This window comes from Ruditapes philippinarum, unplaced genomic scaffold (genome assembly GCF_026571515.1).
Source record: "Ruditapes philippinarum isolate M1 unplaced genomic scaffold, ASM2657151v2 ctg7_1_1_1_1, whole genome shotgun sequence".
Lineage (NCBI taxonomy): Eukaryota > Metazoa > Mollusca > Bivalvia > Venerida > Veneridae > Ruditapes > Ruditapes philippinarum.
Window position 1 is genome coordinate 110,904 of NW_026856668.1, and position 56,053 is coordinate 166,956.

Genomic DNA, 56,053 nt, shown 5'->3' on the forward strand with positions numbered 1-56,053 from the left:
AGTTTTGGCATTTCTGAATAGTTTTTTACAAATAAAGTTTGTAATATTAAGACCACTAACGGGACTGAAACAAAGCGATTTTCATTGAAGGATGGTCTCAATAGTATAGACGATATTATTATCAAGGCACATATATATTATGACCGAAGTCTAGTTTGGTCATTTGGAATGGACATGTTAAAAAAATGCGTATTATTACCTTCAAGTATTACTATAGAAAAGATTTTTAATTCTGACGAGAACAGTATAGAATTCTGGGGAAATTCATTATTGAAGATTTACTTCTAAATTGTTTGGTTTCTTAAAACATGATGTGCATAATTATTATCATTGAATTAATTTATTTTTCTCCAAATACATGTACTCGTAATTTATGTGCGGAAAACAACATTTAACCACTCTGTTCTTTTTATGCCCCCACAATGTGGGAGCATATAGCGTTGCACTTGTCCGTCCGTCCGTCAGTCCGTCAATCCGTCAGTCCGTCCGTCCGTCAGTCCGTCCGTCCGTACGTCCCGAAATCTTGTGCACGCAACTCCTCTTAAACCGGATGGCAGATTTTGCTTAAACTTACAGGGATGAACAACCTTAATGTGTAGATGGTAGTAAAGGAAGGAATTTTCGCTGCGATCAAATTTAACAGAATTATGGCCCTTTGTTGATTTTTTCACTAGATACTATGTAGAAATTTTGTGAACGCAACTCCTCTTAAACCGGATGGCAGATTTTGCTTAAACTTACAGGGATGAACAACCTTAATGTGTAGATGGCAGTAAAGGAAGGAATTTTTGCTGCGACCAAATTTAACAGAATTATAGCCCTTTGTTGATTTTTTCACTATATACTATGTAGAAATTTTGTGAACGCAACTCCTTTTAAACCGAATGGCAGATTTTGCTTAAACTTACAGGGATGAACAACCTTAAGGTGTAGATGGTAGTAAAGGAAGGAATTTTCACTGCGACCAAATTTTACAGAATTATGGCCCTTTGTTGATTTTTTTACTATATACTATGCAGAAATTTTGTGAATGCAACTCCTCTTAAACCGGATGGCAGATTTTGCTTAAACTTACAGGGATGAACAACCTTAATGTGTAGATGGCAGTAAAGGAAGGAATTTTTGCTGCAACCAAATTTAACAGAATTATGGCCCTTTGTTGATTTTTTCATTATATACAATGTAGAAATTTTGTGAACGCAACAGTTACTCCTCTTAAACCGGATGGCAGATTTTGCTTAAACTTCCAGGGATTAACAACCTTAATGTGTAGATGGTAGTAAAGGAAGGAATTTTCACTGCGACCAAATTTAACAGAATTATGGCCCTTTGTTGATTTTTAGTTTTCAACTTGTGGCACATGTAGTCCAAAAAATATTTGACCTAGAGTCATAAGATTGACAGAACAGTGGCGTGTGGGGGCATCCGTGTCCTATGGACACATTTCTAGTTTTACCTTACTTTATACATGATTCTATTAATAAAAGTTTTAACAACTTGTTTGCCTACGAGTATATAAGCAGAGAATAACAAACAAATGTGTTGCTATATAAATATGTAGATATTGGCATGACTATAGGTGTCTTAATAGTGGGGCGAAATAAAAAATAAAACAAAGAATTTTGACTGAAACTGTTGTCTAAATAGTGGATAAACTGATAGTTTCAGTTGTGGATCATATGTTACCAATGACATATAATATATAAGTAAACTTTCCATAGAGTTGTGTTGACTTTTTTCAGGGTGGTCTTTATTGCACTTTAGAGGATTTCACTCACGCTTATTTTGGTGACCAGTTAGTCGATGTTAGAGAAAGCAAAGCCACATTTGTCACATCTTAATTCCATGTCCTTTCAAATCATGTGACGATTTTCCAGAATGACATACATACTTGCGTTCAGATGTATGACGCTTCATATACAATAAGGTAATGATACTCAGAAAAGGCCACATGCCTACAAAGGTCACATTTGTAAGAGCCATCTTGACGGTGATGTACTTCATGTTGTCTGAGAGATGTTTAAATTGGGAAAAAGAATTCACTTCAAAATCGGCATACATTTATTCTGTTTTTTGATTGTTAGCATAATGTAATTATTTTTTTCTTAGCAATAATTATAGGGAAAATATTTTTCTTATTGATGATATTACAGATTATTTAAAGGTAAAGCATTTCTGAAATGGGGCATAACTAACACCAAAGCTTATGTTCAGAAAAGTGACCATAACTTGCTCATCGTACGGTAAAGTTTGTTGCAATTGTGCATGTAGATGTTCTTTAAGGCGTATATTTGACCAATTTGCTGTCAACTTTTCAAGTCCTTACAGCGTCCCCCGTTAGGATAGTCATTCCTCAAACAAGATATAAGTTTTACTGTAAAAAGTAAGTAATTTTGAAATATAGTGTACAAAAGTCTATATTCAAGATAGTATTACATATTAAATGAGTAAAAAAAAATATGAAAAAATATTAAACTCCAACCTTTTTGAGGGTGTCTAATATTACACATTTTAGGAGCAAACTTTATCACATGATATGAATGTTATTATTATTGTTCTTGTTGTTGTTGTTGCTGCTGCTGTTGTTGTTGTTTTTGTTATATTTTTTATTATTTTTATCATTATTATTATTATTATTATTATTTTTATGGTTCTCCATTCGCATTATCAATAACACAAAAATGTGTACGCAGTATATTGAGAATTTGAAGATGTACGCGGTACCATAATGTCTATTTTTTGTAAACACTGCGTTTAAAACAATTATTTTACAAAAGATGAAAAAAAAAGGTTGAGAATACATTTCCGAAATAGATTCTACAATAAAGTTTCGTCCAGTTGTCTGAAAATTTCAGTTTAATAATCGACAATTTTTCATCATCCGTTACATTTGAACGCCACAGGTAAGAAGTATTCAGAATCTAAATTGCATTCAACGCGAAATACAGACGAGAAGGGAAGAGCTGTTTAAATGTATTTGGAATACAAACAAGAGCTGTCGGTAGGACAGCAACGCTCGACTATTCTTAGTGTTTGATAGTAAAAGAGCCTTAATAATGAAAAATTTACTTAACAAAATGGCAATTTTTTTCTTTAAATCCATGTTACAGTGATAGGCCTTGGAGAGTTTGTTTGGTTTGTTTGTTTGTAACATTTTACGCCTTTTCCCAACAGTATTTCAGTCATTATATAGGCGGGTAGTTTCCTAACGATCGTTTCCGGAGAGTTACACCAGTACCAGACTACCTTCCTCCGCGCTAAAATACCAAAGCATCTCCCGGGGATCGAACCCACGGCCGAGAGGTAACTGGATTAGAAGTCATCGACTCTAACCCCTCGATTGGAGAGAGTCCTATTATGCTGTCAAAGAAGAGTAGACTATGACGATATCTGAGGTGGTATGCAAACTTAAATGTAAATTCTAAGTTGTTAAAAAACATTTTTCTTTCAAAATACTTGATAGAGTTACTTCCTCCTGTCTATACGCTGGGGCTATGATTGTGAACAAGTGTGCAATGTTTCAAAGCCATATGTCAATTGACTTAGAAAATATTTGAGGTGTTACAAAAACTTTAATGTAAATTCTAAGTCGAAAAAGCTACATAATTCTGTCAAAATGCTTGATACAGTTACCTCCTCCTGTCTACAGGTTGAGGTCATGATAGTGAACAATTGTGCAAAGTTTCAAAGCCATATGTTAATGGACTTTGAAAATATCTGATTGAAAGTATTACAGAAACTTTAACATAAGTGGTTACGCCGACGCCGACGCTTGGGTGATTACAATAGCTCTACTTATTCGTATCGAATAGTCGAGCTAAAATCTAGAAATAAGGACACTTCTTTGCAATAGAAATTAAATTCAAATCTGTTCTGAGATTTTTACATGACAGTTTTAGTTCGAAATACCGGTTGATAAAGTTTTCGCGGTATCTGGATTTTGAGGGTGCGAGTGCATCGTATGACCCCCTTGAAAATGATAGACTGAAATCAAAGCACATACTTATGTGAACGAAATCGTAACAATTGTAGACTCCAACAAGTGAAACATTATCCATGCATATGTTTGTTCGGAATCCAAATCATTTATTCCATTAGTTATGAATCAGCTTTTGTCATATATGTATTTATTTGTTTTCAAATTAAACAACAACGTTGTATTTGTACATTGTACAAGAAGGTTACTCGATAAGATAAATATTATCTTTCGTGAGTAATTCAAACAAACATTTAATCATCTAATAATAGTATTCAATATTTAATTACTCAAGCAAACTTATATCAAGTTCAGTAAAAATATAACGCGAAGTATAACAAAAATAATGTCGCTTTAAAGGATTGACTTGATTTAAAATATTAATTGAAATTGTATTGGTATTTAAAATAACGGATATCAATTAAATTACCTTACTGAATAAGCATATAAATATTTGTCAAATAAGATGCTGAATGTTTTATTTTTACTTTGACATAATCAAATGAATGACCATTCCGCAATCATACGGACCACTTTGTCTTATCATGGCCTTTAGAGATGGAAAATACATGTGAAAATCATGAAAAGAACACATCCGAATCTAATGAGGTGGGTGCAGCGTTTGATACATTTGATTTTAGGAGTATACCTGAAAATATTAGTTATTTACATAAAGTTACTTTAAGCTAGAACAGCGTGATATAGACAATGCATATGGAGAAATATTTCAAATATTTGGCAAGAAATGTTTAAGTTTTATTTCAGTCTATTTATATCTTCTTTGAATCAGAACGCAACTAGCTAAAATGCAAAGTTGTACCGCTCAGGGCGCAGGCCGGGCTTTTGTTTATATAAGTATTTTAGGGTTCATGCCATATGATGGTTTTATTAAGTTGTACTTTTCCATGTTTTGGCCGTAAATTTAATTTAGTGCTTCAATTTTCCTTTATACATGTGATGGAGAGAAGAACAGCAATGCATCTTGGGGAAGAATGGTGTACGTTGCAACAACTTTATACATGTATTGAGAACCACAACATGTAAAATAGTGAAGATCCGTTTAGTTTTGTTTTTTTGTTTTTTTTGCACCCTCCGACATATAGTAAATGAACCGTCTGTCCATCTGTCCGACTACACGTCCGTCTATACGAGGTTGTACGACAAGTTGCATTTCTCTAATATGTTCTACCTGTATCAATGGTTTCATAATTTCCACATTTACTTATCAATACAAAACACATGATGTGACAAAGTTATATAACTGTGCCATCCATTAGATATTTCCCTTATTTCCACTTTCAATGGTCCTCTAACATTTTGTGGAGTAATGGGTAACTGTGGTTGGTCACGGTTTAAACATATATTTATACAATTTCTCATACAGCCTTTATTGTATGTATGTCTGTCATGTTTATATGATCATACCTGGGACCTGTAAATCATCAAAACAAACTTTCAGACCTATTAGTATTGGTAAAATAGAATTTGTTACCAACGTCCCCGCCTAAGGGAAGTTTTAAATGAAGCACAACATTGTGCTATTTCAAAAGATGGAGCTATTGATCTGAACTTACAGTGCACAATTTTGATCAATGCATGTTCTGCACATGCAAGTAACAGTAAAGAATCAAAGAAATACATTGTATAATAAAATAACTCCTGTATACGTGTTAACAGAAATACATTTGTATACTTATCTTGGATAATTACTATTTCATAGCCACAAAATGTGACCAATGCAAAATTAATACAGGTTATTGTCTGTTTCAGGGTATATTTCGTGTCCAGTCACAAATTGTGTTATTATTGTTAATATTTTGGGCCCAATTTTTTTGAAAACCCTTTATTTTGATAAAATTATATACCGCACCCCAAAAAATAACCCAAAAAAAAAAAAAAAAAAAAAAAAAAAAAAAAAAAAAAAGGGGAAAAAATAAGGGGTTTTTTTAAGGGGAAAGGTTTTTTTTTTCTTGGGGGGGGCTGTTGCATACGACACATGGGCCCTTTTTTTGAAGTAATTTCAAATTCCCCTTTATAGAGGGAAAAAAGTTTTTGGACCGGACACCAAAAAGAATCCCTCAAAAAGATATGTTACCATTTTTTCACCAAAAAAGAAATTTACTTAAAGAAGGCGGGCTGTGTGTGCGTAAAAAACATCACCTTACTTTTGAACATTTGTCCAAGAAATTTAAAAAAACCCTTTATCTATTTAAGAAGTATTTTATTTAAATGGGTATTTTTGTAGGGAAAAAAAAAAACAGCCTCCTGACAAACATGAACCCAAAAAATTTAACCCCTACGTCAAAAAAAAATGATCAGGCAGTCTTTTAATACAAGCGTTACTAAAATATGTAGATTTAAAAATCTTTTCCATGAAAAAGTAAATTTTTTACAAACCATTTGCCAATTCAAAATGTCCTTTTTTCTTATTTAAAGCAGTATCCCTTTATCTTTTTTCCATCTATAATGTAAAAATGTTTAAAATTAAAAAGTTTAATTTTGGGTGTATTTTTCTTATACAGACCGCTGATACGAACTTATTTGGGTTTCGACATCTGCAACCTGCAAAGCCCAGTTCTGTAATTCATCGGGGTGCGACTTGCATGCCCCGGGGAAAACCTTTGTCCCTTTTTTTTTTTTTTTTTTTTTTTTTTTTAACCTTTTTTGGGAAAAATGACAAAAAATAAAGTTAATTTTTAAGCCCTCTCGTGTGAAGCAATTCAGAGAAACTAGATATTGCCATGCTTATATATAGTAAAGCAAAACCTTTTTACATAATATTTCATATTTATCATTTGTATCAATTTATAAAAGTTACTTGGGCCCTTAAAACATGATCATATTAACTTTCCTTTGACAAAGAAGTTTATTGTGACTTTTTTCCAACAATGGATCTTGGGTGAGTGACCTAGGGTCATCATTGCCCTCTTATTGAAAGAAAAAAAGAGAGATGAATAATTCAGGAAATACAGTTAGTTTATATCTTAACTTATCAAAAACTGTATAAAGGTCAGGCGTTATCATTGATATAATATTAATTGTTTAACTACACATAGATATGATGAGCGCATAGTTAGATATCAAATGCAAACATCATTATCTAGTTATGTTAGATTAAAAGCCATTTTTATACATGTATTTCAAAATATAACTGTATAGGAAGTTTATTATGTGTTAATGGATTACCTTTATACCTTATATTTGCTATTTAAAGCACGTTTTATTGATTTGTTGTCTTCTTATAATTACAGAAAAACAGAAAAATCATGTAGTTTCCTGACAACGGAATTTGATAGGCATCGAGACGAGCTTAAATTCGCAAAATCGGAGATTAAGAATTTGAAAAAGTCCTGCGACAATTTTGAGCACAATTCGAAAAAATTATTTGAAAAAGAAATGGATCTCGACGATAAACTTTCGGAACTAGAAATGAGAGAGATATGAGGGATAACTTACTATTCTATGGCATAGCAGAATGTTGAAAAGGGCAAAAACGAGGACAGTGAAACCCTGGTGAAATCTATTATTTCGGACATTCTGGATATTTCGGACAATGTGACAATCGATCGTGCACACCGGATTGGGCCGCAGCACAACAAAAAGTAAGACCCATTGTAGTGAAGTTTCACTACCCTAAGGAACGCGAGCTCGTTCGAAAGTCTGCCTTCAACAAGAACGCCGCTTAAAAGCCTTGGGATATGACGTAGGAGCACAGCTGCCAAAACGAATTAGAGAGGCAAGGAAACCTTTTATACCCAGCTATGAACGACGCCAAAAAAGCCAACAAAGCAGTGAAATTTGTTGGTTCCAAACTCTTCATCGACGGTGAGGAATTCAAGCTACCAACAACAAGTAGGAAGTCATGAAAGGGAATCACTTAAGGTTGCATTTTGGAAATATTAAATGGACTTAAAAGGAATATTACAGACAGTGACTTTATAGAATTTATCGATTCATTTGATTTGTTTTTCTTAAATGAAACTTGGATTTTCTAAGAAAAGAAACATTAAATTTAGATATTACTGGTATAAGGCATATCATATATATGGAACTAAGGTGAAACAAAAACTCTAGAGACGTTTTAGTGGTGGAATATCTGTGTATTTTAAGACTAAATAGCAAAATATGTTTTCAATAGTTGAAAGTATTGATAACGGAATTATTATGGATAAGAATATTTCAGGTCAGTTGTTTAATTTTAAAAACAGATGTTTATATTTGCCATGTTTACATACCCCCGTCAGATTCCAAAAATATTAAAAACTAATTGATTTTGATTTTTATGACGAGGTAGAAAAGGGTATTTTAAAGTACGAATTGTTAGGTAAAGTCTTCATTTCTTGGAGACTTAATGCTCGTTCCAGCGATAGCTGTGATTTTTTGACTTTTGATAAATATTTAGATAGTGATCAGCCATTTATTGACACTACATCTATCCCGCTTAGAGTAAGCCAAGACCACGTGCTAGATCATAGTGGGCGGAGTTTGCTAGCAATGTGCATTAGCGACAAATTATTTGATAGCCAATGGTAGGCTTGACAGTGATTTAGGTATCGCGGGCTGTTACTTTTACCTCCCGACTAGGTGCAAGTTTAGTTGACTACCTTTTATTGAAAATACCAAGATTTTGATAATGTTTTTAATTTTACGGTTCATGATTTTAATGAATTTTCGGATCATGCTTTGTATATCTTTCGAATTCAGAATTGTTCACACAAATATTGACAAAAAAATAAGGAAATTAATTCTGAATAATGAAATTAATCGAATTGTCTGGGATACAGGTAAAATACCGCTGTTCCGTGATAATCTCATGAATAATCATGATATACTTAGCCGCCTAAACGAATGAAGTGTGCACTCAACCGATTGACTGTACTGTAAACGAATTTTGTAGTTTCATGAAAACGCAAACATACGATGTGTTCGGGAAAACACAACGAGTTACTGTAAACAAAAATAAACGTGACTTCTCAAATAAAAAATGGTTTGATGACAGCTGTTTTACAGCCAAACGAACGTTTAGTGCATGCCGAAACATTTATAACAGAAATAAAAATAACGATAACCGTTGCGCCTATGTTAGCGCGAGAACTAGTTATAATAAAGCAAAAAGAAAGCGCGTCGTAATTATAGAATACAAGAAGGTCGTAGAATTAGTAGCTTGGCGTCCCTCTCAACCGCGTGACTTTTGGAAATCTATTAAGAAGTCATATAAAAAGAAAAACCCCAACCGCAAGTTCTCTGACAATTGATGAGCTACAAAGACATTTCCAAGAAATGTTCGGCGGCGGTTTTAACAAACGATAACGACCAACAAATCCCCGAAAAATTCGAATTCTAATAATATTTCGTTGGATTTAGAAATATCTCATGCAGAAATCCGTGACGCTGTTTTCATGCAAAATAGTAACAAAGCTCCGGGATTAGATAACCTCCCCGCTGAAATTTTTAAATCGACATTTGACATAATCTCTCCCTTTCTCAATAAATTATACAATAAGATTTTTAATGACCATGAATATCCCACCGCATGGGGACAAGGAATTATAACCCCTATATTTAAAAAGGGGTGATATATAAACGTTGCTAAGAACTATCGCGGGGATAACACTGATTAATATAATAGCGAAAAATATAACTCGCAAATATTACTGAATCGTTTGAGTAAATGGTCGAAAGAACATGATAAATTGTCAAACAACCAATTTGGTTTTCAAAAAGGGAAATCTATCACTGACTGTATCTTTATATTAAACGCCGTCATATCTAAGATACTAAACTCCAAGCAAAAAACTCTACTGTATTTTCATCGATTACGAGCAGTGTTTCGATAACAACGACAGGCAATTTTTTGTGGCAAAAGTTGATAAATGAAAATATAAGTAGTAAATTTGTTATGGCGTTAAGATCCATGTTTACTGCGGTGAAGTCATGCGTGCGTTATAATTCAGAAGTCTCTGACTTTCTATCTTCTGACATTGGATTAAAACAAGGAGACCCAGTTCGCCTCTTAATGTTTATGTTCTTCGTAAACGACATCACAAAAAACATTAATAGTAATTTAGATGATGTCATAACAATTGATGACGTCAAACTATTTTTGATATTATACGCGGATGACATGGCTTTATTTGCTACATCACAAAAAATCTCTTCAGTCTATGCTTAACGATGTCGAGAATTACTGCTGCACATGGGTATGAAAATAAATGTTAACAAAACGAAGGCCATGATTTTTGAAAATGGCAGAAGTACTTTCGCAGATTTCTATATATACGGTCAAAAAATTGAAACTGGTGAACTCCTTTAAATATCTCGGTGTCAATTTTTTTTCAAAAATGGTAACTGGGCACGCACACAGAAACAAATTGCCGACCATGCCTCGTTTTTCACTGCATAACTTGTTTTCTATTTTTCGACAAATTGAATTGCCTAACCTCAAAAAAGATTCATTTATTTGATGTGTTAGTTGGATCCGTGCTGAATTTTTTGCTCAAAAATATGGGGTACACATAGAGCCACTGATATTTGAAATGATACACTTAAAATTTTGAGGTATATCCTAGGGGTACGTAAATCAACAAACTTATCAGCTTTGTATGGGGAGCTTGGTAGAGTCCCTTTAAATATTTATCGAAAAATAACTATTTTGAAATATTGGAGAAAACTTATTTCGCATGACAACTTATCGCTAACGTTTAAAACATACAGTGTCTTAAAATTTGACGCGGATAACAATGTCACGTATAGAAACAAAAATTGGGCTTCACATGTAAAAACTATACTCGAAAGAGCATGGTTTCGGTTACGTATGGCTATTAACCAAGTTCTGGATAATGTTACCTTTGAATATGGTAAAAACGTAGAATCCTGGATAATTATAAGCAGTCATGGTATGCAGAAATAAATAATTCTCCGCGATTACAAAGCTATAGTTATTTAAATACACTTTTGAACGCGAGACATATATTGATTGTATACAAGATAGAAAATATATGACAACTTTATCAAAATTTCGGGTATCTGCACATAAGCTATTTATAGAATCCGGACGATATACGAATATTCCGCGAGAGCAACGGTTATGTAAGTCCTGTAACATAAGAGAGTTGAAACAGAGTTTCACTTCTTGATGTGTGTCCTAGATATAGGGAGCTTAGAAAAAAGTTTTTAAAGGGATATTTCTGTAGGTGGCCGACAATTAATAAATTTGAATCTTTATTAAATTCTAAATCGAAAATAGAGCTAAACAACCTTTCGAAGTTTTTATATTTTGCAAATAATGAGAGAATATCTTGATGATGTAGTATCAATTAATATCATATTAACATCTTGGTGTAGTGTCAATATCATATTTAAGACATTTTGTGCAACCTGCTATTTCCTAAGTATTTTAAGACCTTTCAGGAAATAGTGTTTATATTATATTTTCATTCCATGTCAGATCTCATTTTCATGAATGTATATATATGTTTTGTTTTGCTATAAACATTGTAATAATGTTTTATTTGCAATAAAGTTATTTGTATTGTATTTGTATAATTATATCTTTACAATAAACAATTAAATAAATAATTTCAAAGATGTTGAAACAAGTAATATCACGCAACCACATTTAATAACGGAATGTATAAGCATGATTGTATGTGCATTTATTGATATTTCAGCTCAACCACTTGACCCGAAGGAAGACAATAATACCTTCATTCAATAAAGAATGCTCTTTAATTACGAATGACAAAATTAAATAAAAGGCGAGGAAATAGCATTAACTAAACTGTGTAAATTTCGTTATAATTATCGGATAAATATACCCCATCCACTTTGACAAAATATATATATATACAGATATTTTTTATTATGTTTTTGTTAAACACATAATGTTAATTGAATGTCAAATACAAAATAAGAAATAAAGTGATTTGTTTTAATATTGTACAAAGAGTTTAAAACCAACTTAGAGAAATATGTAAAAAATTGGATATTTTACTTGTTATTCTTAAAGATAATTGTTTGAAAAACAACCTAAAAACTTTTCCTTCATTGTGATAAACATGTACTTTTATTATTTTCTGATATGTTTAAACATTTTTTTCTCGAAATGAGCATAATTTGTGCTACAAATTATATTATAAAAATGATATAATATTTTTGCATAATATTGGACGCCATCTTAGATTCTGAAGAGGTATGAATGCGGAATTTTGTGAGATTTTTCGCCCCGTGAAGCGGAAGTGCGGACAAATTTTTAATTTGTCGTATTTTCGTTTTTCCGCCATGTGCTCTGCGCTGATATGGAACAAATAAGTCACCATGTTACAACTCTTGTGATTTGCGAGTTGTGATTTGCTTATCACCCTTGTTATCCAATGATCAATTATTCAAACAATGCAAGGTAAAAATACAAAATTTTTGTTCAACAAAAGTTTAGAGCCAAAACAAACAAATGTGTTCAGGGACAAACATGTCAAACGCAATGCAATTTAATCTAAAGAGAGTAGTTCAAATTTCTTAAAACAATTCTCACAAACATTCTAGATATGTAAATTAAAATATTTTTTTCTCAGATTAAGATATTGACAACATGTGGCAAATAAACATTAACAAGGTTTCGAGGCTCAGTAGGATACATACTCAAATTATGCATACACATTATATGTAAAGGGAGAGTACCTTTAGTACTTATTACCACACAACATTTGTATATAATAAATTTACACATATAACATGCGTTTGATTTTCATTATATATATTTTTCAACAATATCCTCAATAAACCGACATATTATCTCATATTCAAAAGTGCTATGGTGTTTTATATTCATATTTTTATTCTAAAAGAAATAAATGTTTCTTCTGATCGTAGGTATTGTATTCCTTTTTTGATAATCAAACTATTTACATTCTAGAAAGTAGAAAAAATGGTCCCAAACTGAGGAGTAACATAACGTACATTTTCTCATGTCAAGTTCTTACCCATGCAAAGGTCCTGTAATCCAAGGTTTGAATATCAACTCGGTTTGAATTCTTAACTGCTTCTTAGTAAGAAATCTCAAATTCATCATATCATTTGGCCACTCAATTCAACACAGAAAAAACAACTGATTTACAAATGATGATATACATAGAAATATGAATATATAAATAAATCTTTTACCAGTGCTTTGTATTCATGTGGCATTACAAATAACAAGTGTGAACCAAAATAAAATCATCTACGTCCAAACTTTACACTATCTATAAGCGGTATTTATTTTTTCTTTGCATTTATCATTTTTATCCACATTACAATAAAAGAGATACAGTCATACATTGAAAACGACAGTCAACCAGAACAACCAGCTCATTGCGACTCAAAGCACACAAGATAAATGTGCATATGCCAGCCCTGGTGTATTGACATTTGAAATACTCCACCGATGAATCAATTGAAAGTTCTGATTTTGCAAAGCGTTGACAGTTGAAATCAATATTTGAAATATTCCTTCGATGGGTCATTGGAAAAATGCGAAAATGCAAACGTTCGGCTGATCGATATTTGAAATACTCCATCGATGAATCAGTTGTTGTTTGTCATAGAAAACTTCATTGACATGTCTTGTGTTTTCTTTAATAAAAAATAATAAGAACAGTATTCATTTAATATTTGACTATAATTTAAATAACATAAATATTTCAGGCTTCTTAAATCTGCGACTTATTAACAATGACAATGTCACTGCCTACCATTATGTCAGTTTTGTTTTATCTTTTTTTCGTAGTTTTTCCTTATTAAAAAAACTGTTTCATTCAATTTTGAGTTTTAAAATCAAATCAATTGTGTCGTTTGTATCGAAAAAAAAGTTTTAATTCTACTTAACCCTAACCACTAAAGCTACGAATATAATAATGATGAAATAATTACATTTTTCTTTACTTCAGAAAGATCGTACATCTGCGACTTCAGCCACTTGGATTTCTGTTTTGAAAATGTATCTTTTATCTGAAATTGAATTGATACTTCTGGTACATGGATTTTTCATTTTCATCATCAAATAACATATTCTCTTTAAGAATTAATATATCCCAAACTGTGATTTTATTGCTCAATAACATCACTGTTTGGAGTTCGGATGCGGGGAATTATATCACTAGGGCGTAGCCCGAGTTATTTAATGATGCGCATCCGAACGACAAACAGTCATGTTATTAAGCAATAAAATCACCGATTTGGATATATTATTTCGATTCTAACACGAAATCAACAAATAAATGCTGCCAAACATGATATTTAGCTAAATTGCGCCTGATTTGTGTCCGTACTTTTTGTCATCGCGTCACAGTTTTAGTGGTTACGTCACGTGTATAATGATTACGTCACATGTCAAAATATAGAACGTCAAACAGTGATTTTATAGCATAAAAACACACACTTAAGGTTCTTCTATGTTCAATAGGGAAAAATGCCGGTCGTGTTAATATTCACACTTTCTATGTTTGGTTTCGGACTTTTTTTAATATACATGCTTTTTTGATTTATCAAAGATAGAAATACGCGAGTTAGTTTTGAAATGAAACTGTTTTACAAGATAAGAACTCTGTGGAAGAACAGTGACATCAGGACACTTACTAGAGAAAAATCTAGAATCTTGCACAGAGGGTTAGGGAACAAAAACAAAGAGGTGAACATCATAACTTTCAAAGCTTAAATGACTTAAAATAGTTATTAAATGAAACGCCTGTTGTAAAACACAGGGAAAACCATTAATTTGTAGGACATTACGCGACACAATGTCTTTATTTTTAAGCCTTAGCTTTAAATAATTATATTTTTTGTATTACCCATCTGTTCAAAGAAAATTAATACTGTCTTAACGTTTCTCTTTTAGAATAAAAATATCTAAACAACAATAATAAACATTGTATATAAAATATGATAGTGAAATTCATTCATAATTACAATGCCGGCGAATATTTATGCAATTACCTTTTTGTTCATCAGGCAATGAAATATGAAGATCAGCAATCCCTGTTTATAATATAATTGTCCATATTTTAATAACTTCTATAATGATAAACAAACAAAAATACATATACAGCAATATATTTAAACCATTGATAATACTAAAACCGACATACTATAGAAAAAAATAAATACAAACATTCAAAATTATAACAAGATCAAAACAAGGACATATTTATGCAAGTCTTAAAAACGTACAAATATACTTGATAAGTACATATTTACTATAAACATATCCGCTAAAATATGTTTTAAAAAAAATAATATATATTAAATTCTTGTAACAAATCTTAATCTGGAACTTGTACTTGAAATGAGCGGATCTTGCTAGGTTAGTAAAATCCATCATTACTATACAAAAATACTCCGATACTGACCCTTTTATCTTCGCATATACAAACTACAAAGTTAAATCTATGTTTAGTTCTAAGGAAATGCATTCACTTCACATGAAGTTAGCCAAATCAGCATTCCTGTTTCGGCGCCATATGACCTTAACTGTGCTGGTGTGCCATAAAGCCAAACATACACACAAGTCATGCGCCATTACTTCAGCAATGTCATTCGGATAACACTCGTTTTATAATTCGACTTAATCGGGTTGTATATATGCATTTAATACATTGTGAAACAAGCAATTATCTAGAGATATAAAAATATAGGTATGTTAATATTTCGAAACGTACGTTTTTATTTCTGTGATTTTACCCTGAGCTTACTTGCAGCTGTGTCATATCAATATAAAGCCATGTCTCACTTATTAATTACTTTCAAGTCTGCTTATCAGTTTTCGGGTCAAACAAGTCTATTTGTATGGCTTTTACGCACAAACCTGGATTAAAGAATAAGTAGCCTTAATTAACGGGGCATCTCTTTCCCTCGATTCACCTGAATGTCAATTATGACATACCAGATAAAAACTATTCCACATAAAATTGACTTTTTTTACAAATGAATGGATACCTGAAAACTGTTTAAAACAGCAAATATATACTGGAAAATAACTGTGTCATTATTCATTGATAAGGCTCCAAACCCCCAGGTCAGTCCCATCAACGGCATAAGCACCAGTATACAACGCAATGCTGCTCTGAAATGACACAATATAAGATTATAATTATATTTATTTACTTCAATATTTATATGTATTTATTTTAATGTTAAAAAATTGTTTAAAATCTTAGTTTAACTTTGCCTCTAAATCTTTTCTCAGTGTTCGTCAATCAATTGTACATTTTATCATGTCTATCACTATAGGTAATGCTTATTGTCTTAAAAATGCACAAGAAATAAAATATGTTTTGTCAATAAAAATAAAATTTACAAAACCATTACTATTGATACTTTAAAAGAATATGATGTAAAGGTGTTGAAATCAAAGCATATAAATAAAAAAAAAGAACAAAATTATAGGAACAAAGAAGTTATCAAATATTTTTAATATTTCAGTAATGGCACTAAAAGTACGTAAAAGTCCTTGGAAAATACATAAATATAAATATAAAACATGGCAACATTGTCGTACATTGCCCGTCCTTTGTTTGATTTCTTTGCCATTGCTGCTGTGCCGCACATTGTCCGAAGTACTAAGACTACCATGATTAAATTTATCTGAAATGTATTTATACAGACAAGATCATGTTAATGGACCGATAAGCTGTGTAATATTTACCATCGGAAAACATATTTTTGCGACTAAAGCTCTCCAAAGACAACTAGATTATGCAGCGCTTTTTAAACTAAAGATGCCAGAAGATCCTTAAATTTGGCTTTCTCAAAAGAAGTACAAGTTAGTATACATATTATTTTACCTATCTTTACATCGTCCTTTCTACTGCATATTTATGATACTTCAAACAGTCACGTGTGACTAACAGTAGCTGGTTGCAACGGTATATATTAGCTTTATATTGATCTATATTAAAGTGGCGTTATGCCCTTCCAAATTAAATGTACATGTCAGAGTAAAATTAAGTAAGATTTTTTTTATCATAATTGTTTTCAATTTTATAGTCAAGTTCAATCATGATGTGTTCAATCAAAACCCACCTGATTCATTTACAAGCTTTAGAAAGGTGTACATATATCGAAAACATAAAAATCTTCAGCTTTTGTCGTCCAAGTATATAAATAGGGTTTATATTCTTTAACATGCCAGGAAAGTCCAACTGTAAAATTGTACCAAATAAATGAAAATCGAACTAACAGAAGTGCAGTACGAATCATTTTGATGATAAAACGTTATAGGATCCCCAATAGAAATCCACGGTACAAACGGATAAATCCAAAAGGTGCAACAATAAAGCACGGCAAAGCGTTTTTTATGGCTTAACAAGTTCAAAAGTAATACAGCATACATACCAGAACAACAACAAAAACCGGAACAAGAAAAGCCCATATCAATCCAGTCTCAGTTGATAACCAGCATCTGAAACAAATTTTCATGAAATTATATCATTTACATCGGTTAATTTATTTAACCCTATAAAAAACTATTATACAGTCCTGCACGGGTAACATTTTGCTAGATCTAACAGCTCAGATAAATATAATTTTATACTGTAATTGTTTTATATGATTTGTCTCTCAGATGCTACTACGACAAGTTTTGAATTTTATTTTTATCTATTTCTATGGATGTAATGTAAATAACAGAATTATTTCAGCACCATTAGCAGTATAATGTCGTGCCTCGAAGCACTCATTCATAAAAGGCGTCAATTTAAAGTTTCATTGGGGGGTTTGTTAACATTTTAAAAATTCATTCCGATAAGTAAGTTTTAATTGTTGTAAACTTGATAAAACATTCCTTAAGAAATATAGAAAATGTTGTTGTTGTTGTTTTATTATTACTATAATTATGATCATTATTGAGATAATTTTTATCATTGCTATTATTGTTTACTGTTCTTTGTTTTCGTATATTACCTTAGAGACAGGAGAGTGCAAAAAAAGGACAGCCAAAATTTGAAAAGAGTTATTGACTTCCTAATTTTTGTAATATCAGTCTGTTTTGTCGTTCGGCTATTAAACACTCAGTTTTGAAATATGATGCGTAGGAACTGACCACGAAGACAGTAACTTTTATGGCAGTATATTTAAAAATAACAAATTATGTCAACAAAATTATATATACTTACGCCTGTTCGGATCCATATCCGTGTAGCTGTGTAACACCCATAGATATCACGACGATTATAACGGCGACGACTTAAAATATATAAATAATATTGTTACATACTTAAACATACATGTATCAATCACATTTCTTCTAATGTTTTCTATGTTACAGTTATATAACTATTACATATTTCTTTATTCTACCATCGGCAATATAACAGTTCTTTGATTCATGTAATGAGTAAGTTTATGTACAAAAATGTTACTTTATACAAAATTTATTTCAATTTGGTTGTGTAGGAAGCTATAAACTTATGGACACATTCTCGAATTCTTTCATTGAACCAACAAAAACTGAACAATAAGTGTAATGTTTCTTGCTCAAGGACCGGCTTGCTACTAACGGAGTTTGATTCCACCTGGCTAGAGATGCTTAGATTTCTAAATGGAGTGTTAAGTGATATTGAGTCATGTGATGAATAAAGAATCTGACTTGTGATGTCATTTTATACCAATTTTTATGAAACTCACCCGGTAATAATAGCATAACACAGACACACGCCTGCTTAATAACATTGTCCTGGACCCGAATCATACAAAAAAATCATGTCAGATCCTATGTACAAAAAAATACAATACATCTCTTGTATTAAAAGCATCTTAGTAAAGTTAACGTTGCCAATGGCTGTCTATTGATTATCGCATGGAATCATCCGCCACGTGGCACGAATAATTTACAGTAGCTAATATTCATCAGTCATTTGCTATCATTGTGGCGAAATAAGCTGTGTTGTACCTTTACTATCCGGGTGAATATACTTAATTTCCTATCCCATCAGAAAAGAGCAGGGAATACAATCTGAGGAGCAATATTTGTCATCTTATTGTCTTATCCTGAGAAGGCCTTTTACAGGTACATCTTTGTCCCCGTAATATTCAATGGTAAGGCGATCGGACAATGTATATTTATACAAATCAAATAATAAATGAAGGTTGTACACAGCAAATAGATAATATTAGATTTCAGTTATTGTTTTATTTAAGGCGAAGAAAAAAGTTCAGAACATTTTCTTAAGTTTTGTACAAAATAAGAGAATCATGATTGAAAGAAATTGATGAAACAAAAACTAGTCACTCACATTTATAGTTTTCTGTCCCTAAAAGTGAGTTTCATGCTCTTCGGGGTCATTTCCAAAAATATACTCTTTTTTTTTAATTTTAAAAGGAACTAATAAAATTTTTAATTAGAGGACTTCTATAATAATCCAATTGTTGGACTAAAAATATTATTAGTGTAGGATCTCGTCAAACAATGCTTACCTTATGATTTAACTGATTTATTAAAAAAAGAAATATAATGCATATATAAACTTATGTACCATATGACGCTATCATTAGTGGTATGCCAGGTTTTCTAGAACTTAATGGTTTTAGAACAGTGAACGAGATGCTACATCCCTCTGTCAGCATTCCGAAGAAAACGACCAGAAACACAAAGTGAAGAAGTACCGCAAAAGCAGTGCAAATGTCCTAAAATTAGTAAAAGCGTTCAAAACTTAAATACAGCGTCAAGCTCAATATGATATGTTTCTAGCAGAAAATGCAACAAACAAACATTTTATAAGGAAACTGGAGTCCTTTTATTTAATTAATTAATACAACACGTACTTTTTACAATCTAAGATAATGATAATTGTTTATATACATGGATTGTGTGTCTTAGAACACTTTTCTTTTTTTTTTTTTGTAATTAACATTTTATTTCCCATATTGTACAAAACATGTAACAGAAATATTTTTTGGTCAATATAATGTATTGGCAATCAATAAACAGTCAAAACTGTGTCCAAACCACCTAACTAATTTTTCATTTTCATAACAAAAGCCACCCTTACTAACCCTACAGTGCTTAACAGATAGAGGTTTCTCTTGATAAAGACCTCTTCTTGTCTATAGAGGAAATGTTATATTTCTCCTCTGTAAGACCCTGGTCACAGGTTTGACTGTAATCATGCATCAAAGTACATAGTCAATACAAATTCAATAATCTCAATTAAAGCCAAATTAATCAGTACACATACAATGGTTTTAAATGGAGCCATATTAATCAGTACAAATATACTATTAATCAGTCCAAAAAGAAAACCCCAACAAAACAGTCTCGAAAGAAGCAATATTAATCAGTACCAATATAATGGTTTCCCACGAAATTATATTAAACAGTACCAGTACCACATTAACCAGTACAAATACAATACTTTCAATTGAAGCAACATTAATCAGTACACATATAATAATTTTAAATTAAGCAATATTAATCAGTGCAAATACAGTAGTTTTGGATGAAGCAATATTAATCAGTACAAATACAACTGTTTTGAATGAGACTATATTAAAAGAGAACACTTTTCTTAATTTTAATTTTATTGAAATATGTAGGGTCATCTGGATGCATGCAGCTTTAAAAGGACGGACAAGTTAACATTTAGGATCGTTATAAGAATAATTTGTAAGAAAAGAATATATTTTTCCCCAGAACGTTTTAGTATAATTGTCTTTGTTTAATATTCTTATAAGATCATAGCATTACCTTGTTTTCTGTTCTGTTAAATCCGACAAGAAACAGGATATAAGCAACAATTAGCCAACAGGATAAGTTTGTATGAACAATTGTCTGGACAGATTTAACAAACCTGAAACAGATATTATCTTAAATCTTGAACTTTTGAAAAGTGGTAATAAAAATATTGTACGATCATACGCTCGTAAAATGATCGGCATAGTTCGCGAGTTTTCGTGATTATTAAGGTCTTTCTATCTTAAATGTGTCTACGAATGTTTGAAAAGACTTGCCAACTCAGAAAATATAAAATACCAAAAGAAAAAGACTAACTGCTGAAAACTAGCAATCCTTTAAATGTGTCAACTACTAGCTTTACAAATAATTATAATAATCGGAGCGAGACTAATTTGATCATGCTTTATTTCTCTTTTATATAAAATTTTGTTTGTGGTAGTTTTTTGTGTTATTGTGTAATTTCAAACCTCCAGAAAAATGCGTGTATCGCTACACTCAAAACAAGAAAGATCATGGAAACGATGCATCCTATTTTAGATATGAGTGATAGAGCCTTGGTGTGATCCTCGTTAATCTGAAAGTATAAAGTATTTTTAACAAAATTTAAATGCATAATTGTTCTCAAGTTGTATTTTTTACTGTTTTATATTTGAAAAAAAAACCGATAAGCCGATTCTAATTGCAACTAAAATTAAAACTAGATGATATAATTCCTTTATTTCTTCTTTTTCTAGATAATATTGCCAAACAGGAGTGAACAAAATTAAAAAAGAACTTTCTTATTTCCATAGTTAACTGATTAACTTGAACTGATCAAATGTAAATGCTTGACATGTAACATTGTTTCTTTATTTGAAGAGCTTTAGGACACAATGACACTATATATATGGCATTTGACGATATTCTGGATAAACTAAAGGCATCAGACACGTGTGCGTATCATTTTGGGCAAACGCAGGTACCGTGGTAGTTCCAGTCTCACTTTGATAGCTCGTAATGGGAAATTATTGATCTAACACTGATTTTCTGTTTTCAGTTGCTGTCGGGGCAAAATTCTTACTAAAATATGTCTATATAAATTTTTGTTATATATCTGCCGGTGAGTCAAATGATTTTTGTTAAAAATTGATTTTCTTTTGGAACATATGATAGTATTGGTAAACAATCTGTTCACTAATGTTACGAAGTACAGTCTACCCATCAACATAATCAAAACATAGCCTTGTTAGATCAATGGTCTTTTTACAAGCTTGTTGGAGTTTTTAACATGAATAATAATGATGTAACATGCATACATTTAATGCAAACGTTTTACATACCGGTGACGATGATGGACTCATTAGCAATGCAAAATTAGTAAGATGGTCGCAAACGCAAACAACAAAATCTTTGTTCTTGCCATCTGTTTCCTGTCGACATCCCTTATCAGACCAGAAACCTTGTGACGTTTTGCTTTATAATACAAAAGAACAATAAAACTTTGTTAATGTGTTATCGTTACATCGAAATCTCAGAAAAAAGCTACGAAAACAAAACAATGAAACAACATTAACACTTTAAATAATTTTTAATAGTGAAAATAAGCCATGTGTAGCCTATAAGCTGGGAGTTATTTTAAATATTCTTTTCCCCCTCAATCCCGAACTTAACCCAGGGCAATTGTAAAGTCTTTGTTACACAAAAATTGAAATCTTACAAAAGTCACTTTCGAAACGTTTAGGAATCCAATATGGCTTCTATTATGGCCACCATTTTAATGCAAAACTTTTGGTTATCTTTACAGGTAGATTAAGCTGCTAAGAATTTGCCGTTTTGGGTAAAAAGTAGTTTAAACATTTCAAAGATAATTGTGTATTAATAGCAATGCAAATGTAGTTTTTTAGGATTTTCGAATTGACAAATTTCTTTCTTTTGCACATTTGTCTTTTCTCTTTTCTTGCATATTTTTCTTATACGGTTTCAACTTACTATACAAAAATATAACCCTTTCACTGCCATAGGGACGGCTTATGCCGTACCTGTAATTTTCGGCGTATTTGCCCTATGGGCAGCTTTAGCCGTTTCTTTAATTTTAATAATAATAATAATAATAAGTTATTAAAAAATATAAAAATAATAATAAATATAAAGACAATTATACCATCGACAATAATTATTATTATACTTGCAGATTTGGAAACATATATAATTTTTATAATACTTATAAAAAATTACTAATAATTATATAAATTATTAATATAGTGATTTCTTAGAAAATCCTCTGGCAAATAGGTGGTCAATAAAACAATAACCCTCTGGCACCGAAAGGGAAATACTGTGAGTTATTTTATAAACACTGGTCACGCCCGTGTGATTTATAACTGCTTATTATAATCATAATTCGAGCTTTAGGACATCATTAACCGAACACTATTTTAAAAGAGATGTTTTTTTGTTATACACATTTAAATGTAGGAAGTTTAATTTAAAATCCAAAGCAGCATGACAAAAAAAAACGGATATTCAATTGTCTAAGACAGTTAAGACGACATTATGTTCATTTTACCTCTGTCAAGATCATCTGAATAAGTTACAGTAGAACTTCTATGGGTCGAACTTCGATTAGTTGATTTTATTGATGTGTTGAAGTAAAATGAAAGTTCCGATTTTCCCCCTACATATTCCTTATAAAAACCTTTTTATGAGTCAAGTTTTCGTGTGTCGATTTTTTCGATGTGTCGAAGCTTTTTCTTAGTCCTTATAGAATAAATCTAGTGTTGTTGTTGTTATTTACCACAAATAAGTCAAAGTCCTTCGATTATTTTGACATCAATTCTTCTATCTCGAGACATTTTTCACACCTTTTCTGGTCGCGAAGAGGATTTCCGATCAACTTAAGTGACAGGTGTTAATTACACAACCGAGTGTTTAAACAGCTTTTGTATGCGTTTAAATGTGTGAAAAATGCTTTAATCGTTACTATTTTTATTTCCGTAGCGGTATTTGAAAGTACATGTAAACAGTAAGAACTATCATTTGAGTACTTCCGTGTCCCGGTGTCGCGTGATAATCACACGTGAAATATTTACTATCAGCTGGTTTAGTTATTGCCCTTTCGTATTGTTACGCCTTTTGTAACTTCATTGTCTACGTCAACAGTTAGTCCAAATCATTAGCCGTAAGAAGTTTTTTTAACATGTCATATTTATCATTGTATAATGTAAAATATCAGATTAATGAATGAAAGAAATGAAATAGGTTATGTTATAGATCTTATACTTAGGACTAGTCACGGGTTGAAATTTTGTAATTAAGTTCAGACCGATTCATGAGTCGATGTGAGTCATGTGTCGAAGTTTTTACGCATGTCCCACCAACTTCGACTTACCGAAGTTCTACTGTATTTATTTCAAGAGATTGGCTGATATAAAGGTGACTGACCAATAATCACTAATCAAAACAATTTTTAGGATGAAATATTAAAAACCTACCTAAATTATAAAAGGATTGCCCACTCTTTTTAAGATTGAACGTAACAATACATTCTGAATCACATTTATAGAACTATCCGTTGAGCACCTGGTTTATTGATATTTTTTATTAATAAAAGTGGACACAGTTATAGTAAAAAGTAAAGTTATGTGCACTCACTTTTAACACTTGGATTTGCAAAATGTCAATTAAATAAAATGTGATTCCTTAAAGTAGGAACATATGGAGTCCTAAACAGCAACAAAGATTGCTAAAATTTTAAATATCTGCTTAACATTAGTACGATGAGTTACCTCTCTGGTTCCTTCCAAAAAGAACATCTCGCATTATCCAATGTTTTCTGTAAAGTGAAGAAAACAATAATATTTTATGAACATTTTACAATATTTCAGAATATTTTTTATTATTTATTACTATTATCTGTGTTCTGCTTAAAAAATCATTAATAAAATTATTACAAAAGTTGAATTTCAAAAGCAGATTGTAAAGTGTTGAACTGTTTACTTCTTTTCTGTTCTTTAAATATCTGGAATCAAAGTGATCAATCGGAAAACCTGCTGGTTAGTTCAATTACCAAACAAAGACCAAATCCATCAATCTTATGAAGATGTTTAGCCTACATATGTATTTGGCTATGTGTCTGTAATGACGCATGGTTAGGTACCCTTTGCCTTCAGCTTCAGAGATGTTTATGATACCCTTTAAGTGACTTACAAATAAAATTCGATCATGTGAACAAAAATTGAAAAATCGTTACGATTAATAGCTAACGGACCAAGGTTCAGGAATTTTTTTTTATTAAATATGGGCTGTATAAAACGCATATAGAAATTGCTTCATTGAAAATTATTCGTACTATTTGGAATATGAAAAAGGTTACTTACATTATACAACTGAAATTTAATTTTAACCGGGCTTGCAAGCCGTCGCTCATGATTGGGATATAATGTAAATGATATGACTGGTGCATTCAGCTGTAGATCCTCGGACCTGTTAAGAAAGCAAGAAAGAGTAAAAGTAGTTTCTTAAATGAAAGTATAAATAAGAATTTAAACTTATTTGAAAATTTGGCAAAAGATTATCTCTAAATAGATTACTTATGAATACGATTCCAGAACAATGCTATAAAGTCATCGTCGAAACCCACGATACACATTCCCTTTATACTACATTCAATATGTATACGGTAAATAGCCTGGTTACCAAGGATGCTTTAAAGGAAACCTCTGGTCACTTTATTCTACCTTTTCTAAACTCTTCCACCGCCGAATCCAGGCCATGCAGTCTGACTAAATTCAAATTGTCTACACATCACAAAAAAATCGAAAATGAACTGTGCTAGAAATGGAAGAATGACGTATTAAAGTACGGCAATGTTCACGATGTTACTTCCCTTCTTAAGAAATAGAAGTAAAATACATGTACAATTTTATGGTTAAATCACTTTGGCAAATACGAAAACTTTATTCATAAAATGTTTAATTAATCTCCAAAGATAAATAATAATAATCAATAAATGTAAACCTACATAGTATTGTTAGTTGATGATGGAATAATCATTGATAGATTTCTGTACATAATTCCACTAAAAGACTCAACTGTGCCTGCAAAAATAAATCATCATTACACTATTGAAAGTCAAGCATAAATTTAAAACTGAATCATTATGTACTGATATGTTGCATATAAGATATTTAAGCAGTAGTTAAAGTTATAAAAAAGCCATTACTATAAATTAAAAGGGGGCTTAAGTAACGTTTACTCTTTTAGGATATTTCTGGCATGCGTTGTATGCAAAAGATGAGCCTTAGTTCATATGGCCCTGGCGCTCTCATTTCATCGGGATAAACTTACATTTGTTCAAAAGCTGCTATTGTATAAAACGGGAGAATTAGCGGATCATGATCCATATAAATAACCTTTATTTTAACAGATTACATTGATTTAAGATTTTTAAATGTAATTGTATGTTTGTCTGTGCGTGCGTGCGTGTGTGTGTGTGTTTTCTTTTTTTTTGTGTATGTGTTTTTGTTATCTTTGGTTTCTATATATTGATGTGTTTTTAAATTTCGATGATCTTGACAGTTCTTGTCCATACCTTGGCAATCAGCCTTCCGAATTTTAGTCAATAACAATTTCTTTGCAAGTGATTGACTATATATTCCACATGATAAGACTTTATACACCTTGGGTTATTTGACACCTGAATTTCCATGACATAGTAAAACATACATTTACATGACTTTACAAAGAATAAACACATTATCATTACGTTCAACCACAATCGCATTTTTTTCGCAAGCATTGTTTTATAATCAAGTGCTACGTACTATCACAGTCAATTTCAAGCCTATCCTTTCTTGATCTAGCCCAATCAGGGATATCTTCATTTTCACGCTTGGGGAAATTAAAAGCATTCTTAGAAAATTGCACTGATCCCATATTTAAATCTGAAAAATAATACGGAATTAGTTAATGCGTTTGTACCTTAAAAATCTTCCCAATAATAAGAAAACTCGAAGTGCATATTGATTATCTATGATTCTAAAATCCTTCTTAGGATCTAAAATTAAATAAGAAAAGATAAATCTCTCTGTAATATTAACTTTAGACATTTTAGAAAATGGAATTGAACACAGTCCAATTTTTAAGTCGACCCTTAACAATTATATTAAGTAAAACCTATTGTCCTCCAGTAGAAGTACATTATTCTTTTTTTCTAGTATCCACCATGCAGTAAAGCGAATATTCAAATATTGTTTCACTGATAGAATTTCCTGACATAAATTTTCTGTAACGTTGAAAATAGGTCATTTCTAATTTACATAAAAGGCGTACATAAATTTGGCTTTGATATGTGAACCGTAACATTTTTGGACGATGTCAAGATCTTCTCCACAAAACGATCTGTTGTCTTCAGAATACTGTCCGCCCCGGAACCTGTCTATATAAAACAAATCATGATCAGAACACTGTCCGCCCTGGGACCTGTCTATATAAAAACAAATTATCAGCAGAACAATGACGGTCCTTGAACTTCTGTAAATAAATCAAACCATAATAAGAATCATGTGCGCCCCAGACCTGCCGTAAAATTAATCAACTAACCATAATCATGACATTGCCTGCCCCAAAATCTTTCTAAATAAAACATGCCACATAAAAATGTGTGCCCTGGAACATGGATTTACATCATCCTTCATTGAAGACTTTTAGCAGTATTATCCTCAGCGAGTGATACATTAACTGCTATCACTAACCAATGTGTTATAAGTATATAAACGTTTCTAAACTGCATTTAAGACGACTCATAAGAAAATCAGATTAACTTCTATTATAACCAGTCAATTCGTTTCGAAAGAGAAGTACATGTCTACGTGATGTATGATAAAGCAAGGACTATCAGAGATTGATTAAAATGCATTCATTAACTAGAAGTTTAGAAGTTTATTTTTGCAATATCTACTTTTTATTTTTCAAACACTCCAACAGTGTAAAATATTAGGTGTTTATTTGAAAAGCGAATCCTTTGATAAAAAAATGCAAATTTTGTTGCATAGTTAAATTGCTTTTGGGTGAGCTCATCAACAAATTAAAATTACCATATTTATAATTGCCTTCCATGTCTGTGTTGTACTTTCGTCCAGAATATTGTTAACTGTTTGTATATATGACTGAAACACAGAAATAATGCATTATAATTTACAAAACTTTGCAAAAATATTTTCCTGATGCTATTATTTTGTTAGATATGAAAATGAGTACAGTTTTCAAGTTAAATTGTTTCTTATCTAAACATCAAATTCTCATCATCGTACTGTACTGTCGTTGTATGGGCAGGAGCTAAAACACTGCCTTACATATATATTTCTACCAAAGCGCTAAAGTTAAAGGTCCTATAGGGGATGTAGTATACTAAGATACTTGTCTCATCCGTACTGTACTGTATTTACGGCAGGCAACAGAGTCGTTGTATAGGCAGTAGTATTTCATGCAGTCAGTTTTTATATATGCCACTATGTAGGCATATAATGACATTTCCAAACAACAGAACTAAGGGGTACTAAGTTATATATATCAACTATATATTTAATTTTACCATAGGTGAAAACATATTGACCAATAACATAAAACCCCATTAAAAATATATACATTTGTGGGACATATATCATTTACTACTAAAACCGGCCTACGGGCACTATGTTAGAAGGGTAGCCTACGCCCCCATACATCGTTTTAAACATGCCAGAGTTGCGAGGCCTTATGTATGCCCCACATTAAATATAAACCCCACAAGTATGGTCTCAAATAGACCGATGCCCCGTAAATGGAGGAATGTGACTGTATATATATATATAACTTAGTACCCCTTAGTTCTGTTGTTTGGAAATGTCATTATATGCCTACATAGTGGCATATATAAAAACTGACTGCATGAAATAATGCCACTCAACTCGGTCTTATAAATAGGCCCCGTAAGTGAAGATATGTGTGAATATTATTTATATATATATATATATTTCTGTCAAAGCGCCTAAGTGAAAGGTCTTATAGGGGATCTAGTATACTGATCGTTACATGTTAAGATACTTGTCTTACCCATACTGTACTTTATTTAGAGTTGTTGTATAGGCAAGAGCTATAACACTGCATTTCATATATATTTCTGCCAAAGCGCTAAAGTTAAAGGTCCTATAGGGGATCTTGTATACTTTTATATCTAGTATATTCTTTATTCGGCGGGAGATACTGTGTTCTCAGGAACAAGACTTAGTAGCACACATCATTTGTATCTATATCGAGCAAATTTTGAAAAAAAAAATGTGTTTTTTTTAATTAAGCATAAATTTAATGTCTATATAAGATGTGATGAATGATATTAACTTGACTTCGCAGGCATATGGCAATATATTGAGAGACAAAATCGGGTCTTCTTACGCCAGAATAAAACTAGAAATGTTCGATATGATCTAAGCAATATCAGCTTGGTAAAAAATAATACATTACATAATCATTATGATTAATTTACACATTGTATGTCCGGTTTTAACCATTTGTTGAAATAGTATCCTGTTGCAGATCTTACGTGTTGGCCACAGTAGTTCGGGTCAAAGGAAAATGGATATACATGACATAAATCAGTAAAGTAATATAGTGGTTTCATTTTCGTGATTAAACCAACTTACATCTGTTATATTGTCAAGGCGTGTTGAATTGACCGGGAAAACATCTGTTATCAGTTCAAGTATTTCAATAGCAGTTGCTATATCTCCGATCAGAAGTGTGTTATTCTCGTTGGTATCTGATGTAGCATTTGATAGGTTGTCCAAAATCTCATTTATGTACACATGATCTTTATTTTTGTTCTCAATCAACTTTGATACAAAAAACAACAAATATTTTCAAAAGCACTCAAAATACTTGAAAGATTACTTTTACGATGAAGTGGATCAAAATTAATCATATGGTAAAGACATCATGGAACGGTAAGAGAAAAAGCACGAGTTCTCGCAACGTCATTTTGAGGTATTTCGTATCCAATTGCATCCAAAATGATGAGAAAATGTACCACTTGTCATTGCATTCTTCGATATTTGAAATTATTTTAGAATATGATAAACAAGATCAACAAGGAAAAGCGGCGTTCAATGAACGCAACCCCCACCCGACCAACAACAAGAGCAATTGTGTTTACCTGTTTCAGCTTTGTTTTGGGTTGAAGACTCTATAAAGGAAGTATTGAGGGCTCTTATTTAAACAGATCACCAAAACGTGCAAGAGTTAAACTTGGCGTTAAGTAGAGGTGCTCATGCAGAATATCCTTTTAGAAGAGTATTTATTTTCAGTGAGTTAACGTGGGGCGTGTGTTCAAACCTACTGGGGGCAAACATTTATTTAATTTTTTGTACAGTTTTTTGTTTTCGTCCAGTCAGATAATTGTTTTCAAATTTATTCTTTCTTTGAATTTTTGTGCAGATTTAGATATTCTTTTTAGTATGGATTTAGATAAAATATGGTAGATTTTCAATGAAAATATTTTTGGTAACATACTGTTACTCTAACTTCTATGGTGGCTGATTTGTGCCATTCGTGTTTTCGCCCAGCGAACCCGCCAAGCCAAAACTCGAGAATTAGCAAGTTAACATGGCGGGAGTGCGGAGCAAAAACACTCTAATTAGCGAGGGCGTGGGTCAAAGTTTAATAAATAAAACTTCGGCCGCAAGGGCGTAGAGCGAGATTTAAGAAATAAAACGGCGGAGGCGAGGAGTTAAAACATGCTTATGATTGCCCTCGCTGACTTTGCTCGCGCCTCGCCATTTAATTTCTTAAATCTAGACTTTTCGATTGTTAGGGTCGCGGAGCGAATACACGTTAATTAGCGGGGGAGTTGGGCAAAGTTTTATTTATTATACTTCGCTCCGCGCCCCCGCATATAAGCGTGTTTTCGCCCGGCGACCCTGAAAAGCAAAAAGGCGAGAACAAGTTAAATGGTGGGGCACGCAGCAAAAACACGCTAATAAGCAAGGGCGCGGGCTGGAATTAAATAAATAAAATGTCGCCCCGCGGGGGCACGAAGCAAGATTTAGGAAATAAAACGGCGGAGCACGGAGCAAAAACACGCTTATTAGCGATGGCGCGGTGCGAAGTTTAATAAATAAAACTTCGCCCAGCGCCACGCTAATTAACGTGAATTCGCTCCACGATCCTGACAATCGAAAAGTCGAGATTTAAGAAATCAAATGGCGGGGGCGCGAGCAAAATCAGCGAGGACACTAATGAGCTTATTTTTGCTCCGCGCCTCCGCCGTTTTCTTAAATCCCATTCCGCACCCTAATGGGGCGAAGTAAAATTAATTACAATTCAACCCGCGAACCGCCTCGCCATTTTAACTTGTTAATTCTCAACTTTTGGCTCGCCGGGGTCGCAGGGCGAAAACACGAATCGCACAAATTAGCAACCATTAACTTCTGTATTGTTTGAACTGTATCTAGATAACTATTATGATCAAATAATGTAAATTTATCAATGAATTTTGAATCATTGGCAGTAATACATCAAACAGTGCCTGTGTCACTTAAAGTAAACCAAGAATAAAAATATCCTCATTTCTTACCTTTCTGTAAATCTGTGCAATTGAAGATCTGGTGCAGTTGTAGACAGGGTCCTGATAGGCTCCACTTACGTTACAGTACTTTGATATATACCCTGTAAAAATAATTGAATACTTTACTATTGTAGGCTTATAATCAACTTGCTCATGATTGGTCTTAGGCAAAAAATGTACATGTATTTCTACACGTTCATGGTCAGTAAGTCTATACAACATAGATTTTTCTTAATAGTGTTAATGTTTCCTTTATCTTTGCTATGTCAAAATTAGATGTTTCGGGTTAAAATACCAACTTGTGACAATAAGTCTTCTCATTGATTACTTGATGTTTTATTTTATCCAAGGTTTCTACTTTTCCTCGTATACCTATATTGGAATCTTAATCAGAAATGACCTACTTTGCAAACATATTTTAAAACATCCTTGTAAATGTGTATGAAACATTATGTTCTTTATTAATTTCTAAAAATAGCTCGTTCTGAAAACAACTCCTGAAAAAATTTGGACCATAAGACGGCACATAAGATGAAATATAATATTTACTTCTGATGATGTTTAATTTCACGGAGGAACAGTTTTTTAAACAGATAACGTGTGTCATTACTTTTAAAACGAAGACTTTTTGGTATAATTACCTAAAGTTTGTTAAAATATTTGTCACTATCATTGAACTTAGTCATTTTCCAGCGTGATTTTCAGTTTGACAGAAAATATTTATTTGATAAATGTATAGCAAAGATTCTTATGCTTAGTGTAAAGTTTTGTTTTTACTGGAGATTTTGAAAAGCGCCCAGACCAAACGAAGACGATGGTGACGTTTATGAAGTATACCTGTACATTACAGAGCCATTTTTCGCTTGTTGAAAAGGTTGTTTTTATGTCAAGATCGAATGAAAGATATGTGTGGTTTAGTGTGATAGTTGTTGCAAAACGCTTAAGCGTACAAATGTTAAGACATAAAATTTCGACAGTTGTTCGTATACATGCACTGCTTTAAAAAGTGACGAATATGTAAAGTTAATGTAATTATTACTTTAAAATCTACACTGCTTTTGCCCTTGCTTTTGTCATGTTATGATTGCTTTTCTTTTACGTGTTTGCTGTTACAGTACTTGGACAATTTGCTTTGATACAGGATTGCTGTTCATATGTCCTATCCTGACAATCCCTTTCGTAACCTTTTGAGCATTTTCTATATAGAACTTGAAAGCATTTCTGATCTTTCTTCGTGCAGCATATCAAGTGACATCATAATAACCTCGCAGATCACTCTAAGTCTAGCGTTTTTTTTGTCTGACGCTTAAATTTTATTTACCGCAAAGTAATTACGTACATAAATGACAAAAAAAACTTACCAGGTGTTGATTCATAGGTTGTAGGCGATTTCGTATGTGGTGACGTAACAACTGATGGAAAAGGTGTTGATTCATAGGTTGTAGGCGATTTCGTGTGTGGTGACGTAAGAACTGATGGAAGAGGTGTTGATTCATTGGTTGTAGGCGATTTCGTATGTGGTGATGTAAGAACTGATGGAAGAAGTGTTGATTCATAGGTTGTAGGCGATTTCGTATGTGGTGACGTAAGAACTGATGGAAGAGGTGTTGATTCATAGGTTGTAGGCGATTTCGTATGTGGTGACGTAAGATCTGATGGAAGATGTGTTGATTCATGGGTTGTAGGCGATTTCGTATGTGGTGACGTAAGAACTGATGGAAGAGGTGTTGATTCATAGGTTGTAGGCGATTTCGTATATGGTGACGTAACAACTGATTGAAGAGGTGTTGATTCATAGGTTGTAGGCGATTTCGTATGTTGTGACGTAAGAACTGATGGAAGAGGTGTTGATACATAGGTTGTAGGCGATTTCGTATGTGGTGACGTAAGTGCTGATGGAAGAGGTGTTGATGGCTTCACTGATGATGAAAAATAGTACCATGTATATCTTCAAAGTGAAATTAGGCATACAGTTTTCTTTCAGACACAATATACCCCAGTGTTTGATAGACTACGCACGAAAAAAATATTTTTAAAGAAAACCAAATCTTCATGGCAATATGCTTACTCAATTATATTTTAATGATATACTGAGGTGTATCATCATAAAGCAATATTAGCACATATGTGAGACCTATTTAATCATTGGCATCCTCATCGTAATTCCGTAGGATTGTTTAACATGATTGTTAGAAGCATTTTACCAAATCTTTAAAAAGAACTTCTGATAAATGTGGTATGGGTCGGATATAAGTTGAGAATAAAGAGTTTTCATTTCACCTTTAAATTTGAAATTGACCTTGATCTTGTGTTTAAAATCAGCTATATATTAGTTTGATTATCGCTTTCAGAACATAAATCCTTATAATGTTTTAAAGAAAGGGAATTTATAATGAGCAGTTAAGTTACCAAAAATATTTAAATTTAATTGAAAATCATTAATTTCATTAATATCAGTAATCGTTTATGCCCTCACACACATTTTAATTTTATAAAATTCGACTGCCAATCTACCCAGAACCTTGCGTTTTATCATTTTCATTTCATACTAAATCCATTTTCGTTTAATGTTCCTTTGCAGCTGTCTTTTTCATCTTCAGTACGACTTTTATTTGACTATAAGTTCATATTAAGAAACAAATATATCTGAAGCTTTACACTGTTTTATTTTATACAATTATTAAATTTTTCCAAACAGTTATTGTTCAATCGCCATTGTACTGCTCAATCTTTTGAATACAAAACATAATGATCTCACTTTTGAAAATAAGCATAATGTGACTTTAACATTAAATGCATTTTTATAAAGGCTGCTGCTAGCCAACACATTTAAACATATCCATGTATTTTTGAATTTTTTACCCATCATACCTAGCATTGCGGTGCATGACATTTTGTCGAATATGACAGTTGGTCGAATTTGACAGTTCGTTGACACTATGACTACGACAACTGATCGAATGTAATTTGTAACACTACGGCGACTGATCGAAAATAAATTTTAATCCTGCAACACTTGAAATCAACCAACCATGAAAGGCGCACTTGATTAGATAGTTATATTGGTAAGAAAATATGAATAATGATCAGCTTTCTCAAAACTACCGTTAACTTTGATACATATGGGAAAAATAACAAAATAAAATATTAAGTGAACAGTTAAACAAAAAAAATATGTAACTCCATAAAAGATATTCCATGGATTTCCTTCAAGGAATTGCGTATACTCGTACATGTAATATAAGATATTGACTGTTATAGTCACAAATGCTGGGTTTTTACCATACCGCTCCTACCTTAAGTTGACAGCGGCACCATAAAAGCATGAAATAACGAAATGTAACATGAAATATTTTATAAGTTAAGTAATACCTTCATTGGTCATATTCAGTGAGTGAGTTTTGGCCCGAAGATTTGGTATATCTTTACGATTTTTAGCGTAAAAGATTTGAATATGTCCTACTTTAATAGATACATATTCAAGTGGCCAGCCAGTGAACCAAAATCTACCGTGAAGTTTGAACTGAATCTTTTCTATCTGAAAATGTAAACAAAAATCAAAAATTTATAAATGTTGCATTAAAACTCCATACCATATTACCATTGAATTTTTTATTGTACGACATATATGTTTAAAGAAAGAATCTTCACAAGGATCAGTACAACAAGTGCTCTTACCATTTCCACTCTAAATATCTTGAAGGGAGTCCTCCATCTTTCAATTTGGACGAAAGCATATATCATTTTTAGGGGAAATTTAAAAAAACTGACTGAATTGCGGACATGTCCAAACGGCAGTGACGTGTCACCTGATCTTGGCTTACATTGGTCGTATGTGTATAAGATATTGTCGCCAGCAGGCTAAGGGTTACAATAAATATTCAACGTATAATTAATTTTGAAATGTTTTATAATAAGTATATGCAATTATATACAACAGAGAAAATGAATACCACTCGGTTTACTATTTAAAGTATGCGTCTGTCTGAATGTATGCTTGCGTTGAGTTGTGCGTGTACGCACGCGTGTGTGTGCGTGTGCACGTGCGCGCGCGCGTGTGTGTGTGTGTGTGTTGTGTGGGTAAGTGGATGTGCTTGCATGCGTGCATGCACGTGGGCATACGTACGTGTATTTATTTTTGTGCATGCATGCATGTTAGGAACGTTGTGCACCTGATGCAAAAGGATGATTAAAAATCAGCTTTTGACAGATACTACTACAATCTTCTTTGCATAGTAAGGGAACAGAAAGTAAGGTCAATAGCCCCTCGCACCTACGGCGCTCTCCAATGCAACTCTTTCACCCAAAACGTTACAACAGGTATGTTTTTCACCCATACGTTACAAGTTACATGTTTGTTGTGCATGTTTGTTACGTTTATACGAAATGATAGAAACTTTAGCATACTCAAGTAAATAAAATGAAAAATAAAAGACTAAATTACATTTCAACTTATCTGTAAATAAATTTTTAATGCTGTTGAACACTTCATGTAATTAAGCATATTATAATCTTTGCCAGAAAAAAAAAACACATAGGCAATGTTCTGACATCTAAACTTTTTGCAATTAAAAAAAATGTTTTGGTTTGGTAAAATACAACTGAACAATTATCAAAACCATTCTTCTTCATAAGTTTTTTTTAACAAACATACATACCGGTCGAATATCTCGGGCAGAAACGTTGAATGTATCTACACCACCATTCTTAAATGATCCATCAAGGTCGTCTATTCTTAGTGTTTCTCCATTCGCTCCAAACAAAATTATGTCAACGGTAGGAAGTACATTATAGAAAGCCTTAGACCCAGTTTTAGTACTAATGATGTAATTTATATCTAGTTAAACAAAATGGTTTTCATAATTATCTTGAAGCCAAACTATTTTAAGTTATTTACTACAAATAAACAATATTATGTAATATTTCTAAAAGTATAATAATTTTGTAAAACTAAGTTATCGGTAAATACAGCAGCACATACTTATGTTTATTTAATAAGAATCTAGAAATGGATAATTGTAAACTTTAATGCTTTGTTTTGTTTTGTTTTACATCGCACTAACAATATTTAGGCCAAATGACGCCTGTAGAGCAAAGGTGACAAGGTGATAAACAGAATATAAAGCTGCATGCATCCAACAACAACATTTCAAGAAAGTCAAACTTGAGAATAATTTGTGCCATTGCGCCACGAAATCCCCGTTGCGTAATTTAGTCAGACCAGTTCAAAAATTACATGAACAGCAAAAATTAGGTACACGGTTCACTAGGTCATATAATAGTGCATGGTGATATTGTTGTTATAATATGCGCTGCTACGTTCTATTTTCCGGAAGATGAAATAGTAAAAAGCCACTCAGAAAACAATATACGATTTATACAGTTTAAGGGATTAAAACGGAATGACCCAATGATCGTAGTGTTAAGTAACTAAATAACGTAAATGACATTTTTCTGATATTTCTTTGTACCGATTTGTTCACTTCGATATTAATCTTTAGTTAAGTCGTATTTTGAAGCGGAGCATGCGCAAACCAATTTGTGTAGACTGATTCTAGTGATTTAAGGCTTAAAATGCGATGCATTAGCTTCAATTTGTTACGCATAAATGGATGCCGCCAGCAACACTGTGGAGGTATGATGACCTCTCCAATAATGGTAAGTAAATATTGATAAAGATCAACTTGGTCAAAACTACTGTTAACTATGAAATACATGTATAAGGGAACAATCAAAAAGTTTGATTGAACTGTTTCGCAGTGGAATATCTTACTTCATTATTTATACAAAATATTTGGCCACATTTTAGTTTGAAGTTAGCTATAATGGATAATAAACAAGATTTTTTAATGAGTTCACATGGTAGCCGAAAATTTAGTTTTGATGGTTATAAACGTTTTAAACATTTTAAATATCGCATAAAATATATGCGCTAATTCATACTTTATCTATGTTGTAAGTGGGGATAGTGAACAGCATAGTTTTTTTAAATCATAAAATAAATGATATAAAGTTATAGAAAAATCATTAGTTATTTATCAAAACGCAATGCCATATCAATGATATATGTATAATCAGCTATGAAATTTTCTGACAAGTTAAAAACATATGCCCTAGTATAAACAGTTGTAAAGATATATAACTCAGATTATATAATCATATAAATATCAAAATAAGTTAAAACGAATCTATGAACCTGCCTGAAAAATCGCAATATTTGATTTTTAAAATGATTGTTATTACACTTTGTCGCAGCAGTTTGTATAAGTAATTAAAAGTGACCATGACGGTCATCCATTTAGCATTAACGTTACAAACCTGTGATTTGATGTGATTTCAAGTGATCTTTGATTTTTAAAATGAATATTATTACATTTTGTCGCAGCAGTGTATATAAATAATTAAAACCTCACCGTGACGGTTATCCATTGAGCATTAATGTTATAAACCTGTGATTTGATAGGACTTAAAGTGATACGAAAAGACGCCAAATGGATGTACATTTTGAATTGAATAACGTTTCAAACGCCTGCTATTTCGTAAAATATTTCGCTTATTTAAACTTTATCTATGTTTAAAGTGGGGATAGTGAATAGGATAATTTTTTTGAATATATAGTACATGATATCAAAATATAATAAAAAAAATCATAAGTCACTTTAAGTCTAGCGTCTTTGAAATTTTATTTAGTGCAGAATAATTAAATAAATGACAAAACAATCTTACGATTATCATTTGCTGAAGACGAAGTTGTTGTTGTTGTCAGAATATATATGATTCCTAACCAAACTGTATTCACAAAAGGCGTTGACATTATCTTAAACATTGTATGCAGGCATGTAAAAACAGAATTTATCACATTAGTAAATGTAGTATAATTAAATTTGACGATGGCGAGCTTTCCCCGAATGCCTTTATAGCACTGCTGTTAAACTGTATATCATTATATCAAGGATAACCAAATTTATTTGTTTCATATAACCCTATACAACTGCACAGATTTATATTTATGCACGTTTGAAACGTCTCTTATCATTGGATCATCGTGACGTTTAAATAAACTGTTAACACGGCTGCTATCAATTTATGAAGTAGCATTTTTTTCTCTTATAAAGGAGTTAACTTTACTGTATTATAAACTATTCAAAATGATAAGATTCTTGAAAAGTCGTTATAATTAATATTGTAAATCTTTCGGTAAATATATGTGTAAATTATTTATAGTTGATATAAAGATTTGTGTAAAAAAGAGATAGTTTTACGAATACTTATTCCGAGACGCTGATCAACAGTTGTTTAGCAATAAACTGTATATACAAAGCAATTTAAGATATCAATTTATTTAAGACTTTATGTTTGTACAATATACACTGAAATACCTATTTTAGAGATAACGGCCGATTCTTTAGCCTACAAACAATAACACATCAATAAATGGGACCTCGACAAAAGATCTTTATTCACTGATTCCACCGCCATCGTGTTAATTGCGACGAACTATTATTTTATTTATAATTAAATAATGTTGGAAAACAATTAAAGAAAATATGAATTGTTTTTATTTGTTGACTAAATAAGCTGGAGAATCCAGGTACAGATCCTACAACTCTACACTAATTCTTTGTTATCCAAACGGCTTCATATAACGGTTTAAACAAGGGTGAATAACAACAAGAGTATTTGTTGCTGGTGCTTCCATTAATGTTAATGCAAGAAATTCAACTAAAATTATTCTGAATCGTGGACGTACACTGCATGTCAAGAGTTACGTTCTTGTTTCTTTCTTTAATATGTTGTTGTTGCTCTTGCTTTGTTGTTGTTTTCTTTTTTCGCTCAGAGATTCTATATTTAAGTACTATATCCATAATATAAATCTTTTAATGTTAATTACTACTTACTCTTTTCATTACAAGAGAAACAGATATTGTAGTAATGTTAAAATGTTCCTGCACTTAAGTGTATTTTTCGCATTGTTTAAAATATTTTCGAACCAATCATTTAAAATATAAATGACATTAAAGTAAAAATAGATCCTGTATTGTATGAGGAATGAATCTTCTTTGCGCAGAGAAAAAATGACTGCGAAACAAATACACAAATTATTCATTATATTATATAAAGATAATTACAGGGACTGAAAACAATTGTTTCAATTTCAATACATATACTTATTTTGCCTAATTTACAATTTCCTGTGTTAATTGGTAGGAGGCGGATAACCTTCTTGGACCCTACTTAACTACCTGGAATACTTTGAGGAGGAAATTAGTTCATGATTTCAAATGATGCACGTGTTAGATGATAACTAAGATTATCTATTTAAGGTTTAGGATGACGAAATATGCGGAAATATCTACTTTTACGTTGGATTATCAGATTGCATCAGCGTTAACATTAATGTAGTAGTAAAACGCATTAAACTCAATTCATTGTTTCTTTAGCGAGGATTCAACAGTCCTTCTCCATACCATATGACGTTAGACCTATCCCTTTAAAGTCTATAATACGTCTATTCATATGTCAAAATTACGGTGGCACAAAGGTGACATGTGTGTGTTTTTATTTATCTCGTGGCCACGAGATACTATATCGTGGCCACGAGTTATTAAATCGTGGCCACGAGATACTATGTCGTGGCCACGAGATACTATGTCGTGGCCACGAGTTACTAAATCGTTGCCACGAGATACTATTTCGTAGCCACGAGTTACTAAATCGTTGCCACGAGATAGCTAAGTCGTGGCCACGATATACTTTGTCGTGGCCTCGAGTTACTAAGGCGTGGAAACGAGATACCTATGTCGTGGCCACGAGATAAATACACTATATATATTATGAATTTTTTAAAACTTAACAACTTACTTTTACATGCAACATTATTCTTTGAAAATACTGAAGATATTCAATTTGAACTTGTCTTTAGGATCATATAAGAAAGTCACCTTCCAATGCCCATCAGACATTAATTTTGACTAATGACCTTTGTTGGGACAATTTTGTGATCGAATTGGTCAGTTTGTACGTACTACAGCCTGCTAACCTTGTTTATACGGTAACATGAGAAGGAATAAGTCCTGATTTATTTTATTTGGAAGGGACATTGCCCATGGACAGTAGATAGCCGATAAGATAAAATCTTTGTCTGATGAATAATTTAGAAGGGATAAGCCATGGTTTATATAACCCAGAAAGATCATTGCACCTGATCAGTAGATGACATCTTATAATTTCGAGGTCATTGGGTCAACATTAAGGGTCACAGTGATTCTAAATGTAGAATTATTGATAAGTTGTCAATAAGTTGTTTGAATGGCACTCTCACATGCTGGTGAAGTAGGGGAATCGTTGTACAATAGCACATGTCTAGTTAATTAGGAAAATTCATATAAATAGTGTAATCTGATTGATTATTTATCTCGTTGCCACGACTTAGTAACTCGTGGCCACTCGTGACTTTAAAACATTTGTTAAAGCTTCAGGCTATTTGTGTTTGTATTTATGTGAGCATTTTGCTTTTATTTTTACGCTGCTATTGTGGACATTGTTTTTAAATTCATAATAATATGAGTATTTAGTATTTATCAATTTATATTTAAAGTTTGAGCACAATCTCACCAGAAGAGCGCCATGATGACCCTAGCTGCATTGCAAGAAAACATCGCAATTATTATTTTCAATGTTACAGTTAATTATGAGGTCACTCTGGGTTTGTAATCTTTTACCCAAGTTGAATATTTGTGTAATAATTGTAGATGTCTGCTTCTAAATGCTGCATTGGAAATATCTAAGCATCATGGTAAGTTACAAGAAGATTTAATTACATGTGTTTAATTATAAACGCGTATTTCTTTAAAAAGGTGACCTAGGGGACAAGAACAAACTGTGACTACAGAGGCAAGATATATATTTTTTTTGTAGAAAACCAAAAGGTGATGTTACATGAAGAATATCTAAACGTTTGGCATTGTGAATTCAGGGAAAAGGAATTTATAGACATTCTACTATTTTGTGACCCCACGGCGTTACTGTATTATACTTCAGTGGCATGACTTACATAGCTATTGAAAGGATCCACTAGCAATTGGTTTATGACAAATATCTAACCTCTTGGCATGGTAATTTCACAAACGTTTACTAACATGTATTTCCTATACAAGTCTATATAAACTAAATTACCATCAGAGCGATTCTTATTTTTAACCCAGGGACGTGGTTTTTATTAGTTTTATAAAGGACTAAAAGGTGATCCACATGCCAATCATCTAAGTTTTAAGCGCTGTACATCCCGGGAAGATTTTTTAGAAATATTCACTAAGTAATTAAGTGCCATCAAGGGATGGGTAACTTTTGTGTGTAGATATACACAAGGTAATGCTACATGTCAAATGTCTAAGCTCTCGGCATTGAAGTTTCACAAAAGAAGTTTCGATGTATTTTCCTGTACAAGTCTATATAAACTCAGTTAATCCCGATGCTGGGCTAATTTGAACCCCCAGGGGCATTATTTACATAACTTTGCAGATGATCACAAAGGTTTGCTACTTTCAGTATTTTAACCTTAGCTTTGTAGTTTCTGAGAAAAGTGTAGAACGGGGCCATTCTTTACCCCCGAGAAGAAGATTTTAAAATATTTCATAGTTTAAGTCAATTTTTAGGTTCTGCGACAAACTAATGTCTCAACTTGCAACCATTTTATAACTTTTGTAGAGGACCACCTAGGGATTATTTATTTGAAGTATAGCTAAATTTCCCGTGAGGTTCCTTGGGAGATTTGTTTTAACAAATTCTGGTTGACGATGACGACGGTCAAATTGTCATCGTCACAGCGGAAGAGATGACCTTAATGTTTTTCATTTTTAATTGTTTTTATTTTAGATATTGAGAGTTCGTTACACAACTATACATTTTGGGTCCTTTTTTACGAAGAACTATATTAGAAATAATGCATCCCAAATAGTGATTATATCGCTCTATAACATCACTGTTTGAAGTTCGGATGCAAGGAATAATATCAAGGGACATAGGCAAACGACAAACAGTAAATTAATGTTATCCAGCGATAAAATCAACGATTTATCAACAAATAAATGCTGGCGTACCTGATATTAATCAAAATTGGGCCTGATTTGCTTCCGCACTTATTTTCAGCGCGTCGCATTGTTAGTGGTTACGTCACATGTATAATGATAACGTTACATGTCTAAATAAAGAACGTCATCAATGATGCTATTGCATAATAATACACACTTTCGGTTCTTCCATATTCAATAGGGGAAAATGCCGTGCGTGTTAGAATAAACTTCTTTTTATGGCGTTCAATAGGGGAGTCCGTGGCCGATCGGTTAGGGTCGTTGACTTCAAACCACTTGCCCCTCACCGCCGACAGGGACTTTGGATTCTTTCATGTGAGGAAGCTATAAAGCTAGCTTACTAAACCACGGTGGTTCTACTCAGGTGCCCGTTCGTGCCTGAAATAATAAACGGAAGGGCACCTACACCAGTAAAGCTGGAACGTCGCAATATGACCTATACTGTGTCGGTTTGAGATAAAACCCAATCAAACAAACATACAATGGCGTTTAAGAGTCGAAGAGCAGGCCCGGCCTGCTCGCAAAACGAGCTAAACGTAACGCGAGATGGTGATTGTTTTGAAAACTTTCGCCGGAAGTACTCCAAAATTATGAGAAACTGGCCAATCGCATCTTTTCGAATACTAGATAACCATAAAAGCCGAGGTATAAACGGATGCATAGGCTGGTGTCCTGCGTACTTCTACGGGAACCATAAAAGGACAAAGAACCAGAATGTACGGATTCAGTACATAAAATATCGAATGAAAATTTTAAAATGGAAAATGTAAAATAAAAATGATCAATTTTTTAACCGACTTCTCCGTTCATAGGCTTTGCTTAATTTCATATTATCCGAACTTTAAACTGGTTCCTTGTCCTATTATGGTTTCCATCTATGTTTTCTGACGGATGGATTCAATTAAGATATCATATATCTGGCTAGATGTCGTATATCTACAAGTTGCCATGGCAACACAATATTGTTCCACTTACTTCACAGCATTAATGTTTGCAGAGATCTGTTGTGATGTTCAAAGGTTAATATAAAGTAATAAGTGTAAGTGTATGACATAACTAAGTTCTTATATCCCTTTACATACTTGATCATATTAGATAAGTGATTAGCCTTTACTACATGTATCAGTATTGAAACAGACCAGTGTCCACATTGGTGCTGTTTTCGCGACTTTTTACTGCTGATAGTTTCATGTTAAATTTTATATTTGGAAAAAAAGAATAGTGAACATGATTTAAATAGTACCAAACAAAATTTGAAAATAGGTAAATATAAAAAGAACATATAAAAAATTAACAAAAGAATTTTTAAGTCTTGTAATAAATATTTATTTATTAATCTCTACGATTGTATTGTAGATTCTTTTCGAACATCGAAGGCGTTATAGATAAACATTGCTAGATTTCTTACAATTTGTACTGAATGAGAGTTAATCAGTTCTGCAGTTAAAATGATTATCGGGGATCACTTTTTTCAAGATATTTATACATATTTGGTGAACCACGTAATATTATTTGATATATTGTCTAAATAGAAGTATATTATTCGCATATAAACAATGTGTGAAATTTATCCTCTAGTTTTTTTAATCTGTCGCGTAAGGAAATGTTACTCTATCTACCTGTTTAACACTTAATTTGGTTAAAGCTGTCAGGTATTTCCTTCTATTAACATTTTTCAGATAAAAGCTATATTCAGCTTTTGAAAATACTTTAAAAATCTTGATCGTTATGATATACGAATTGTCCATAAATTAAAACATCTGAAATTCTTTTTTTAGCTTCGATGTGAACAGGGTTTGGTAACCAACACCCTTAGCTAGCCAAAAATCCTCAACTTCCTAGAACATCTCTGACTTAAGATTCCTAGTTTGTTACCCTTGTTTTTTATGTATGTCACTTACCATTTGCAAGTAAATCAATTTGATTTATTTTCCATCATTACTAATTGTAATTTTTAACCAATATTTGATTTTTCTAAACATACGCTGTGAATTAAGATCAGTTCAACAAAATTCACCATATATAAAATCATTCTTAGAAGAGATTTTTTAACCTAAACATTAGATTTACAAAATAGAGTATGAATGATCTCTATTTGTGGAGTTTTAGTACAATACAATACAATTCAATACTCTTTATTGGTAAATCAGGTTACAAACGTGCTAAGAACATGATAATTTATCTAAAATATTAACAATATGTGGGTTATCATATTTTAATTAGCTATTTATCAATGTAAGGTAAATGAGCATAATGCCACGGGACAGAATAACGAATACATTTAAACAACAATGTTTATGTTATTTATCAAATGAAAAAATAAAACAAAACAAAACAACAATAGTGACAAAGAAAAAGACAACAGATACAGCAAATGTTGGTCATCAAACCTATAGTTAATGTCGGAACTTTATTTACTATATAATAACTTTTTAAAGTAGGCACGCTTTAGGGGAGTATTTAAATTTACCTGTATCCGATTTTCCGTCCGTCCGTTCTCATTTTGGTACGCACGTAGCTAAAAAAATATTTGACTAAGTGTCATGCAACTTTACAGGAATGTTAATCAGCATGTGTTTTTTGTGCACCTGGGGTTTCACTGGTGGATTTATTCTGTTTTGTTAATGTAATTGCCTTTAACTTATCAAATATATACAATTTTCAACATGTGTTTTAAGTTGCTCAAAATTATTTGATCTAGGGTCATGAAACTTTACAGGAATGTTGATCAGCATGAGTAGTTGTACACCTGTGTATTTTCGTATGGATATATTCAGTATTTTAGGAGTTATTTCCCTTTACTTAGTAAACATTTACCATTTTCAATTTGTGTCACACGTAACTCAAAACGTATTTGATCTAGAGTCATGAAACTTTACAAGAATGTCGATCAGCTTGTGAAGTTGTGCATATGGGGTTTCGCTTGTGGATTTATTCTGTTTTGTTAGACTTATTGCCCTTGACTTCGTAAAAATTGCAATTTTTAGCTTGTATCGTGCGAAGCTCAAAATGAATTTAACCTATAATCATGCAACTTTACATGAATGTTGATCAGCATGTGAAGTTGTGCACCTAAGAGTTTTGCTTGTGAATTTATATGTTTTGTCAGAATAATTGCCCTTGGCAATAGTGAAAACTATTCCATCATGTTGTGGTATTTGTTCCTTGAGTGCAAACAACTTTACAGGAATAATGATCAACATCACTGTGAAGAATTTTGGTGAGCATGTATACGTATGAACTTAGATGTTCGCTTGTGGATTTATTCAGTATTTGTAACGTCCTTGCCCTTTACTTAGTATAAGATTTTAGTTTTCAACTTGTGGCACATGTAGCCCAAAAATGTTTGACCTTGAGTCAATACGATGGAGAAAAACAGTGGTGTGTATGAGCACCCGTGTCTTATGGGCGCATTTCTAGTTTAAAACAAGGTTAAATGCCTGTCTGTGGTTACCTGTTCTAAAGTCAATCATAGATAATTAGGTAACGGTTCTAATTTTTTGTCGGTTCTAAATGATTGGTAGCTCAGACTTTTTGAAGAACATGTGAGTGAACTATTCCAGTTTTGCAAAAATTGGTCAATTAATGTACTTTTCATTGTCATACTGAAATTTTTAAGATTAATATTCATTTGGTTTTCCCATATGTATGTTGTAACTGTGCTATTTAAAATTTGTTTTATACACTGTAACAATTTATAACTTGTGTTAGAATTGACCATTATATCATAACATACTTTAGGAATTTTATTTAAGTTACCCATAACTAATTTACATCAATAATTTACCATCCTCGATTTAATGACTATTTCCATTAGGTAGCGTCCAAATTCCCGCATAGCATATAGTATGGCGCACCTTTTGGGTTTATGTAATAGTTCTTTGGAAGTTGTTTTGTACCGTTTCAATTAAATCTAGGTTTTCGAGTCTCCAAATTTTGCAGTTAAAAAATTAGTATAGGAAAATAGTTTTTTAAAATTTAACTGTAAATAAACTGGATAAAAACAAGGTTTTAATATTTTTAATAAAATAATGTTCTTATTTTCTTTATTTAACTTTTAATATTTTCTACCTTTATGAAAAAGGAGTAATTATACTGAAAAAAAACCTAAAAAAGGGTTTGGTGCTTAGAGATTTTTCAACTTTTTCTAAACATTCGTGTTTTTAATTTTGGAAAACATTAGTCCAAAAAATGTTTTTTTAAAAGTTTTTAAAAAAGGTACCTGTAATTTTATTGTTTTGTTAACTTAAATTTTCGAAACGCTCCGCCCCCTTTAGGGATAAAAGGGAAATCGGTAGTTATTATCCCTGTTACCGGGCCCTACTGGATCTACTGTAATTCTGTATCTAAAAAAACCGTATTTTTTGAATATGACACCTTTTATTTACCCTTTTTTTTTAAAATAAAAAATTTGGGCCCAAATTTAATTTAGTAACATCATGTATGAAACATAAATAATTAAGCATAGCGGCAAATCGCACGATTGAAAATATAGTTGCTAAAATATCCATATTGTGTGAAAATAATTTGTCTGTCACGTTAATCTGATAGATATTACATTGAGTTTATGGACTTTTGTACGGATTCAAGGGCTTGCTTTACATTCAACCTCGTTTTCTAACAATGTCAAGTAAAACAACAACAAAAACAGACAACATTTTTTATGTTGTCTAAGAAGGATTATTTCTCTACGAATCAATAAAAAAGATAATAAAATATATTATCAGTGAATGCTTTGAATAAATTGTTCCTCAGTAAATCGAACACAGTGACAAAGTATGGAATTTTTTGTATATCCCAGTAGAAACTGGATCTCTATGTCGTGCATAGATGATATTCATGTTAATAGAAGTCAAGAAGGTCAGATCATAATGATCGAGTGATACCTATTATTTCTATTAAAATATGTGAAGCATTTATATCAATTTGGAGGAAAATATATAATACCCCGTTCTTATTTGTACATCTACCATGGACTTCAAAAGACTGTCAGAAGCTCAGTTTTTTTGTTATGTTAATTTATATTGTAACGGAAATTCATACACGAATACACAGACAGAGTGACACTGGTAAACTATAATAATAATGCTGCTGATAATAATAATAAACTTCAAAAGTGAAACAATTAAATACCCCGCTAGCGGTGCGCAAATTCGTTCCATTTTCCCCCATCGAGTGCCTCAAATTTTACCGAAAGTCACGTGACATGTGCGACCGATACCAGACGGACGGTAAATCACGTTAAGATTTGAAGAAATTTCTGTTATAAACTGATATTAATCAGCAACTTTTTAATTGGTCAGATGTCACTGTGTCATAAAATGTTGTTAGAGTATGTTACCGCAACTTGTGGCCCTCTCTGGTGCGATATTTGTGTATTATGCAATTATTTAGCGTGAAACGTAGGGGTCCGAGAGAGAACAGCCGATTTATGACACTTCGTTTGATGCGGGTCGGACTAACTTTGAATCGGCATAACTTTTTTAATAATCAAGCAATTACCATGCGGTTTAAAGCACATGAAAGGGAATTCATTTACGGAGGGAACCGTGTCAGGGATATTTGTTTGCTCAATCAGCGACTTAATTATCTTTAATTACGTAATATGTATGGTGAAAAAAGTCGCATAAAATGTTTGACGTTACGTAATATTTTTTTGAGAAAAGATAGAAAAATTTGAGACACGGTTCCCCAGATATTATAAGTATGTTTATTTTCCAAAAGTTTGATGACAAAAAAATAAATAATGACTTTTTATTAAAAATCAATCATTTACAAAGGCACTTTTTTCAAATATGTTATTTTCTATGATGATCAACGACATTTAATGCACAAAGATTAAATAAATAACAATTATTACTAAAATAAGTTGGTTTAAATGACATTTATGTGAGTACCACGGAAAGTGTCTGTTGTCACCTTAAGAAATATTTCAGGAGATGAGAAAGATAAGTGAAACCCCATATCTCAGGCCCGTATAAGAGAATCGGTTTAACAAACTTAACAAATAATTCTTAAGTGTGTTAAATTTTATTGTGGCGGGAAATAAGATCTTTACTGTCAAAAAAGTGCAAATGGTGATACAAGCATGAAACTTTCAGGAAATCATCTCTCTAGACTATGCAGATCACAAAAGTGAAGTGGGTCTTTAAATATATATGCGCATTCAAGATGTCCGTATATTCAAAAATGGCCGACATATAAATTTGACGTTCATAATTGCCCAGTAAGTCAATTTTTTGTACAAAGCTGAAACTTACACTAAAACATGTACAGTACGCTCACCGCGGGTTTTGCTTTTTCCGCGATACCACCGCGGACGATTTTTTTTATCGCGGACAAACGCGGGGGTTTGTCCGCGATGAAAGCCTAATTTCCCCCGCGATCCCCGGTGTTCAGTTGTTTCCACCGCGGACAAAATTCTGACGACCGTTCTTCATTCGTCGATAAAATCAGTCACCCGTTTTCCGCGGGGGAACGCCATGGTCAGTTGGTCAGTATAAATTAACCTCCAAAAATAATAGACGTTTTATTATTTTTTAACGTCATCTTTTTTACACAATGACTTGAAAATTGACCACAATCGTCTCCTTAAATGTTATTATACGTTAAATTTTTTGAACGGCATAATTACCGCTGTACCTGTTTTTGTTGTTGTTTTTAATATTTTTGTTATAAACGTCCATAAAACTATTCGTCCACATACCAATATTTTTACAACTGAAATCGTCTTTTATCACTGTCATCTTTACTTTTTCATTCCTTGTGGTTCTCAACGTATTATTGCTGTTAAACTATATGGGAGCCATAAATATGATACTTAGTATAAAAAAAGGACATTTGTGCTGATTTCTCAATGATGACTGACGCTACAGTACATGTCTTGTAAGAGGTCGATGAGTGTGAATACAAGACAAGAAAAATAAAATACATGTACATATCTTAGAAATAAAAGAAAAAGATATTTAAACCATCTATAAGATTTTATTTGTATGCAATTATATTCTTTAAAAACGGGTACACTTGTTTGTTTGTGTTTTTTTACAGTAAAAACCCCGTCGAAAATGGACATGAGAAATATGCATGACACTTGCCAAAAAGTTTTTGTATACTGTACATACCGTATATTTGTTTGACACAAATTCACCCATTAAAAAAATAATAATTAGGCTGCCTTTTACAAATTATAAAATTACATTATTATCCTCGGAATTAATTTCAATGAAAACTTAATATAATAAATACAAGAAAGCAAAGACAATTACGTTCAATTGTATATACTTAAAACTACATGTTGTCTACAAATACTATTATTCCCATTAACAATAATATCTTAAGATAAAAATAAAATGAAATATTTTTAACTTGAAAATCGGGCGATGGAAGTTCTTAGAAAATAACTGCCATGTGCTCGTTTGCCTTATATACATGTATGTACATGCTGTTCATAATAAAATAACAAAAAGTATAACGTCAAGTTAAACAAAATTCTGCAAAAAAAAAATCTGTAAAAAAGAACAAACAAACAAACTACTAAAACAAAAATGAAAATAAACTTCAACAGTTGATACAAACTTCAAAACATATACATTACGCTCACACCTGTAATTAGATAAATCAAGAATATCATTTAATGTATATTTTGGTGAAATAAACGCTTTCTTTTAATGTTCCAAATAAAATATAAGACTTTATGATCAACATGCAAATAAACAGAAACAGTAAAACGCATGAAAGAGACGTCCTGGAATAGTGCCTGAATAAATTGTTGAGGGTTACATTTTCAAAGTTTTTAAATAAGAAACAAAAGCTGGCATATAAATTGTTGTAGTATCTTTTTCATAAATGTCATATGCCGAATTTTTCATTATTTGACTTCAAGTTTCTCACTACCATGAAGTTGCGACGACAATGATTTATCTTAATGTCGAATACATATTATACATTACCCAACACAATAACAAGAAGAAGAACAAGAAATACACTGCATTTGTACATGTACTTTTATTACAACAAAAAAGAAAACAAACAAACAAATTTTTCATATAGTTATATGTACAGTACATGTTACAGTACGTACGTATACTGATGTTTAAATACAGTAATTAATTTTTAAAATTTAAGGTTTCCACCGCGTTGACCGGTGTTTGACCGCCGCGTTCCTCCGCAATTTACCGCTGCGTTCCGCGGGGGAAACAGTTTCAGCCGCCGATTTATGTCCGCGGTGGTGAAAATTTTCTGTCCGCGGGGTCACGCGGACAATATCTGAGCAAATTTTCGTCCGCGGTAAACCTCATCCGCGGGGTCACGCGGGTTTTGAAAAAGTCGCGCTGAGCGTACTGTATAAAGTTTCTGTGTTACAAAAAGTCATTTTTTTAAAAAGTTCGCTTTCATATCTCTTCAGAATTAAAGATGGTGTCCAATGTGGCCGCCGATTTTATGCAAAACTTATATATCTCTTTTATAGTACATTTTGTTGCACAAATTATACTTATTTCGTTACAAAAGCGTTTAAACATATCAGAATTAAATCAAATTATATGTTAACCACAATGTTAGTCAAGTTTTTTAAGCTTTTGTACGACAGAATCATCAAAAGTGTCAACGAAAAAGTACCAACTTTTGCCAATATCTCTTACATGGTTTTCTTATTCTATGTACGAAGTTAAAAAAGTTACTTAGTTTCTTATAGTGTGTTTGACATTCAATTACTATGCGCTTATTGTAAAACTGTAACAAAAACATGAAATCTGTAGGAAGTGGACTGGGTAAATGCATTCGATAATTGAAAAAACAAAACAACGAAAAGGTTATTTTCATTTTTTGTTTTATGGGCCCGTTGTAGTTTTTATTATTTCACACTTTACGTGTCCCTCTCCTTTTGTCACCCTTATGTCCACTTTCGGTGTTGTTGCCTTCATGGTGTCCGGCTCGGGTGTGTCGAAGCCTGCGTCATGTGAACGTTGCCTTTGCATTGTTGATCTTTATTCTCGTTTCTTATGCGAGTATTCACTTTTAATAAGTATTTCTATTATTGTTTTAGGGTATTTTGCCTTCCTTCAGGTCTAGAGGATGTGCTTAAATATTAATAAATGCACATACAATCATGACCTTATACATTCAATTATAAAATTTGTTTGCTTGATATAACTTGTTTAAATATCATTATTATTATCCGTTAATTGTAAAGAAAGTCGACTGAATATATATCAATAAAACATGCGTTAGATGGAATCAGGCCTACACATGAGTGAAATGTGATATTTTTAGGAATTCAAAAATAATTCCTGCATAATTACTTTAATGTAATGTTTTTTAATTTTGAAAAGATGAAAACTGCATTTCAAAGAGCATTCATTTCATTTTCCCTTGAACAAGAGGCTCTTAGAACCGTATTACTTTACGAGTCTATATAAACTTAGTAAATTTCACCCTATACCAATTATTCATGATTTTTGATAAAGTATCACGTGATTTTTTTCTGCTCTGAGCATTGTTCTTTCGGAGAAGACTTTCACGACAATTTGATTATATAAGTCTATGTAAAAATAAAAGCTTTTTACGGAAGAAAAAGGGGATGATTTGTAAAAATAAATGCAAGGAATTAGATTTTAAAAATTTAAAGCCCGATTGCCAAAAGGGGAAAGGTTTTGCAAAACCCCACAAAAAACGCCTATTTTGGGCCTTAAAAGTAACCCAAAAAATTTTCCTGTAAAATTTATTAATTTTTCTCAAAAAAACAAAATTCACGGGGCATAGAGATAGCATGTAGTCCCCCTTTTTTTTTAACATATTGAATTAAAAATTTCCCCAAAAGCCCCCCCCGTTTTGAAAAAAAATTTTAAAAATTCTTTGTTTTAGTTGCTAAAAGACTAAAAAGATATTTAGGCTATAGCATGGGTATAAAATTTATTTAAAATTTTTATGATGCTTTCCTTTCAGTTTTTCACTGAGTATTAGTTAATTACCCAGACTGGTGGTTTTTGAAACTTTTTTTCTAAAAGAAAGTACCCCCGCAAAAGGATTAATTTTTGTATTCATTCAAAACATTTGTGATAATCTTACAAAATGATTTGATAAGTCATGGACAAGGTGGATAAAATTTACCATGCACCAAGGGTTACTATGTTTATATGGACTCATATAGGAATATAGTTATTTAAGTCCTGAAACAATTCTTACAAACTAATTATATTGCTTCTTATAGATTAAAGCAACCTTTACAAACATTTTATAAATCATGTATGTCATATTAAAATTTACTCGCCTAAATATGATCTCATTACTAACCTTTACTTACCTTAACTAAAAATTTGCGATCTTTTCTAACAATGGATCTTAGGTGAGTGACCTAGCGTCATCATTGTCCTCTTATTGAAAGAAAAAAAGAGATGAATAATTTAGGTAAATAAATACAGTTAGTTTATATTACTTATCAAAACTGTATGTAGGTCAGGCTAAATCTTTGGTATAATATTATCTGTTTCATTACACATAGATGAGATGAGCGTATATTTAGATATCAAATGCAAACATTATTATCTAATTGTGTTAGATTTAAATCCATTTTTATGCATTTATTTTCAAAATGAAATTGTGAAGGAAGTTTATTATGCGTTAATGGATTACCTATATACCCTACATTCATGTACATGTTTGCTATTTAAAGCATTGATGTGTTGTCTCCTTATATTTCTTTACAATAAACAATTAAATAAATAATATCAAAGATGTTATCACGCAACCACATTAAATAACGGAATGTATACGCATGGTTGTATGTGCATTTATTGATATTTCAGCCCAACCACTTGACCCAAGGGAGTAGTACCTTCATTCAATAAAGAATACTCTTTAATTACGAAATAGTAAATTAAATAACAGGCGAGGAAATAGGGTTAACTAACATGTGTAAATTTCGTTGTTATAATTATCAGATAAATATATCCCACCCACTTTGACAAAATATAAAACGTACAGATTTTTTTATGTTTTTGTTAAACACATACTGTTTATTGAATGTCAAATATAAAATAAGAAATAAAGTGATTTTTTAAAAATTTTGTACAAAGAGTTAAAAACCAAATTAGAGAAACATGCAAAAAATTGGATATTTTATTTGTTATTCTTAAAGATAATTTATTGACCAAAAACTTAAAAACTTTTCCTTCATTGTCATAAACATGTTCTTTTATTATATTCTGATATGTTTGAAGGTATTGTCTGATTTTATTGAAGGTATAGATGATTTACCAGAACGAAATGTAGTAGACTATACTTGTAATAACTATGGTGAAATGTTTTGCTATTATGAATGGTAGAAATTGTGTGAAAAATGATTTTACTTGTATTCGACCACAGGGACATTCTGTTTTAGACTACTGTCTGGTAGGCCATGTTTCTTTACATATGTACAGGGATTTTACAGTTATACGGTTCTGTGAATTGGTACAAAAAGCAGGTGTACAAGATTATTTAGGTGTTCCAGAACACTCGGTATTAACCTGGGTGTATAATAATTTTGAAAATGGTCTTTGTAACAATCTGACTCCTTTGAGTCCGGTCCGGTCGAGTACAAGTAATGTCAGGTTTCAAGTAAAAAACATTCCATCAGACCTTTTTCTGGTGAAGTATGTAATAGCGTTTAAGAAACAGTAAGCTCACTGGAACAAGGGTTCCGAACTCAAGAAAATATTGATGATGCTTACAAATTATGTTCTTTGATTAAAGATGAAATGTATAATAAAATACTTCACAAAAAGCGAGTGTCTGTAAGTTGCTCCAATAATAAACGTAGAAGGGTACATAAACCCTTGGTGGGAATGATAGCCTTACAGATTTGTGAAATGATGTTTGTTATTATGAGAAGCAATGGGTAAAAGCATGTGGTAGGGCAAATAAATCAGCTTTTTTAAAACTTTATACTGTAATAAACGTAAAACATTTGATAAAGCTGTTCAAAAAAGCAAACGTCAATATTGGGTTACATTACAACATGATTTACTTCAATCAGTTGAAACTGGATCCCAATAAATTTTTGAAAAGCAAATAGGTAAAAATAGGGGTAGCTAGTAAGAAAAATTAACAAGATGCCCATGGGAGTATGTAAAAGATGATGGGTCTATAGAAATTCTTACCTATAAAGTTTTAAATCATTGAAATGTACCTTTAGTAACATTTTGAATGATGCTTCATGTACACACATTTTTGTTACACTCCAAGTAATGATGCTTCAGAGAGTACTTTTGAAAATAACATTTCTATTTTAGAAGTAATAAAAGCAGTTGAAAAAAGTGAAAGAAACAAAGCCCCAGGTTTTGACAATATTTCATATGTAGTGTTCAAGAATGATATTGCCATCTCTTTTTTTGCATATACTTTTTAATGTCTGTTATCAATCTGGAAAGACACCGTCGGTGTGTTAAACCCAATACCTAAGCCTGTTGTGGCATGTCTACGACAACCATTGAAATCTAGAAGGATAAATCCTACATCAACCATGTATGAATTGTATTGTTCTATACTTATTGTAGGCTGTCAATGTGGCTTGTTGAAAATGAGACAATTGTAGATGAACAAAATGGCTTTCGAAAGAAGCGTAGTACGGTTGATCATATATCATCTCTTTCTTCTATCATTGAATCACGTATAAAGAAAAAACAATCCACACTTGCAGCCTTTATAGATTTATGGAAGGCTTACGATTGTGTCAATCGAAACATATTATTTGAAAAACTTTACAATATTGCTGTTTAAGGAAAGATACAATGTACAATGCTATACAGTCAATTCATAGTAATGTCTCTTGTTGTGTGAAAGTAAATGAAAACTTTTCTGATTGATTCAATGTGAATCTTGGTTTAAGACAGGAGTGTATTTTATCTCCAATATTGTTTAATTATTTTATTAATGATGAATTAGCTAGCAAAATTGGGAATTGGTTTTTGACATAGAAGATGGTGAAAAATTGTCAATTTTACTTTTTGCTGATGATTTAGTATTATAAGACTCTAATGAACGTGACCTCCAAGAAATGTTAAATGTTAAATTGCCTATCAAATTGGTGTAATGAAAATAAGATGACTGTAAATAATAAGAAAAGTAATATTGTTCATTCTAGAAACGTATCTTCTAATAAGACAGATTTCCGATTTTCAAGAAGATAAATATGTCTACTTGGGTTGGCTATTACTGAACATCTGAATTAAAATATAACTGCAAAATTTGTATTACAGGCTGCTAGTAGGGCGTTGAGTGTTTTAATAGCAAAATTTAAGCTTTAAGGTGGCATGCCTCATCATGTATATAAAAAGCTTTATTATGCTCCCCAAAAGAATTCGGGGGAGCATCTGGTACGTGTGTCCGTCCGTCCGTCTGTCCGTTCGTTGTCTTGTCCGGAGCATAAATCCTTGGAGATAATTTGTTTAAACTTCATACAGTAGTAGAAGGCATTGAGGGGGAGTGCAGTGTCAAAGGACCATTACTCTATTTCGCCCGCTTTTTTAATTATCTCCCATCATAGAAATATCTTGTCCGGGACATAACTCTTAAACTATACGAGATATCAAGATGAAACTTTGTAGGTAAATAGATCTCAATGGGTAAATGTGCAGTGCATAAGAACAATAACTCTTTTTGTCCTTATTTTGGAGTTATTGCCCTTTGTTAATTTAAACACTTTGAACTTCATCCAGAACATAACTCTAAAA

The 56,053-nt window shown here is 32.1% G+C and overlaps 1 protein-coding gene across 2 annotated transcripts; it reads right to left on the bottom strand.

The window, feature by feature from the left end:
- Nucleotides 1-12,343: 12,343 nt before the first annotated feature.
- Nucleotides 12,344-38,117, bottom strand: LOC132747253 (adhesion G protein-coupled receptor B3-like). 2 transcript variants are annotated; one of them, XM_060736579.1, is made up of 23 exons: nt 37,981-38,117; nt 35,913-36,091; nt 34,627-34,792; nt 32,616-33,173; nt 31,264-31,355; nt 29,336-29,524; nt 27,752-27,823; nt 26,988-27,093; nt 26,480-26,599; nt 25,678-25,753; nt 25,034-25,139; nt 24,443-24,489; nt 21,998-22,130; nt 21,146-21,252; nt 20,691-20,793; nt 19,480-19,630; nt 18,121-18,190; nt 17,342-17,408; nt 16,506-16,591; nt 15,944-16,070; nt 14,945-14,986; nt 13,883-13,960; nt 12,344-13,585 (listed from the first exon to the last, which is right to left on the bottom strand). In XM_060736579.1, exons 1-23 carry the CDS (start codon nt 38,078-38,080, stop codon nt 13,538-13,540), a joined length of 2,823 nt encoding a protein of 940 aa, XP_060592562.1. In that variant the 5' UTR covers nt 38,081-38,117; the 3' UTR covers nt 12,344-13,537. The 2 variants fall into 2 exon arrangements, with proteins under 2 accessions (XP_060592562.1, XP_060592563.1); XM_060736580.1 differs by lacking the exon at nt 32,616-33,173 and having other exon boundaries at nt 12,345-13,585.
- Nucleotides 38,118-56,053: the final 17,936 nt, after the last annotated feature.

Excerpts from the sequence above, each read along its gene's own strand:
- LOC132747253 (XM_060736579.1), bottom strand. The coding sequence starts at position 38,080 with ATGTTTAAGATAATGTCAACGCCTTTTGTGAATACAGTTTGGTTAGGA. Across the intron at positions 22,131-24,442 it reads TTTTGGAAGGAACCAGAGAG|CAAAACGTCACAAGGTTTCT; the intron begins GTAACTCATCGT and ends TGTATTATAAAG. Across the intron at positions 16,071-16,505 it reads TCAAACAAAGGACGGGCAAT|AGCAGCATTGCGTTGTATAC; the intron begins GTACGACAATGT and ends GTGTCATTTCAG.